This window comes from Podarcis filfolensis (genome assembly GCF_964270895.1).
Source record: "Podarcis filfolensis genome assembly, chromosome: 3".
In the NCBI taxonomy this organism is placed as follows: Eukaryota; Metazoa; Chordata; class Lepidosauria; order Squamata; family Lacertidae; genus Podarcis; species Podarcis filfolensis.
This window is the reverse complement of record NC_139606.1, coordinates 4,007,310-4,068,257: the sequence shown is the minus strand read 5'-3', so window position 1 is coordinate 4,068,257 and position 60,948 is coordinate 4,007,310. Positions and strand designations below refer to the sequence as shown.

The 60,948-nt window shown below is 43.4% G+C and overlaps 1 protein-coding gene across 5 annotated transcripts; it reads right to left on the bottom strand.

The window, feature by feature from the left end:
- Positions 1 to 5,529: 5,529 nt before the first annotated feature.
- TFAP2D (transcription factor AP-2 delta) lies at positions 5,530 to 46,935 on the bottom strand. Of its 5 annotated transcripts, none has more exons than XM_083606631.1 (8): positions 46,167 to 46,935; positions 41,833 to 42,330; positions 38,416 to 38,476; positions 22,060 to 22,225; positions 19,565 to 19,683; positions 14,163 to 14,304; positions 10,110 to 10,223; positions 5,530 to 5,845 (listed from the first exon to the last, which is right to left on the bottom strand). In XM_083606631.1, the coding sequence occupies exons 2-8, from the start codon at positions 42,295 to 42,297 to the stop codon at positions 5,626 to 5,628; spliced, it is 1,287 nt and encodes a 428-aa protein (XP_083462757.1). In that variant the 5' UTR covers positions 42,298 to 42,330; positions 46,167 to 46,935; the 3' UTR covers positions 5,530 to 5,625. The 5 variants fall into 5 exon arrangements, with proteins under 5 accessions (XP_083462757.1, XP_083462755.1, XP_083462758.1 ...); XM_083606629.1 differs by lacking the exon at positions 46,167 to 46,935 and adding an exon at positions 43,257 to 43,540; XM_083606632.1 differs by lacking the exon at positions 46,167 to 46,935 and adding an exon at positions 42,942 to 43,234.
- Between the last annotated feature and the right edge of the window lie 14,013 nt (positions 46,936 to 60,948).

Here is a 60,948-nt window from a genome sequence, read left to right as displayed (position 1 = left end):
CTGAAAGGAGATATGATAGCCATCTTCAAATATCTCAAAGGCTGTCACATGGAAGGTTGACTAAGCTTGTTTTCTCCTCTGGAAGGTAGGACTCGAACCAATGGCTTCAAGTTACAGGAACGGAGTCCGACTAAGCATTCAGGAAAAAAATTCTGACATTAAGAGCTGTTCAGCAGTGGAGCAGACTCCCTCGGGAGGTGGACTCTCCTTCCTTGGAGGTTCTTAAGCAGAGGTTGAATGGTCATCTGTCATGGATGCTTTAGCTGAGATTCCTGCATAGCAGGGGGTTGGACTAGATGACCCTTGGGTCCCTTCCAATGCTAAGATTCTGATTCTTCATTTTCAGGGGAAGCATTTCTAGACCTGGTTCAGCCCCGTGAGCTGGAGCCCTGGACAGCTGGTGGACCACAGTTCCTCCACCTCACCATAAAGAAAGGCTAATTTCAGAATTCCTTTTTGGTGGGGTGGGGTGGCTTGGAGGCAAAGTCATCAAGCACTATTGTAACAAACCCCCCAAATTTATCACTTTGAGGGAGTCTATTTACATGTTTGGTGGAGCTGCTTAACTGTAGCTATTGCAATATGTTGATGAATAAAGTGATGCTTGGAATGTTTGTGACTCATTCCCAGCCACCCTCATTAACTAATCACCCTGGATCACCCTGAGCAATGTGGCCTTGGGGATCAGCAGTGTAGCTGTGGTCAGGAAAGGCCAGTGAGATGATAGGCTGCTCTCTCTCCACCTGTGGAGTGAATACTAAAGAGCTGAAAAGAAATTTGACTGTTGTGCTGAACAAGTTTGCTATGTTTTGCAGCAGTGACCTTGTGAAGGACATTCTATTGGCTGGAACCACACGTGGGTAGGATCCTGGTTTGCCTTCTTTATGGTAAAACTATAGAGACAAAAAAGGAACTGCGGGACCCTTTTTTGCTGCCACCTGCTGGCTGGAGTATTTCAATGCATTCATTTTATTTATTTCTTGTATCTTGGCAGTTCAAGTGACATCAACTAAATATTTCATCCTGTCCTATCCCAGTCCTGGTGAATAGCACTATGGCCGCACCTGGGAGGGCTGCACAGTGACAGTGGCTGAGTGACGGAGACTGCTTGCTCATTCTACAGAGTAGCACCTTGGGCTTATGCCCCAGAGTCCTGTCCTGATACACAAGTATGCACACATTGAACTAAACAGGACTTCCAAGTAGATATGCACAGAACTAGATTTTCCCACTGCTGCATGTGTTTCCAGTGTGTTTCCAAGGCTATGTGGCAGGCAGAAGTTCATTGTGGCACAGAGAGTCAGTAATAGGGGAAAGTTACACCTCCTGAATTTCTGGCTGTAGTTGGTGACATCTGATGATTAATAGGTGAGTGACCCTACCCACCTGTCAAAGTGGCCCACTCTGGTCTGCTGATGTGATCCTGTTCCCCACACCTGTGTTAAAGGCACAGAAGGCTAGAGGGAGGGACAGCATGTTATTTCTGTTTAGAAATCCCAAATACAAAAATTATTTCCAAGCGCATAAATCAACATAGATTTTATTGCCGTGAAATGTTCACTTAAATGTGGTCGTCATCTTCAGAGACCCATGTCTCATGGACAAGTCATGTAAGGAACGGAAAGGTAAAAGAGAATGAGTTTAACCACCAAATTATAAATTGCTGTGGGGTGGAGCAGGAAGAGGAAAGGAACAATAATCTTTGCCTTGCTCGTGACCAAGTGCTCACTCACATTTAAGTACAATCACAACAACTGCTGTACAGAACAGAACCCATCAGACAAAAGAAAAAATAGCTCTTTAAAAATGATTCCCCATGAAAGAAACTGAAGTTTGGTCTTTTTCTGATGTTGGGCAAAATGACCTCATCTTCCCAACCACTCAGTCAGCGCTTCTGCAAAGTCTGCAGCACAGCCAGGAGGAAGAAGCCTTTGAAATTACACTTCCTGGATCCTGCTCGTGGGCCTGCAATTCTCTTACTATCAGCTCCTCTTGCCCTTTTAAAGCAAACTACTGGAACAGAAGAGTTATCTTTCCAAAGGCTAAGATAAATTCAAATTTATCTGGATTAATTAGCAGCCCTTTCAGATTTGTTAATTTCCAGAGCAAAAACAAAACAAAACAATGTTCTACAGTCTTTTCAAGGTTGGAGGGAACCACTACATGGGGTGGGGGCTCAAGGATGCATCTGAATAACAGGATGCCACCATGTGAGTGCTCCTATCAAGCGACCATGCCGGTGAGGAAATTTCAAAAGGAAGATATGAGCAGTGGGTGGTATTTACACAGAAGTCTGAGAGAGAGACTGTACACAGAATCAGGATTTGTTTTTTTTTGTTTTTGTTTTTTTTGTATCTTACAGAACATCAAGCCTGACCTGCAAGAAGGTCATTTCACACATTACGCAGCAACAAAATAGTGGTTGGCCCCAAGTGTACACTCAAATGGCCCTCAAGCTACATCTAGGCTGCAGCTCACCCACTGTCTTCTAACAAGTGTACTTCGTCTGAAACACATATTTTCAAACACCTGTTTATCACATCCACACTATACATTTTTAGGCGTACACTTTTTTTTTAATTAAAAAAAACACCATAATACAGGAAGGAGGCCCTAAGTAGGGTGCCTGTCTGGTTGGATAAAAAAGATGACTGTATTTTGCTAATGAGCTTACTTATAAATAAACATTGGCAACCAAAGGATTATAAAAGACTGAACAGTTAAGATACTTTTGAATATGAACTGGGGTGGAGCTGTGAGTGGCAATAAAGGTTTTTGCCAGGATTTCAAAATGAAGAAGAGGTCCTTGGCTTTTACCATCTGAAAATGCAGTGGTCCCATGAATACACAATTCCAAAAACCCATTTATCCCTCTCTTGATTGAATAAAAGTATTTCTAAATTACAGCCACCAAGGCTGTCCCTGGTCATTCATGCCTGTGGGTCACAGCCAGGGTGTTACAAATGATGGCTACAGGGGACCTGATACCTGCTGCACAAAAACAATAATCACCACCATATTTAACAAAAATGGTGAATCCTTAGAAGAGAGGGTAAAATGTGATTAAGTTACACAATAGGAGACCTCAGGTAAAACTTATTGATACCAAGAGGTTTGTCAATTCTCTGTATGTGTGTGAGAGAGAGTGTAAGGGAGAGCGAGAGCGCAGCTGACTTTTGACACCTCACAAAACCCCACCATGCAGTCTACTTTGGTAAGCAGTATTATATCAGAGCCATGGACTCATATGAGATCAACCCTTCTCCATGTATTGAAAAATGGCTTGCATTTTCCAATGCACAGAAGAGGAGCCATGTTCTCATGTGAATCCAACGCTCAAGTGTTATACTGTTCAAACAAGCAGGCCACTCACATGAATGTGTGTATGCAAATTAGGTGTGTGGAAGCAGAGGCATAGCCAAGATTTTTGTTAGTGAGGCAGAACCGACATGATTAGTCAGTTAGTTATGTATTTCTATTGTTTTACTTGATGGGGGGGGCAGCTATCCCCTGCCCCCTCTTGGCTACGCCCATGTGTGGAAGTATAATCAGAACCAGCTCTGTGGGATTCCTCTATATTGGCCGGAATTAAGTGTGTGATGCACAACATGTCAGGGATTTATTTTATAAATCTAAACTTGTCAACATTTCAGCTGGGTTGGGCAACTGAGATTAGGGCAGATCTGCAGCAGTTAGCTAAAGTGTGACCTGCTAATTCCTGCATATCTAACCACTGTGTAATGCATAGTTGGAAGGGCTAGTTGCAAAGTTAGCAATCCTATTACATTTTGATCCTGGGCATATTTCATGATGCTTTAGTGAAAAGTTTATTTTACTGTAGATTTGGGTAAGTTTTGTGAGTATTTGGAATGTCAGAACATCATACTATTTTAAGAAGAGGAAGAAAGACAATTGAGAACAATAAGGTTGTGCTCTAGTCTCTGCAGTGAGCAAAGTGTGTGTGTGTGTCTCTGTGTGGCAGATTTGGTGTTCCAGGCCCAACATGCGCATATGTTAAGTGCAGGGTCTAGCTGAATGAACCTGAGCCCAGAATAGCAAACCAGACTTTGGGCAGATGTCTGGGAAAGAAAATTTTAAGTCCAACTTTATTATAAGCCACAGCTAGAAGGCTTTTCTCACTCCTTTAATGAACCTAACAGAAACAGAATGAGCCTGGCAAAAGCTGAGGCATTAAGTGTCAGAATCATGAAACAGCTAGAAAATTATAACTCTCTGGCTGTCTTGGGCATGGCTGCTACAAATGGCTACTTCTGAATCAGATTATTGAATTGGATAATGTGCTGGTCTGTAACAAATCTTGAGTTTAGGAATGTGTGTTCTGGGGGGGACGGGACATTTGGCACTATTATGACATTTTCTGAAGAAGCAGGGAAAGGGGGAACAGCATCTTCCATGCTCATGCCTTCTGGCCCTCACTCCTTATGCACATTCAGCATGGTGTCTGTACAAATGATGCCCTACACATGTGCAAACTGTTGGCTCTGTCTGTGTGATCAGAGACCTTTCCTGATTGTGTAGTCAGAGCGTACACACAGGATCTTTCAGACATTGCATCAGAAGCACATTGGGGAAGAGCTGGCAGGAGCAATCGTACCCCCCACCCCCCCGCAAGAAGAGCTGAACAGTGTGGCTGAAGCATGATCGTACAAGCCGTTGAAGGGGGGAAAGAGAAACATTGTGACATCACAGCAACACACTAGATCTCTCCAGTCCCATATTCTGATCCAGCAGAGCATACAGCTGTTTATGGTTTTCTGCAGGCACAGAAGTCAGCTGCTAAGTTTAAGGGCAGGTGGGAAAGATGGTCAGAAGCTCCAGCTCTTATTTGTTGAACTTCTCCTAGCTAGCGGTAAGAAGGGTATGGACTCAGTGGCCACACCCTCCCAAGAGAAGGCACCCAGGCTGGAATGACAAATCGTTGATGGGCTTTGACATCATACTGGTGTGGATCTATCAGAAGCTCCCAGGCCTCAGTATTCAGTCCAAACAACGCAGTGCTTGTTATTTGAAATATCTTCAAGTTCTTCCACCTCCTATGCAAGACATGCTTCCATATTGTCTCTTGTGGGGGCAAGTGAAAAGAGGCACTCTTCTCTGTTTCATCCATTGAATGGGTGATGATGTGACACAAGTTCACCAGGATGCCATATTCTTTTAGTCTCCGACTAGGCTGTCCAATCAGAAAAGTGTTTCAGTGTTAGCCTGTGATAGGTTAGAATTGTGCTGCTTCTTCCTGGAAGTCTGGAAGTGCTAAGGGGGGGGAAGTGTCAGTGTATCATTTGGAATGATCAAATGTACGTGTGTGTGCGTGCGTGCACACACAAAACATCATTGAGAGAGAGAGAGAGGGGGGGGGGCTTTTAAAAAAGTGACTGTTTCATCCCACAGTTACTGTACATAGCTGTCCTTGGGGAGAGCAGGGGTGGTGGGTTTTAAAAAACCTTCCCCTCCCCAAATTCAGTTTGGTCCACTGGAGCCAAATCACTTTTGATGAGATATATAGATATAGATATATATGTAGATCTATATATATAGAGATAGATATATGTTTTAAAAAAAATATCAGCAGCAAGGTTCTCTGGAAATAGATTCTGTTTGATGTAGCTAGTCTGTCTTTTCTGTTTTGCCCTCTTTCACAGCAGCCTCTGAAGTTTTCCGCAGGGGGGTTTTCTCCGAGTTGGCGTGTCCTTGGCCGGATTCTGCTGCTCCGCCATTTTTGTGTGCCGTGTGTTTTTCCAAGTAGTTCAGCATTTCACTGAGAACAGTTTGGAAAGTGCTGAGGGCAGCACATATCGCAGGCGTCCCAAAGCCATGAGTGATCAAGCTGTAAAGGAAGGAGAAAGAGAGAGAGAGAGAGAAATATTGAAGAGTTTACTGCACACAGATTTTCATTTTGCTGAAATTGAAGACTTGCCCACTAAAATATTTATTACTTTTTGAGTGAGGAAGACACAAAAATAATCTACCTATCCAGGCCAGAAACATCTTCAAAGGTTGATTTTCTTGACAGAAGCTTAGGTGTTAAGTGCAGCCCTTAGGGACCAGGTTTTCAGTTGGTGTAAACCAGTGTTGCTTCATTTACTGTGGCCAGGATGCCCTGGAACCCCACAGGTAGAAGAGGATGCTATGAAGTCTCCCAAAGCAATACAATGTGACGCCCAACAAAACTGCCTGTTAGGATGATGAGGAATAAAGTCCTGCAAGAAAAAGCCTCAAAGGTAGAAATATGTGTGGAAACACACATCTTGCACCCACTGGGAAACTCTGGCCCAATCAGGTACTTGTGCACGGGTGTTTATAGGTTTATGGGTAACATCCACCCTTGGCATGCTGTGGTGAGAGTCAGTGTTGCAACAAAAGTGATTCCTGCAGTAATAATGTTTGGAGCTGGAACATATACTGGGGTGGCAAAACAGGGAACAGGCAATCATCATTCTGGGAATAGGTATGAAAGTAAGGGGTTAACCCCCCTTCCCAAATACATGGCCCTGATCCAAGTCATACTTGGGATACAGTCACGTGTAGCTTGGTCTTTCGTTTGGATTAAAATTCAGGTTGCCAGTTTTTCCCTCTGGCATGTCCCCTATACCTTTAATGATTGCCTGGCTGGCAAAAATCAGCACTGAAGTTTTTGCTGGCGTGGCTATTCAACAGTGGGCAAAGCTTAACATGCTGGTTTCTGACTGTTATATAGCTATGAAATGCTGGAAGTATTTGGATGCAGCTAAGCTTGCACTGGAAGCAGAGGTGTAGGAAGGTCAGGTGGTACCCAGTACGGAAAATTTCTTGTCCCCTCCCCCACATTGATTTTTGATTTTTTATTTGCCTGCAAAAATGGTTTTAACGTTATTTTGTATTTTCTTACAGAGGAATGTGGGTTCTGGGCCCCTGATAACAAGTAGGCGACTGTGGACAGAAACTTAAATCTACAGGATGCATTGTGTTTTGGCTCCACTGAATTGAAATTTCAGCCTTCATGACATATGAAAATGGCCAAGTAAACAGTTATTTTCATGGAGGAGGGTCAAGATATTAACTCATATGCATGAAATTTCAGATATAGCTATATAATCCCTAGTGTAGTAAGATAAGACCTTTGGAGCAGGCGTTTTTTTAAAAAGGTTTTTATGCACCGCCTGAGTAGGGCAGTAATTGTTCCTTGATAATTTGTCACCCCCCTCCATGATGGCACCTGGGGCAGACCACCACCCCTCCTACGCCCCTGACTGGAGGCTAGAGAGAGGAACCTCCTAGCTTCCTAGACTGCCATTTATCCTGTGCTGACCTTCCTTCAGACGAGAATTTCTTACCTCATTTCCTACTTTCTTCTTTTCCATGCCACCTTGGCATCTGCTTTGAGTCTCTCTCCATTTGAGATGAAGGAGAAAGCAAGGCCCATTGCACCTCTTCTATGCTAACCATGATACAGTGCACTTTTGGGGGAACGAAAATGGATTTGTATTTGTAAAGAGTGTTCTGAGAACTTTGGTGGTGGTGGGATATTATGCCAATTTTCTCAAGTCATTATGCAGTTAAGCACATGCAGCCATGCCCAGAAGCTGGATGGGAAGGGCGTTTCCCCTTCATGTTTTAATGATATCCTTTCACTGAAGCAAAACCAGCCAAATAGGCCTGAAGACTTGGACTCTCCTTTGGCAGCAGCTACAAGGTGTCGCACACCCCACCCCACCTCTCCACCCCCAGGCTGACAGAGCTCAGTCTTATTGTGAAGGAAATAGCTTTACTCTCCATGGGAGGTGGAGGAGAAAAAGAGGAAGCCACCATCTGTCTATCCCTGTTTACAGCAATGGCCAAGTCTGGATATTTCTAGCAGCAGAAGTTGCTATCAAATATTTACAGCATACTGTGGCAGGCTGATGATACTCAAAGAGAGACATGTGCCTCTGCTATGCCCTGCTCAGTGTGAAAACATCTAACCCCATGAGTAGCCCCTATGACTGCAGAAGCCCCTTCCTGCAGCCTCTACATATTACTTGCGGTTCTTCTCAGTATGTAACTTGTTCATGGTTAGAAGACGGAAAACACCAGGGCTTACTGCCAAGCCTTCAGATGCTTTACAGCAGCCACAGCCAAGGTGGGGCCCTCTGGATGTTGCCAGACATAAACCCCCATCAGCCCCAGCCGGCATGGGAGTTATAGTGCTAAACGTCCGGAAGGCCACCCTTGCTTTACATAAATTTATTTTAGGAACAAAAAGGTGAGAGCAGTCTCCAGTGTCTTCTTGAAAGGATCTCCCTTGGTCCATAATCACATTTTTTGTGGCTCACGCACATGAGGATCTGCTTGCAACGAGTGTATCAGCCGTGACTCTTGCTGCATGAGGGACTGTATCGGCCACAATATGGGCATGCTTTATGCAGGGTTTCAGCTTCTCTGGCACTGAAGCCTATGCACATAGCTCAGTTGCCCATGCCGGATGTGTGGATATTGGAGGTGGGTCAGGGGAAGCCGCAGAGGCCGTGGTATCGCCCCACCACTCCTTTCTGGGCATGGCCACTCGTCCCATGAATAAGTGTGTGAAGAGGGTTGCTAACACGCCAGCTGCAATTTGGGTGGCTCACACAACCTTTTAAAAATACATATGTTATATTACCATTACTATTCATTATTGTTAATAATAATAATTTAAAGCATGCAAGTATATTAAAATGATTTAAGGAGGAAGAACAAGTTGATGAGAAGGACTTGTGTCCTAAAGCTACACCCACAGCACCCTCTATGCTAAGCCTATTAGAACCCACACATTCCCTTAAATACTATTAAAGTGCTTTGCGGTAGTTCTACTGGTTATGTTTTAGTTAATTTTGTCTGCAGAAAATGTTGCAGATACCCTGTCTGAGCAGCACAAGGAAAGTATATATGGCTCCATAAATTTTTTGGCACTTCAAGAATTTAAATCCTGGAAATGTCCCATCTCTACACTATGCTCCATGAAGTGCTCCACCTTCAGCCACCGTTTCGTTCAAGCACATTTTTATAATTGATACCTGGGGAAAATCTTTGCACTTATCCCATCCTGCTCTTGCTTAGAGAGAGCTGCAATATCACTTATTTGGTTTAACCTGTTTGGGACTGAATGCTCATTTAGGTGCAATTGGGAAAATGTCACCTAGTCGTATGTCCTTTCTTGCTCCCACATATTCTTCTTTTGTTTAGCTCACTAGGAGAGCAGCAGAAAAGAAATTACTGCTTCTCACCAGCACCACCAGAGGGCATCTGACCACTCAGGAATGACAGCACCTTGGAACGAGACAATAGTTTCCATTGCATTCTAACTGTGCAGATTTTCATGAATTTGGATTTTATGTTTAAGCCCACATATTTAACTAGATAGTTTTTCATTATGCAAAAACTGAAGTGGTTTAATTGTTTATTTACTTAAAACATTTATATCCCACCTTTCCTAAGGCAGATAACCAACAATAATTTAAAGAAAAACAAGGAAGAATAGCTAAACTACTAAATGTTGAAGAACGCATAGACACACAAATAAAAGCAGCTCTTAAAATAATCTTAGAACAGTCTACAAACAATGTAATACAGATGCAGGAGTTTAAAAACCATTCATAGCCTCATGCTCCTCTAAACTGGAAGGTTTGACCATCTGGTGAAAAGTCATTAAAGGGAGGGATAAGGCAAGCCACTCTGGGAAAAATTCAAGAGCCTAAGTCTATATTATTTATATAGCAAAAAATGAGTTTACATAAAAGTCTTGGACAGTAACTGTATTCCAGAGAGCTATACTCTCTCCTGGATCAAATTCGAGGACATTCCTGTGCCTTTGGATCCTGTAAGATGTGGTTGCTACACAAGGATTAAACTCGGCAAAGCTCCCCAACCCAAGACCAAAAGTTCAAGTAGCCTCCTTTTATGCACCTCTCGAAAGCTCTTCCCTACCACACATAGATTGGATTTAACAGATGCTAGTCTTAATGTAGAACTTACTGTGGCAGCATAAGCAACTTTCCTCCCAGTTTCTTGAGAGGAAGCACATTGAAATCTAAAACATTCACCAGCTAACATTTCAAGTTGACTTACAGAAGACAAATGGATTTCAAAGGTCATACCTGAAATGTGTTAAATGTCTCTGGATGTCAAGGTCCAATATTGGAGTGGGTCTTGAGGATCCCAAGGGTGATCTATCTTGACTTAGCAGGTCCTGAAATTCTTTACATATTTGCCTAGAACCAGAATGGATGCATAATGTTACGGATGTCTACCCAATGTCCCAATGCATGCTCCAATGTGTTGACATCTCTTAGCAGAAATGGATTCCCAGGTATGGAGCACAACTGAATAAATAGTAGCAGGTGGTACAGGTGGGAGGTGGGCTGAGAAACGAAGACATTCTTCAAAGCTCTGCTGAAAAGAGTTTGGAACTGGCACTATTCCATTGCTTTCCATAATGCATGTGAAATAGCAACACTATGAAATGCATATGGAATGTGCACAGAGGCTTGTTGCTTTGCTTTACAAGTGAAACTGTGCCAGGATGTTTGAAACACGCAATATTAATTTGGAGACCAGATGATCCAGCATGTGGACTATTAGCTGGCCATTGCTCTCTTACGCTGTTTAGTGATTATATTCAAAATCAATCTACATTCCAAAAAATGTACATATGTATGCACATGCATGCACACACACATAATACAGTGACAACAATCCAACACAAATTATGTGTGGTTATGCTGTTTTTGGAATCTACTTTAAAATGCTTCAAGTTGCAGTATTACTAAACCTTGACCATCCAGTTCCAGGCTTTGGTCAACAGAACTTCACATTTCAGTGAACAGGAAAGGCCATCAGTGGGAGGCATCTCCATACAACCAGGACTTGCCAACCATGCTTATCTCACTCATGTCTAAATTCAGCTGCTATCAGCTTGCTTGTACGCAATTTTCATCCACTATGTCATTGAGACAACTGCATAGGATCAAAAACAGACGATCAAAGGAAATAGTGCTACATGGGGTTAGCCTCTTGGTTGCACGCCATTGCACTGTTCTCTCACCATCTCACAAGGAAGCCACACATACATAAAATATTGCCTTCTGGAGTCTACAGTGTAATTTTCAAAAGAGATGATGAGCCATGCCCCCCCCCTTTTGAGGCCATTATCAGAAATAAGCAACATCTCTTGGGTGCATGCCACAAACACCTCCCAGGTAGGGTTTTTTGTGTGTGAATCATTTCAGAACCTGCCTCTTAGGTTCAGATAGGAGGCCTTTCAGCTTGTGTTTAGAGGGTTGCTTCAGTCCATTTTCTGAAGCTTCACATGACTTCCCCACAGACTATAATGGGGAAATTAACAAAAGTCTCCACCTTTTTAAAAAAAATTAGGCAGAATTGGGTGTTATATGCAGAGCTGAGTTGCTCTCGATTTCTAAACAGACTGCATGAAGCAGTGTGATTTGCCTGAGATTCATACCTCATAGAACTGTTGAATTGTAGAGTTGGAAGGCACACCAAGAGCAATCTAGTTCAAACCCCTGAGACTTTTGCACAGCCTTGCTCTCAAGTTCTACACAAATTTTCCCTATAGACATAATTTTATCTCATGAACAATAACTTCCATATGAACTTCTGTCTTTTAAGATCCAGCGAAGCCTGCATTAAGGTCCACCAGTCCATATCAAGCAAATCTTTGCTCTTGAGCTTTTGTCTTATTTTTCAAAAAAGGAAACAAATTATTTGCAACCATTGCTAGCTTAAAATGAAAGCAAATAGTATTAGTTTTTATCACTCCAATCTTTACAGTGTTAAATCATAGCTCCCAAAAGCTCTGATGCAAATCATTAGTGTGAGTAAGCCCAGAGTAATTTTGGTCCAGTCTTTCTTCGAAGCTCCGCCACTCTTGGCTGGAAGGGGTCACTTTGAAATGGTATTTAAGCTGATGTGCCTGCAGATGAACGAATTGGTCTGTGCTAGTCCTAGGTAAATGTTTTAAGAGTCTGTTTGGTCTTTAAAATCCTGGCAGACTAATTGTTTTTTATGGCTCCTTGGGGAAGATAAAGGGCTTCAGGAGGCCTATTTGCCTCTGTTATGTTTGTGCATTTCAGAACTTCTGATTGTAATGACTGTGTGTGGCCTAATAAAAGTGGCAGCTTGTTTCCTTCCATTTTAAGCCAGTTATGTGATTTTTGGACTATTGCATGCTGGTATAGCCAAAGGGGATTCTTTGAAGAGAGGTTATACATCAAGTAGGAAAGAGGTTTCCCTTTTCAAGGAAACAGAAAGCTTGCTACTTTCATTGAAGCCTTTGATACTGTATAAGTTATTTGCGGTCACCTGTATCTTGTCGCCAGGCAGCACACCATGGCCGCTGAAAATGTGAAAGAGGCACAGGGGAAGGAACTCAGAAGCACTTACAGAGCAAAAAGCCTACTCTCTGTCCTTCAGTGTGGATGAATATGCAGGGCAGGTATAATGCAGGAAGTCTGATCCCTAAACAAATTGGGCTGTTATAGTTCGATTGAGCCTCATATCTCAGGCCAACAGAACAAATTAACCTGCTTTGTCTAGCCTATCATGTGAGCTTAAATGGTTTGTGCATCGGTCTATAATGCTACAGTGCAGCATGTACTTCTTTGGGGGTCCTGTTGAATCAGGGGAAGTTTTGTAACTGGGCTTATTCAGAATACCTGAGAGAGACTCTTACTGAAACTGCATTAGTGAAAATAATGGCTGGTGTGCACAGTGACTAGGTCTGGAGAGACCTTGGTTCAGCTCCCCACATTCACGAAGATCACCAGCCTTCTTCATAGACTGTGGTGAGGATAACATGGGATAATGTGACAGGGAAACGAAGACATGTTAGGAGTAGTGTCCCTTAGGTCTGCAACATCTGGTCCTTTGCATGTTTACTCAGAAGTAAGCTTCTGTTGAATAAGCTTCCTCACTCCAGAACAATTGCGTTTGGGATTACATCCTTGCTTGCGTATTAAAAGAAAGCAAATAAGAGACTGATGTCTGTAATGTATGTTTATGGCCCTCATTATAATAAACTAAAAAATACACAAGGTCTTTACTCCATAATATGGCACTTGATTTTTGAAAAATTAAAATTAAACCATTGACTTTTGCATAAGTAACCAAAAATATTTCAAGAAAACATTTTCCTCACTTTTTCCAGATTGCCAAAAAAGTTCAAAATTCAGATAATTTCAAAAGATTTAACATCAGGAAGTCAACAGGCTGTTTCTGGCCTGCTCCTGTCTTGATGTGTGCATGTAATAATGTCTTATTCATGTACTTTAGTAAATTCAGCACATTTGGGCACACTCAAAGAAGTTTGATATGGAGGATTGCATGTCAACTGCTATGCAGTGAGGTTTTCATGAGAATACTGAACTTCTTTGTCAGTTTATATGTTTCCCATGAATCCCACTGGATAATTCCCATGACAAATTAAGCAGAGATGGATTTAGCACAGTGCAAGTGGTACTCCTGCACTGTGTGTCAAGCTGAGGGCGGCACCGTAACTTACGTTGCAGTGCATATGCAAAACAGACATGGAGAGGGCACCAAATTTTGGCCTCATGCAGGGGGCTGCTGAAATTTGAAAGACCAAAGTCCGCCCCTGGTACAGGAGCACTACAGGATTGGCTCATGTGCCTGGTTTGTTCAGCATGTCTATGACATGCAGGTGATCAGTTCTGATTATGCCCAGTAGATGGCAATAATAACATAACAGAAAAGAAGCAACAGTCCATCTGCCTGTCATTCATCAGTCAGCTGATTCCAGTGATGTGTCAGCTGCAGACATCTGTTAAAAAACATCCAAGTCATCTTTCTCCACACAAATGGAATTGGTGATTTTGCATTTCTAATATTATAGTGCTCGTGCAAGGAGACCGCTCATGTGAGCACTATATTTTCAGAACTGATACGAAGTGCTATTCTATTAATATTTACGTATTTGTGTCACTAAATTCAACACAATGTACTTCCCAGGAAGTGTGTTTCAAAGTGCAGCCTCTGTGGCTAATGCATTTATGTATCATGGAACAAAAACACTCTAAACGTTTGCAGAGGGTGCATGTGCCCTTCCACTATGTTTTGGGCTGATCCATGGTCAGGTTACAAACCAGCATGAAAATAATCTGGCTCTTCCTTACTTTGTTGCTAGGATCATCTTTTTCCTTGCTGTCTGTTCCTTCTGTTCCATGTGCTGTCTGGCAAGATGCTCCCCAACCGCCTTAGCTGGGAATTCAGTTTCACAAGTGTAGCCAAAATCCCTGGCCAAATGTAAAGCTTCTCCTGCAAGCAAACAAAAACAACTGAGTCATTTTACATTTAGTCTTTGGTACTTTACTTAGAATGTACAGACATGGTCTCTCTCAACATAGATAGATAAATAGTTATGATTTAAAGCATTTTTACCTGCTCGTCAATCAAGAAAAATGCCAGAGCAGATTGCATAAGAGTGGTAAGAAACAAAACAACAACAATTTTTGTTGTTGAAATATGGCATCAAAAAAACTAAAATACTGATAATCCTGAAGAATGGCAACCACCAAAATCAAAGACTGGACTTTGGCAAACTTAAACTGGGTTTTTAATCCTTGCTCACAAGACATTACCCAAAATGTATATCTATCCTGTACTTTGTCTTTAGATACTACTGTCTGATGCCTTGTTTCTCAAACTGGCTTCCCACCAGCTTAAATTGTTCTTAAGCCATTCCTCATTTGTCTCTAGCCAAGGCATGAGCACCTTTGCATGGGGCAAAGACATCCCTGCTCAGTCAACACCTCCTGGTGTGTGTACAGTACACAGACAGAAATTGACCTGATTCATAGAATCATAGCATTGGAAGGGATACCAAGGATCATCTAGTCCATCTCCCTGCAATGCAGGAATATGCAGTTGTCCCATTGGAGGATCAAACCTGCAACCTTGGTGTTATCAGCACCATGCTCTAACCAACTGAGCTATTACCGCTCTAAGGCAGTAATGTGAGCACACCCTCACTTTGGATCCAAACCTAACGTATACTTTGTCTTTTGGCAAAGAAGTACTGCAGCTTTTCAAACCAGGCAATGTTCAGATATGCTGTAAGTAGCACTATGGGATGACTCTCTTCCATGGGCATAGTAGTGAGGTGACATATTAAAGCCCACAACTTGAGTAGGGACAATCACAAGATCACCACCAGCACATCATCCTCATCAACAGCTCATCAAAAGGTAAGGTTACCAGATTTTTTTCCAATGAATTCAGGGACACTTTTCAACTTCAATGGATTTTGTCAGGGGACTGATTTGTAAATCTGGGGACTGTCCCCGGGGAATGGGGACATCTGGTAACCTTATCAAAAGGTCCCATGCAATTGGGCCCGAAGATGTGGTTCTGGGCCTTTAAATATTACAGCAGCATCAGGGAATGAATCCACAAAGAAACTGGTCCAATGCTTATACTTTAAAGATCAATAACTTTAGTATTGTTTGCTTTCTTAAGGCTATGACGTTGTGAGGGGGGGTACATGGAGTATTAGGGGAGGGGTAGTACCTCTGGTGGGGGATACATCCCACCTTTGTTCCCCACCCTACACTCAGCTCTCACCCGTGGCTCCCAGAAGCTGTCAGCATGCAACAGTAGCCATACCCCAGGAATGGCTTCGACTAGCCAGCTAAACCAGCTAAAGGCAGCCAATGGGTCTCCAAACCTTCAATGAGTTAGGGACTTCCCCAGCATAGGCTGTGGTGCTGTGGTCTAAACTACTGAGCCTAGGGCTTGCCAATTGGAAGGTTGGCAGTTTGAAACCCCGCGACAGGGTGAGCTCCCGTTGCTCAGTCCCAGCTCGTCACAGTGCAAGTAGAAAGCACGTCACAGTGCAAGTAGATAAATAGGTGCCGCTCCGGCGGGAAGGTAAATGGCTTTTCCGTGCACTACTCTGGTTTGCCAGTCATGCTGGCCACACGACCCGGAAAAACTGTCTGCGGACAAACACCAGCTCTCTCGGCCAGTAAAGCGAGATGAGCGCTGCAACCCCAGAGTCGTTTGCAAGTGGACTTAACTGTCAGGGGTCCTTTACCTTTACCTTAATAGTGGGTCCAACGGTCAAGAAGGAGGTTGTATTGCCAGATCAGATATGGCCAGTAGGTGGTGCTTCCTGGTTTCAACGTTTATTGTAGCTTTAAATCTTAATATTTTTATCTGTTTAATGAGGGCTTCATCATATAGCTAACTTACAATGAGGAACTGGTGCTAGATGCCGCTATATATCTGTCAATATAATTAGGACTATATATGATAAGGGCAGGGATGCAGGTGGTGCTGTGGGTTAAACCACAGTGCCTAGGACATGCCGATCAGAAGGTCAGCGGTTTGAATCCCCACGATGGGGTGAGTTCCCGTTGCTCGGTCCCTGCTTCTGCCAACCTAGCAGTTCAAAAACACGTCAAAGTGCAAGTAGATAAATAGGTACCACTCCAGCGGGAAGGTAAACGGCGTTTTCGTGCGCTGCTCTGGTTCACCAGAACCAGTCATGCTGGCAACATGACCCGGAAGCTGTACGCCGGCTCCCTCGGCCAGTAAAGCGAGATGAGCGCCGCAACCCCAGAGTCGGTCACGACTGGACCTAATGGTCAGGGGTCCCTTTACCTTTACTTTTTTTATAAGGGCGTGGCAACTTAATGAGAATTTGGCCAGCTGCCAGACACCTGCCAGTTTGACAAGTTAACATGCCCAAGACATGAACTGTACTTGGCTCAGCCTGAAGGACAGCTGACGTCATGAACCCTAATTGACCAGACATAAGGCAGGCACTGCATTCACGCCCAGGTAGGGAGGAAGGCTCACATAATGTAGAACACCTGCATAGCCTGGCATTGCGCCCTCACTAGGGCTATAAAAGCTCCTAACTTCAGAGGCCGAGTGTGTCCTCACGTTCTACAGGTAAACTTCGGACATTGGTCCCATCAGCTGAGGGAAGGATCTGAGGGGGCTCTGCAGCAAATGAGATGAACCATGAACTTCACATTTGCAGTTATCTCCCTAAATATCCTGAAGTGCCTTTTTTGCTTATCTTAATTGCTATTTAGTGTCAAGTCTTTGCTTATTGCAAGTCTATATTGTAGAGCTTATTAGACTCTATTTTGTAGTATCATTATGTCTTACTGCTATTAATTGTCAATCAATAAACCATTTTCTTCTTCATCTAACAGTCTACTAGTCCTCCATCTGCTGGGATCCAAAAGAACTCCTTGCTTGCCATAACTACTAGGCAGCATAGCAAGACAGAGGTTTCTGCACATGCTGCAGATGGATGTAAGGGGCAGATGGGGCTTGTCAACCTGAGAAGGTAGCCCATCTAGAAGGAAAACTCTGACCCTGAACCTCCACTGCCTTGTGGGAGAAGAAAAGGCTAAGGAGTAAACCCAACACAATCTAGAGTGGAGTTGGTTGGATGGTGCCTTGTACGCTTTCTCCCAGCAACTCCTGCAGCCAAGCTGGTACTCTGCTTTCCTTTGGACCACATCAGCGAGACTGAGAAGGGGGTCTTGTCTTCTGGGCGGCCCAAGACCTCCATACACACTGCCCAGGGAGGTCACTTTGATGCTGCTAACACAATAGTTTGACTTCACCCCCAGAGGCACACTCCATTGTCTTGAGACAGATGGATGTCAACAACAATGCTGTTGTATTATGATTATAGGAATTTTTCTATAATTATGAATAAAGAAATATTTTTCCCAAATATTAAAAAATGGCATTAAAACCAGCTACCTATGACTGGTTGGTAGCTTCTGTTTATTAAAATGTAAGTTAACTCTTTAGAGAATCCATTTCTTTTCGAATTTGGATAAGAGTGAATTGGTTGAAGTTTGCATTGTAATATGCACATATATGGAAATTAAATCAATTAATTCATTATGTGTTCAGCTATAAAACATGCAGCCAAATAAAGGCCCTAAGATGGACAAAATATCAAGGGTAGATATCTGACATATAATTCTGATTAGTTTTGTGTTGCTTGTTTAGAAACAGAGAATTTTCATATAGAATTTTATAGTTTCATTGGGCTCAATTGCATAACTGTGGAGTAGTTAAAACATCAGGAGGACATATCATACTGAGCTGCAGATATTAATTTTAGAGACAATTTGCTTTCTTCACCCCATCCCTTTACAAGACAAAACACATATTTTCAACAAACAGGTCAACATGTGTCTCTTTTGGCTGTTTAATGGGCACTACCACATCCACAGCATCTCTCCCCTTCTCCTACTCTATAGCCTTTGTTTTCACAGTCTTCATTCTTCTGTCTTCTCGTGGGGATGGAAAAGCAACCTATTTCTCTTTCTCTCCCCCCCCCCCATTCCTTAAACAGGTAATGCTGCAGGAGTGCTGATCATTATGCAGGTAAAGCCAGAGAGAAGAGGAGAGGAAATCCATGGATAAGCTTCCTCCTAGGACTGTTGTTTTCAGCTTTCACTTGAGATAGGAGCATCCCTCAGTCTTGGGGAGGCCCAGGAGAGCTCCTTGCTGCTCCTTGCACCTGCCAGCTGAAGCCTGTCAAGGTACACAACCTGGTCCCTCCTGTGGGGCCTTCCAGAAATCTCTGCCTTAACCCAGCAAACTGTCCTTTTCAATCTTGCAAAGCTCCCTGGCCAATTGTCAAGCAATACAGAAAAAGTCTTGCTTGTTCAGCATCAGCTCTAGCTGTAAATAAAGCGGCCTGTGCCCCAGATTGTAGTGAAAACAACGAGCAGTGCAGCATGGCTGCTCTAGCAGTCAGCACTGTGTGTGGGGTCCTCTGAGCAAAGCTGCTGTGGCATTTCAAGATGGCTGTGCCGACAGATTAAAAGGCAGTCCCTTCCTCTAAAGCCCACCAATCCTCCTGCTCTTGTCTACTCTGATTGACAACAGCTGGTCAAAGCTTGAGCCTAAGTGTATTTGGGCTGATCATCAATTACAGTACTACCATAGTGGCAAATGGAGCAAGTTTCCTGGACTTTGCTGCAGGAGTCCCTGGTTTGAGACCCATCTCCTTAAAACTCCATGTTAGGCTCCTGCCTTCTCAGATGGAATCAGTCGATGAAAGTCTGCTCTGTCTCTTGCACAGTTGCCAGCTCAAGTCCCTGCTGGGGCTTTTACTGCCTAAAAGGAAGAGGGGCTGTACCACCTGCTGATTGTAGAACACACACTTGGCATGCGGAAGGTCCTGAGTTCAATTCTTAACCTCTCCAAATAGAACTGGGAGAAACTCTTCTCTGGAATCCTTGAGAGCTGCTGTTGAGCTGGATGGACAAATGACCTGACAGCTTTCTGTGTTCGTTAGTTAAATAGTCTGCCATCTTGCCACACTCTCAGGGCAGGTGCCTCATTGAGATGTTGAGAACAAAGCATGGGAACTTCAGAAACAACAGTGGTCATTCATTGCTAGTAGGAAAAATGTAACTGTTGATCTTTTGTTTTCATCTGCAGTTACAGTAACATGCTAGAACCAAAACCACTTCAAAAATTCAAGAAGGCAACAAGTAAGGCATTTATATCATGATATTACAAAGCATACCTTCTACTAAGGATGTTAGGAGGGTGACATTTGCTGCTTTCCTCCTCCCTGCAGGCAGATTGAGCCCCAGCCTGTCCAATTTTTCTCTTAAGCAGCGTCCTCCATTCTTGGATTTTGCTCTGTCAGGGAAAGGGGAGGGAATGGAAATACAAAGATTCAGTGTTATCCTTTCCCAGTTTTTCTTACCTAAAATAATTCCTCAAATGAGTATCTAAGAGCTGCATGTTCCTGATTTGCAGTACAAGGCCCTCCTCAGCAGGAATTGATAGGTACTCTCAGCAGCTGGAGCTAGTAAATGAGAAGAATGATGTTGCTAAGGGCTAAATGGCATGTTAAGTGGGGAAGCCATGACTTGATGTTGCTTTCTTTCCCCATAGGAACCATTGTGAGTAGCAATTGAATCAGAGCCATAGTGTACATGAGTGTACATGTGGCTAACCTTTCCCCACAAACTGATTTCATGGTGCAGATCACTTAGTGGGGCTTCCAAAAATTTCCTCAACCAAATTTCTCCCCAGATTTTTGGAGTTTTGAATGATCAGGTCTTGTTTCCAAAGTGAAACTGACGCATTTGATTTTTCTCCCCATTATTCCTTTTCGATTTTCAGATTTGTACAGCACACTTTGTACACACAGCCTCTTCCTTCAGCTTATTTGCATGCCCTCTCTTCTGCATCACAGATGTGCAAATGCTATGTGCATTGATAAAATACATCAACAAAACAAATGTGATATGATAGTACCTACAATTGTAATAGAATGCTTTTTTGTGTGCCGTGTTTGACCAATCTATCACAGCATATGGGCACACTGGAAAGAAACTTGATGCAGTCATATCAAGATTGTTTTTGGAGCAGTGTGCTTTATAAATGTGTTAATGTGCACTGGTAACAAAAGCCGAGATAATACAAATAAATTAGGAAAAATAGACTGTGGAAAACTGCACATGTCCCAAATTCCAAATTAAATTTTGCAAATGCCTTTAGTTAAACTGGATTCAGGAAAAGTGAAATTTGGAGCACAGCAAATCATAGAAACAAATAAAGCAAGAGAACGAACAGAGGAAATCCTCTCATCTCTAAAACCACTCCTCTGAAAGGGACATTAGGTGGGAAACTGAAAGCATGCAGGTACAATATGAGTAAAATTTGGGGTTTCTGATGTACTGGCATTCTCTCTTGACTTACACTTAGAAAGGGTTATCAAACAAAAAGTAGTGTTATAAAAATAGTCCTGTTCCTCTCACAGATTTATGGGTTTCAGAAGGGACCCCCTGAATGATACTAAAAAGGAAGAAAATGAGTGACTTTGATTCTATTAACAGAGCTTTGCACCAAGAAGAGCAAGAATCTTCCCACCCTTCACCCTTCAATTTAATTACTCCATGGCTTTTGCTATTAACTACATCATTTGCTTTGTGTTTAATTTGAGAAAGTCACATTTCTTTGGTCATTTTTTCATGCAAAGTCATTTTGTTTCAGCACTCATGTTTGTTTCCCCCTTCAATGAAGCTTGTAAGTCCCCTGTCCCTGCCATCTGGGTCAACAGTGATCACAGAGCTGATTTTGGAGCCTGCTCCTTGTGACTGCCACTTCATTTTGCCAGAATACCCCAGATGTTATATTGTTCTGTAGGCTTTTTTGTGGGAGGGGTGGCATATATTAATGGTGGTCACCATTAGGAATGACCATCGTGTGAATCAGCTGTCATTTCTCTCCCAACTATATTGAAGTGATGCATCATCTAAGCCAGGCTTCCTCAAAATCGGCCCTTCAGATGTTTTTTGGTCTACAGCTCCCATGATCCCTAGCTAGCAGGACCAGTGGTCAGGGATGATGGGAATTGTAGTCTCAAAACATCTGGAGGGCCGAGTTTGAGGAAGCCTGATCTAAGCTCTGTGGAGAAAATAAAAGGTAGAGTGGCCATTGAAACAATGTGTCTGCAGGAACTATCAGTGAAAAGTTCAAATGGGTCTAAGTGTGGTAACAAAAGCTGAGCCCATTCATGCCCATTCATTATTTCATGCATTCATTCTGAAACATATGAAAATGTAACCAAACGAACTCCATTTTATATACATTCCATAGAGATGATGTCTAGTTGGTGATTGGGAGAGGAAGGATGTTGTTTCTATTTTATTTTTAGACACAAAAGTTTCCTAACAGATAAAACCACAGCCAACAATTAAAATGCTACAACAAAAAGCTGCTTATGTTTCCTCTATTAGTTCTGGTCTTCCTTGTTGAGGCAATCGTTCAGATGAAGTACTAATCACTTCATGAAACAGATTCCAGAGGAGGCACCATTTCTCTGCCTCTGATCAGTCTGTCTCAGTGTTCCCTTTTCCATGAAGAGCCTGAGGTACATAAAGGTCTGAAGAACTCATCTCTTAGCCAAGCTGAGCAGGCACAAAGACGTGCCATCCAAGGCCCCACTGAGTCCAACTCAAGCGTCCCTATATCTACCCCATGCAGTTGCACACAGCTTTCCCTTACCTTCTCAAAATCCCTCCTAACAGAGAGGCATTGAGGCATTCTGGTGGGGACAAGCGTCTCTTCACTTCTGCGATGGTCACTTTGTATTTGGAAGTGGAGCTGAGTAAAGATAAACGGCCAGGAACCGAGCAAAAGAGGTCTGTGGGATTGACTACACACGTGCCACCTGAAAAGGTATACATGACATGCGTTAGGGGGAGGCTCAGGGCAGGAGTTTTCAGGATGAAATGTTCCTGGAACACATTTGAGGGGAAGTTTAGCTTAATTCGGGAATTATGCCTGAATGGGGGGTGGGAGCACAAGTAAGGTCTGTGGGGCCAAGCACACCAGCCCTGCTGCCAACACTCACCTGTGCGCTTGCTCTGCCTGTTCCATCCCTGACCTTTCTGTCTTGAGTAGGAAAGTAGGGAAGGGAATTCTAAGCACATCTGATTGAACACACTTAGAAGTCTCCTTGGAATAATGCAAGGTTCTCAGTTACAGGGAAGTTTCTAAGCACATTCGGCTAAATGCACTTATAAATCTCCTTTAGACTTTCCATCCCCAAGACTGCTGGGGATGGAGCTGACAGGCTCAGTAACATGCAATCCCTTTCCATGGGTTGATCATTTTAATGCCTGAATAGGGTTTTTATGTCTTTCCCAGTTTTGTCCATTTTAAAAGCACAATTTCATAGCAGAACTTGTTATTGTTTTTTTTTTAAAAAAGTACCCCCAAAACTATATCAAACAAAGAATTTGCACGACATGTAAGAACTTCAAATAGCTAGTCACAACAGGCTATTTGCAACCAATTACAATGATTTCTTCCCTTTTTATATTTTGGTTCTGGAGGATCTTTTCTTCTTCCAGGAAAATATTTTTGCATATTTATTTCGGGCTTTTTGTTCTGTGATTTCTTCCCAGAACTGCCACTTGCAACTGTGACCTGACCTCTGGCATGATAGTGATACTTAGGCATTATCATCACCACTACTGCTGCAATTCTTGGAGTCTATCGCTTCAGACAGAGGATTGCATAAATACTGTATATCCTTCTCTGTACATAGACAATTAGATGTCAGGGAGAAGGTTTCTAGCATTCTATTTTTCTATGCATGTATCTCCCCCAGTATAAGCATTCAAGCACGCTTTCTGCAGTCTGAAGAGGGGCACTCTTACCACAGGAGCTGTTGTTTGTGTAGGCTAAGTTTTGCAGTGGTAAAAATTATTAAAACAGGTTTAAAATACTATTTGTATTCTATATTAGCATGCGGTAGATGTTTAGATTAATACAAGTGATACATACACAAGTGGTTTACCAAAGGGTACTTGGGAAGGACAACGACCACAATCCAGGTAACTAACATGTACCAGTATTTGTATCATGTACATTCTGCTTTTTATTACAGTTGTAGGAGTTAACATTATTCTTTGAAGCAGAGTTTATAGTAATTACATTCCATGGATTTACACAAGGCAACGGCACACTTGAAAATATTTGCGATGTTCCCAGAGGAGGCATTCATTAATTGTTGTAGTCCATGCCTTTCTCCTTTTTACATTTTGTTTTCACAATTTCTAAGTCATGATTTCTGTATTTATGCCTAGTGCATTCAAGTGGTTAATCACAATTTCTCCCTGTAAAAGTCTCAATATCTCAATCGCATTGTGAGGAAAAGCAACAAAATGTAGGATGTGCTGAGAGAAGCAGCCCATCCCACTCAATGGCTTGATTTGGGGTGACTCAGATAGAGAACTGGGTGAGGCCTCCATTGCAATGATGTCTCCAAGGGCACGTCTTTCCTTTCTCCCATATAAGTGAATGGGGAATGTAAGGTCTGCACACCCGAAGGCAAACCTGCGTTCCCGCACTCACAGTGGGTGCCTCAACCCTCACAAACAGGGATCCCCCGGAAACCAAAAGGCCCCTCCACACACAAAGTGTCCCTATTCTATTTATGGGCATAACAATTTGCCTGCCTGCCTGCCTGACTTTATTATGCCACTTTCCATATTTTCTGATTTTACCCTGCCTCCTCTGACAGAGACCACATATGCAGTTTACAAGGAGACAAGCTGCCTCCTTGCTTGCTGCTCAGGGGTCCCAGCAATCTATGGCCAACCCACTCTGTCACTATAATAGGGGCTTCACTAGAAAATATATCTGTGTCTATATCTCTGTCCCTATCTAACTAGTGATTTTATAAATTGCCATTTAGGAAAGAAAACGAGGTCTCAAATTAAACGACCAACAATGAAAGACCAACAAAATACTGAAACTCAGTTATCTTAATAAATGTGAGTATTTTCAAAGGAAAACACAGGCTTCATAACTAGTTGAACTCTTTGTGTGTGGGGGGAGGTTATTTTATTTTTCCAAACTCTCCTCCTGCCAAATTGTACCTTATGCCTTTTCACCTACATATAGCTTTGAATAAATAATAGTCTTCCCATGCATCCAGATTTCAGTTCAGCAAAATAATGTGTAAATGATGTTAATTATATTGGAAGGTACTATTTATTTCAGCTCTTGATATATTTGCTTGTAGGCAGGTAGAGAATTACCTGCAGCCATAGATCTTTATATTACAATGCAAGAGACAAATTAAGTCTACATTTTACAAACAATGAGGAAGTGCAGCAATGAAATATTAATATTTCTCTTTTACAATCCAACCCATATGTGCACAAACAATTTGTGCTGAATAAATAATTGCTCCTTTAATAAGAAAACATTTTGTTCCCACCTGCTTTATCTTTTTCAGCGCAGGCTTTATCATTCAGCAAAATGCATCAATTCCAGAAAGGCCACAGTAGTCTTCTAAAATGAAACTGACTCAAAAAGTGATGCCTTGTAAAACAACATTGAGCAGAAACAATGGCCAGATCCAAAGAATTGCTAACTTGAGGTGCCCCTTGGGGGTTTCAATGTGCCCAGTGGGATTTTTGACATTTTCTCCTGGAGTGACAGGCCCCTGCCTGCCACATCTCAAAGTACATTTGAAAGCCCTCACCGTTTTCAAAAGTGTTTTGCCTTGAGGTATGAGCTACTGCTCTAGCACAGGTCCAAATCAGCACTGGGCATGCAGAGCTAGCTGTATCATTGGATCATGGCCAATGAGGATAGGAAGGAGAAGGGAAAATGTCGTGGGAATGTAAAAGGTATTACTTATCCAGTGACATAAGGGCAGGGTGGTAAATGGAACTTCCCAGTGAACTATAATGAAGATATGAAGCAGGGTTTGTCCAAATTATGGCTTAAGCCTGCTGGACAGGCTTCATGGGAAACCTCAGTGCACCAGCTGCACAGCCCACCCACCGAACAAAGGGAAAGCCTGGCTCTGGAGGAAAGAGCCAGCAGCCAGTTCTTGAGCATCTCCAGGGGTGCTGCCCTCAGCTGACTCCTTGGTTTCTCCTCAGCATCCTTGAGGTTTGGATGCCCGACTTGTCTTCTGTCACTGTCCTTTGATACTACGCTCTTCCCCACCATTCTTAACATGCTTGATAGGAGAAAAATGTTCCTTGGAGGCTTCCCAAGGTTGCCCAACACTAGGACCAGCCCTGATGAAGTGGGGCAAGTTCCCTAACTGCACGTAAGTAGGCAATGCACCATTTTCCAGGATGAATTGGTAGGCACACAATACTTTTCTCTCTTCAGGAGAATTGAAGGTGGTATGATAGGAACACATTTTATTCCACTGTCATGACTGTTCAAGCAGATGTTAGGGTGCCTAACTACAAAAGGGCAAAAACTGCTTTTCAGAATCAGCAATGGGACGGAAAATGTAAGTGACTGCATTACGAGCCATGATGACCCTATGGTGCCACTCCCAGGAGAAGAAAATCTACCATTTGTCTCTAGTCTGAACACAGCGCACTGAAATGATGTTTTGGAGAAACTTCTGCATTCTACTAATCCCACTCTTTATAAGCAGCATAATATGGATTGAAAAGCTATATTCACATTAATGATTGAATTCCATGCCTCATTTTTCATGCTTTATGACCCGAAACATTCCCAGCTTCAAAAACTCTGGAATATGAGATGATTCTTAAACACCATGTCCCAGTCTCTATCATAGCACCTTAGAGCCAAAGCTTTGATCCACAAACCATGAAGTGACATGAAGCAGTTGCCTTGGGCAGCAGATTCCTGGGGCAATGCCTTTTCCGCACCTCCTGTTTCTATTTATGTACACATTTTGAAACATCAAGGCATCACGAAGCATGGGGTGTGGGTTGGTGGACTTTGTGTGTAATGTGCGAAAACATCCAGAATGGTATATGCCAATTGTCACCACTAAAGGCTGGATTAACTACTATATACTAACAGCTGGAGCCAGAGAAGAACTCTGCTCATGAAATGGACCTTTTTTGGACTCCCCTTCCATTGCAGCCCCTGATAACTCCAAAAGTCGCTCCTGATGGTCAAGATGAAGGAGGCTGAAGGGGTGGGGTGTTAATGGGATTTGGGGAGGAACTACAGCTTTAGATCTAAGCCTAACAACTCAGACAAAAAGGGCATCCTGCTAGATCATAATTAGCAAGAAATGTGGGGCAGAAAGCCAGGTTTTATTTAGTCACTGAATTCACCATCGGATTCTGCATTCCTGTGGCAAATATCTATGCCCTTTCCAGTATTAACTGTCAAGAATTCAAGTCAGTATTTACTGAAGAATGGTTTTTATAGTGGCTTCTGGCACTTTGAGTCTTTATGATTGATGTTTCTATCCCAAACTGTGAAAGCTAGAACTATCTATTTAAAAATAAATAAAAATGAAACCAGTATTCTCCCATAATGGCATATGATTTCTTGGCTAATGAAGGTTTCAGTCTGTACATTTTAAACAAGAAAAAAAATCATTCCATGAAGGAGTCATCCAACTATCTGCCATATACTTCAGTTCTCGTCCAAAAAACACCTGGGAAGCAGGCGTTCAACTTTTATCCTAAAATCCTAGCTGGATTCAAAAATAGATTTCATTGTTTCTGTGTAGCTAGCATAGCATAGATTGGTTTTCTTTCATGACAACTGGACTTCACAACTATCCTATGCTAGCTACATGGAAACAAGTCTCATTGTGCTCAGTGGGATTTACACCCAGGAAAGTGTGGAAAGGATTGCAATCTTTTTTTAAAAAAGGTGTTTCTAAAATATTTTAGAGCAAGCTTTGGCATAACACAAGGAAGAATTTGATGAAATGTGATGTCTAGGCTTGCAAGCAGGGCCATCTTGCACCCAGGGGTGCAAGGGGTGCAGGGCACCCAGGCACCAAATTTTGGGGGGAGCGCCAAATGTATACCTACATTTTAAATTGCTGTTATGGCCTAATCTGTATTGAAATTGTCCTTTGTTTTTTCCGGTGTTATGCTTTGCTGACTAGCTGTACGAGTTAATCTGGTCTGTGACCGTTTAATAAAATTTGATTTGTATACCTACTGTATACTGGTCCCTCTCAATCGGCGGCAGTGAAAAGGAAAGGAGTAAAAGTCCCTGCCCCGCTCCTCCATCGCTCTGTTACTCAGCAGCATCAAATATCCCCAACGAGTCAGTTTTTTTCGCTGTGTCGTTATAGGTGAGCAATTGCCGCCCCCCAAAAACTCCAAAACTTTGAGTTCACTCCCCCTAAAAAAAGGTCAACAACTTTGGCTGGCTTCCCCCCTCCCCAAAAAAGCTCAATAAAAGTTAATTTGGGGGCGGCTAAACTAAATTTGGGGGTGCTGGACAGATCTTTGTACCCCGGTGGCCCACATGCTAAAGACGGCCTTGCTTGCAAGCCTATGCACATGTACTTGGGACTAGCCCTCACAGATCTGGGAGGTCCCTTTCTGAGCAGAGGTGGATTTAGGAGAGTGCGGCTGGTTCCACAGGACTGGGCATGGAGCCTTGGGGGTGATGCAGGAAGCGCCACAACTGTGATTTAGAATGGAGTGTGAGAGGAAGGGGGTGCACCACATTTTGCTGTTGTGCAGGGTGCTGCTGATTTTGAGACCCCAAGTTCCACCACTGTTCATCCAGCCTGCATATCCTCGGATAGCAGCAGTACAGTAAAAGATGGAATAAATCGATCCCTTCTTTGGGACAAGGTGGGACACGGTGCAGTGAGCGACGGAGGAGGCATGAATCATGGAGCTGTTTATACAGTGGTACCTTGGGTTAAGCACTTAATTCGTTCCAGAGGTCCGTTCTTAATCTGAAACTGTTCTTAACCTGAAGCACCACTTTAGCTAATGGGGCCTCCCGCTGCTGCCGCGCTGCTGGAGCACGATTTCTGTTCTCATCATGAAGCAAAGTTCTTAACCTGAAGCACTATTTCTGGGTTAGCGGAGTCTGTAACCTGAAGTGTATGCAACCTGAAGCGTATGTAACCTGAGGTACCACTGTAATAAGGAATAGTACAGAGGGAGTGAAGGAAGAACAACCTTTTTTTCTAAACTAAAAAGATAAATCTCTTTAGCTTTTCTTTCTAAGGAAGATAATGCTATGGTCAATTCAATTGCCTTTTGCTGCACTATAATATGCTTTTTGAGATTGGGTGACCTTGAATACAAACAACATTCTAAATTATAACCATAACATGTGCCAACATTACAGCCCTGCTTTGTTGTATCATTGGGAAGTATTTATGTGCTGGTACAGCAAACTGCATAATAACTGCTAACCTGGGCCACAAGAAAGAGGTCTTTTCTTGGTGTGCCCAAAAATTTATATAGGCTTCAAAAACCAACACCTTTCTTGGAATGACAAACATATTGACCAACATTTTCTTTTCCGTAAGCACACTTTCCACCTACCAGGCGCTGTAAGTATCTCACAGATATAGAATCATAGAATTGCAGAGAATCTAGGGATCCTGAGGGTCATCTAGTGGGAATCTCAACTAAAGCATCCATAACAGATGGATGCTTAAAAACCTCCAAAGAAAGAGAGTCCATAACCTCCTAAGGGAGTCCATTCCACGGTCTAACAGCTCTTACTGGCAGAAAGTTCTTCCCAGTGTTTAGTCAGAATCTCCTTTCTTGCAACTTGACTCCACTGGTTCTGTTCCTACCCTCTGGAGCAGCAGAAAACAAGCTTGTTCCATCCTCCATAGTGGGAAATAACACAGAAATAAGGGGAAGGTTCAGGCTAATTAAGATTGGGCTGCTATTTGTAAGTTCAGTTGAAAACAATGTGCCACAGAATACAACAGGAATACATGGACGTAGCCAGGGTTTATTTTAGGGGGGGCAGTGATGCAATTGGTCCGTTAGGTATCCGATAGGTAAGTATTTCTATTTATTTACTGGGGGGGCAACAGCTGCCCCCTAGCACCTCCTGGCTACATTCACACAGGAATGTGGCAAGTGCCTTGCACCAAATTAGGAGGTGTGCCCACCTAGCTAGCAGTTGTCCAGGTCCCAGGCAGAGGTCATTTCACATGTCAGCTTCTACCTTTCAATCTGAGATGCCTGTCAGGATGGACAGTGCTGGGTTAGATGGATAAATAGCCCATCACTTCATATGGATTTTCAAGGGTAAGGGTTTTGGTTTTTGTTTTTAATCATTTGGGGGGTTAGGAATGGTAGAAAAATTGCGACTTGAAACAGTGTTGTTTTAAAAAAAACCCTCTGTTTCTCATTCCATTGTCACAATATCCATGCATTCTACTCATCTATGATTAAATTTCCATGCAGATCTGGCTGAAAACATCATGCTGCCTATTCCACCATCCAAATCTGTCCCCCTGCAGAGGACTGTGCATTTTTTACATTTTTTTTTTTTACAAAACTGTGAGTTCAGCTTAAGGATATGTTTGTGGGGGTGCTCTATCCAATTCCCTTATTTTCTGAGGGCTTGCTCTGCTTTGATGGTGCCACTCCTCCAAAATTCCAGTTTAACTAGGAGAATTTTAAAACCCTTTTGCTGGGACTGGAAAACGCACAATTTGCCTCCACTTTCAGTTCCTACAGTTCATGGTCATGGTCTTCCCCATCTACTTTAGAAATACAGTATGCACATGTCTGTGTAGAAAACATTGCAGAAAAGCAACCCTGAAGTTGTCATTCCATGATTGTATCGAGATTTTTTTGTGCAATGTTTCACTGGTGTGCACAAACGTGCTCCTTTCCATTAGTAAAAGATTGCACAGAGGAAAATCAATACAACTGTGTGTACAATTCTATCAATGCAATTAATTAATGCACACACACACACACACACACATGCATACATTGGTAACGCAGGACAGAGTGAAAGCATGAAGGAACTTAAGCAAATCATGGACCCACAGCACTGTATAGAAAATTTGGGAACAAAAAATTGGAGGAATGGAGGACTCTGAATACATTGATTCTCTTTCAAAAACAAGCCTGCACAATTCTGAATGCCAAGAAAATTCAGAGGAGGATTATTTTGGAAACACCTCTAATTCAAGCACATGAGAGATCAGCCATGTCTCCACACCACAAGACAAAGGCCAAATAAAATGCATATTTGCTGCCATGTAACATGAAGCAGCACATAGAGCACATAGAGCACATAGAATTAAGCATGCTTAATTCCATCACCTTTAGGACCGAAATAAAGTTAGCAGAGCCTCAGTATTTCAGTTGGATTGCAATAATTCTCTAGCACTTTATAACCTCTCATTACAGAATTGATCTGAGTTGCATTAGTTTTGTAGAAACCAAGTAACAGCTCTGTCATAAACACATTCCTTAAAACACAAATTCCCAAAGTCCTTCATTCCACACAATTGGTGTAATCTTGAAAAAGTTACCTACACCTCAGTCTTATGGAAACCACAGCCCTTGCCTAGGATGGGGTGGGGGTGGAGAAAGAAGGAATCTCCAGTAAGCAAGGTTTACTTTGGAGTAAACTTTGATGCTTGTCTGTGTATTTCATCTCCCTAGTTAAGTAGGATTTAGCACGCCCGACTTCCTCTGGACTTCCTCCATGCAGCGGGACTCGTAGAAATTTCGTTGGGGACTGCAGCCTATTCTTACTTGGCCAGAGAAAGCAACACAGCCCACCCGACCTGTTACACCTAAACGTTTGGGATGAGGCGGGTTTACATCCCTGCTTGGGAAGGCGCTTAGTGGAGCCAACCGTGAGCCCAACCCAAGAGAAGACCGATTCAACGCAGGCTGCCAGCACTTGGGAGCAATCCCCCAAAACACAGCGGGGCTTTCTTCAAGAAAGCATGCAAAGGATCGGGCTGTGCTCCCATGGTGAGCAACGCAAGGGGATCGCTGCGACGGACTTCTGAACCGAGGGAGCTTCCGAACGCTTGAGCACAGCCATGGAAGTGAATGGGGAAAATGGCTTGAAATCCTAATACAGTACTCCCTCGTTTGGGGCGGGATTTCCCAAGACGCTCCCGTGACCCGCGAGTCCCAAGCCCAGGCAACTGTTGAGATACTCGGCTGCTAATCTTTCAGCCAAGCCAAGCAACCCTCCCCACGCCCCGCAAGCTGTACCCTCTTAAAACCCAGCCGCGCTTATTCCAGCCGCTCCCTCCCTTGCCTGGGCGCGTTTCTTGCGGCCTCCTTCATGAACCATTCAGGCTTTTCCCCACACCCAGCCTCACGTCTCTCCTTTCCTGCCCCCCTTCCTCTCTTTTTATTGTTGTGACTCCATTTGAAACCAGCTCGGCTGGAACTATTAATTAAACAAGCGCATTAGGGCTTTTAAATGGGACTCAATTTGCTTCCTGGAAAAAAAGAGAGAGAGAAAAGAGACAGCAGCGTTAATGACAATACATTAAGGGCAAATTATACGTATTATGGGATTATCAAGATTTGGCCAGATAAGAGCTAAAGAGTGGGGAGGGAATTGGAATCTAAGGGGGCCGACAGAGAACGGCTGGCGAAGCAAGCCAGCCTCACCCGGTCTCCTCAGGTTGCTTTCTCAGAGACCGGGACACTAGCTCAGCACAGTTACGCGCGCCTAAACACCGCGGATGCGCAACGGGTGTCGGTGGGTGTCGGAGGTGTTATAATAATTCTAAGGTGTCATAAATAAAATGAATCTTCATAAGTGCACAAGGTAATCACACATGATAAAAAACAACATGTCTGAAATAGTACAGGAAAGAAATCCAAAAGCCATCTGGACTCTTAATGACCCATATATTTCCTCCGCAGAAGGAAGTATATTGGGAAAAAACCTCTCCCAGTAGTTCTTTTCGCTTACAAATCTAGTGAAAAGAGAATATTTTGTGAATGAATAGGGGAGGTCTTGGGACAGTTGTTTCAGGAACTAACGTATTTACCATTTAAAAGATGGCCCAGACTGGCCGAGGTGGAGCGATCAGGAAACAATATCAGGTATCTTGACAAACACGAGACAAGCCACACTCTCAAATTTCTGTTGTAGACCGCCTCTTTCTGAGATGCGTGTGTGATGCTTCTGGTGGTCTTTAGGCAATTTCTAAGTGTTTAAACACACCTTTATCCGAGGTCCTCCTCTTCTCTGACCGATCATGGACTTAGGAGACACTGAAACCCCTTGATGTTGAGCTGTAAAAGCCAACCCCATCCCACCCACCCCCGTAAAACAGGGTTCCCAGTTGTGCCCTGCATTCCGCAGAGACTCCAGCCGGCTTGGGGAAAGCGTCCGTGGGGCTTCCTTACTAAGGGTTTTAGGGGTTCGAAATGGAGGGAGCAGAAATTCATATTATTTGTTTTTACGTCAATATTTAAAGATGGAAAGAAAAGCGGTTGAGGACTAGAGCTAGGCGTAACTTGGAGTCGAGAAGAGAGAAGGACTCAGGGAGAGGACTATGAGACAGAAGAGGCCTGTGGTGGATCAGGTCTAACAGAGAACCTTTCAAAAAGATTGACCTCTTGGACATGTTTCTGCTGGAATATGTACTGTTGTGAAATGTGTACACATTTTTTAAACCCACTCCCACATTAAAAAACAATAGTCAAATAGAATTCAAGAGAACAGCTATAGTGAAGCAAAAATAGACCAGAGAATGTGGATGTAGGACTCTCGCGTTGGACGCCTTGCGCCCATAGGAGCCAACATCTGGGGCCCAGGAACCTTCGGCCCCCTCCAATAAAATATTGGATGGGGCCATACCCCTCCCAAAAAATCAATGGGCATTGCCATTCAAATAGTGTGTCTTGTGATTATTGGGGGGGGGCTTACCAGCCCCCCAATGGTTCATTTAAGTTGGCATCCCTGCTTTCGCCCTAGGAAGAGGGATCGGATTAGCTGGATTTATTTCCCAGTAAATATGCCTACGATCCGCCCCCCAAACGGACTTTGGACATGCCTGGTTTAGGCAAACTGGAACTGGTGGTTCAGGCATCCCTTCTAGTTTAGGTATGGGGCGTAGTAACGCTGGCCTGCCTCACAGGTTTGTTGTGAAACGATTGCTGAGCTAAATGTGGGCAATGCTTTTTAGAGTACTCGAGAAAAACGCTGTGGTGCTAAAGTCACAAACCGCCGGAGTCAAGTATTTTAAGCCACTGATTCGAATAAAATAGTTAAGCACATGTTTTGTTGTTGAAATTAATTTAACGAAGTCCGATCTTCTTCTGGATATCAGCTGGGAAGTGAGCCTTACTGTCAAGTAAATGCAAAAGGATCGCGTAGGATTGAATCCTATATGTAATTCTTTCACAGAATAGCCGTATGGATATGATAGACAGGTCTTATCTTTCCCCGCGCCGATATGGAGAATATTCTGCGAGATATACTAACAAAGTCCCTTTAGGTTTTACCTTCTGTTTAGGCGTTTACAGTAAAACAAACGGTGGTTCGTCTGTCCCATCTGGTTTCTCTGCCTAATTCCCTATTCTCTACACCCAGTATGAACAGGGTCTTTTCTAACACGACATATGCGTCGTGATATATTCTGCCAGAATGTACCATAAACGCAAAACTTGGAGCTATCCTTAAAAAGGAAGAAAGAAAGAGATTGTTTGGTCTTAGATATTTGCCCCCTAGAGCTTCACTCCACCCCTTAATAAAAACTCTCTCCACCCCTCTCCCCCCGCACCCAATGAATGAGTCATTAGGCTGCAGTTTCATCATTAAGTGCCTCAAATTAAAATTGCAGATCAAAGGACCACGATCAAACCCCGGATTGCAAGGGATAGGCAGCGCCTTAAGTAAACACATAAAAGGCAGAAGGCAGAGAAGGGGGACGTCTATCCAGGCTCTCTATTGGTTAGGCTGGTTTTTTGGTGACTGATGCTCAGACTTTTAAGAGCCTTTCTATTTTTTATTTTTTTTTAATCAAATAAGATCTGACAATGTTTCTAGCTTCGCATTAATGCCTCAGCCTTCTCATGTCAGTCACCTCTAAGCGATTTGACAAACTCAAGATCTCTTAAAACGGGAAGAGTTCAGATCATATTAATTCCCCAAAAATGTTTTGATTCAAAGTAGTTTGTATTTTACGTTGCCAAGGGCAATCGAGAAAGAGAGTGTGCCGATAGCCCGGGCCTTCTTTTTCTCTTCATGGCCCAGAGGCGATAGCAGTATTTAAGCTTCTGAAATTAGCCTGGGGCAGGGAAAGATGGATGATCACAAAGCGAAACAAGAGCCGCCCCCCCTATCTCCCCCCCCCTTTTTTTTTGAGTTTGCCATTTCATAAAACGACACAGGAGGGCCAAGTGTCACCGTGTTGTCTTTTTTTAAAAAAAGGACTCCAAAATATTTAGTGCAGAAGCCACCAGGCTATCCCTCTTATTTACTCGTTCCAAGGTAGGCAAGCAAAACATACGAGACTCTTAAAAAAGAAAAAAAAGCAGGTTCTAGGTTGATAATTGTCGTTTAGAGAGGAATTCCTAAAACAGAAAACTGATTTCTAAGAAACTATAAAAAAGAGGGGAGGAAAACTGGGCGTGGCGGCGGGGAGAGAAAAAGATGTTTTTTTTTGCCGCCATCCTCAGCAATGATTAAAAATTGCAGACGACTCTTGTAAATAGAAGGTTTGCATCTTCGGGAGAGATTTCTTTTGAAAGGGCCGATCTGAATATTCAACTTTTAAGGCAAAGCTTCACTCGTCTGTATGTACAACATTAATATGATCTCTGCAGAATTTGGGCCCTCAGAAAGATTACCATATCAAAGCAGGCGCCTGCGGCTAGAGAAGCTATCGATACGCTCGCAGTAGGTAAAGTAAAGATTATTGGTTGTGATGGTGCGAGGAGCGGAGCTCCGGGCGAAATCCTGCACACCATTAACTGGAAGTGATAGCGGTGGGAGCTCGGCCACCGAATCGGGGGCAAATATTGGCTCTGGCTGGTAATTAGCTCGCCAACACCTCAGTCCTGCAGCCCCGACCTCCTCCCGCCCCCCTCACCGCCACCGCCCAAACCCACACAAAAGAAAGGCCCCTTCCTGCCCGGGTCTCATTAAAAAGCAAACACTCCACATCAGGGCACCTCCAATGTCTCAGCTGGGACAGGCCTAGTCGGAGGAGGAGGAGGAGGCAGGCAAGAGGCTGCATTTTGAGCAGACGGGGGTGGGCGGGCTTGGGCCGAGGACTTTGTTGGGTGGGGGGAGTAGGGGCACTTGGTTAGTTTTCGAAGAACAATTGGGCAATCTTGGCTGTAGGGCCAGAAGGCCCGGTTTGAAATGTACATGGATTTCCCCACTTTCTTTCTGTTCTATACCTTCTATAGTCCTTACCAGTTTTCCTCACCTGTTTAGTAAACAGTATTAGTATTTTTGAGTCGTCCTTTCAACTCGTTCATTTTCCTCTATATTGAAATTAAAGGGTGTTTTTTATGTCTTTATGGAGTTAGATTTCCCTTCCTCTTTCCTCCTGCTTCTTCCCAAAGTGAAATCTTTTCTCCTCCCTCCACCTCGAATTCCCTCCCTCTCTTCTTAAAGCCGCTTTCCCCCCTCAGATAATGACACCAAACGCTTAAAATATGAGGGGAGCCCGGCTTCATATATTTGCATCGATGCAGCGCGAGAGAGAGAGAAAAGAAAGGGCCCCGCTGATTTATGCGGAAGGTTCCACAGCGCTCGGGATCCGCGTGCCTTGATGACTGCTAACACTTTTTCCCTAAGACTCACTTGACAAAATATTTATTATGTATTTCGAGGACTCATTTGAAACGTATAGGTTCGTCTTTGATATTTGTCCCTGATTTCACAAGAGGCGTTGCGCGGAGAGCGGGGGATGGGGGCTCAAGGTGTCGGAGCCATTCAGCTCTTAAGATGAGTAGAGAAACAGCCTCCTTGCATTTTCATGCTGGATTTCACCATCAGCCTTTAAATCCTTGAATGACTCGGTCGCCTTTTGAAATACGGAACGGTAAGGAGGGAGAGAGCCGCCTTGCTTAACTACAATCAGTCGCTCAGGTAATTGGAAGCTCCGTGCCAGGAGAGAGCTGGAGACGGCATCAACTCGATAAGAAGGACTCGAGAGGAAAAACCTCCTTCAGATGGGAGATTAGAGTCCAGTCAAGCAGTTACAGACACAGCACCTCAGTTGATGGGGATTCAGCATTTGCCCGTTTCTCCCCTCCGGATCCAGCCCAAAGAAGCAAGCGCACTTGCTTATAATGAATAGGAACCAAAATACAAGAAACCAACATGCAACTCCTCTCCCCACCTCTGGCGCTAAGGAAGGTGGAGATGATTGAATGAGAATGCATAACATATTGTCAAAACATTCCATATGGATTACTCCAGAGAAATAGACCCTTGCTCTTTTTCCAGTATGCAAGTAACAAATGTAACTTTTTTTTAAAAAAAATGTGTCACTCCTAGCTCTATTTATATTTCTTAAACCACACAATAATACCGCACATTAAGACGATTCTAAAAATCAGAAGGTACAGCCTTGTGTAAAGGGTGAGGGAAAACAACCGATTTACAATCCATTGAAATGGAAAAAAATAGATTTGGGGCTATTTATGGTTGATATTACAGTTTACGTTTCTGCAGACCTTGATCAAAGTGTTAACAATAATATAAAAAGAATCCATCCGTTTGTTTAGAAGAAAATGACGTGGCTTTCACAGATCCCCAGTTCTTAGAAGAATTGTAACCCTCAACATTCAGAAGGGTTTTGGAGTGGGACTGTTATAAAGTAGCCGCCGGCGCTCAACGGTCAAGCTTCCTCGCTGTTAGGAAAACTCACCGCCAAGGAGCTGTCCATTTCAGCACCAGAAGTATCCCTGCCACCGCCTCCTTACCCGCACCTTTAGAATATCTGCAGTCCGACAGGATTCAAAAGACATTTCACCACTAGCGTGTTGCTGTGCGCTCTTTCCATAGTTTTATGCTTCAAATAAGTTGTAATGACCTTATTACTATTTCAGTAACTTTAACCAAGACGGAAGAAAATTTCCCCTTGCTCATTTTGGTTTACCTTCCTCCAAATGACAACAAATAAAATAAATAAAACTATCTGAAAAACAGAACCGTAAATTATAGTTGAAGCAATCCTGTTGGAATCAGCCTATATTACCCACGTGGCCCAAACGGGCTAGGAAGCGCTCAGCGTAAGCACAGGATGGTTTCAATAGTTTCATCTTGTCTCCCTGTCATCGGTGATACAAGGGGAAAACCCCATTTAACTTCATCCCTTCATTAATTTGTTCACATTTCGGGAAAAGATGTTTTTCCCCGTTTTCAGATGTAATCTTTGAATAAATTCTGTTCTCTGACATTTTTATTATCCTTCATTCTGATCAGACCGGTAACATATTGGCCTCACTATAGAGCCTTCTGCCTAAAATACTTGCGATTCACACAAGTTAATGAACTGACCCACCCCACCCCCTTTCATTCACCCAGTGCATTTACAGTGCACTCCTATACATGTCTACTCAGGAGTAAGCCTCATTGAATTCACTGGTTGCCGTAGGATCGAAATGTGAGCTTATGGCTGGTGCTACTCCCCGCCCTGCAAAAGCCAGTAATTCGGGTTTCTGATACAGAGTAGGCTAGAAGACCACATCCTGATTTTTACAAAAGCTACGCTTCGGTTTTAAAATTTCCATCGCAAATTGTCATTGAAGCTCTACTTGTGTCCCCCCCTACGTAAATAGTACCAGCAGCATACTGAGTTGAAAAGTTTACAAAACACACGCGCGCACACAAAATGAAATGGGAAACGCAGGTGGTAAAAACAGCATCGCAAGATCATCCCAAGTAGAAAGCACAGCGGAGTGGGGCGGAGGTCGTTTTTCATTTCCTAGAGCTGCACACTAAACACGATGGCAACGTTTCCTTAAGGCCTCTTCTGTTTCTATTGGGGTGGGGGCAATTACATGGATATAAAAGGCACCCAGAACCCGGTCACAAATTCCGCTATTTGTTTGGAAGTTGGCCCTAGTGGTTATTACACAATTTTAAGGCTTTCTGTTGTTAAAATAATAAGTAAAAATATAGGACTCGCAACTTGCTTACCTCTCCTTATCACCCCACCTTGGCCGTTCAACACTAGCCCACACTGGGTCTCCACTGAGCCCTTGAATGAAGAGAATAAAATAAAATCAGATAAAGATCCGTACAGATAAATTGCATGGCTGGATGCATCGAATGTGATGCGTTTTAGAAGTGACTATGTTCAGATTGCAACTCAAAGAATATATCTCCTACGAAATATTTCAAAAACCATAGAATAGCACAGCTTCTTCCCAGAACAAACAAACTTTGTTCTCAGATATAATCTTTTGTCTGAATGATTGATTGGCAGGCAAAGAGGAAGAGAGTCAGTATGGAAAGTTTTTGAAGGGATGTTTTGGAGGAGGAAAAAGAACAATTTTAAAAGAAAGTGGCAGCATACCTGTGGAACATATATACCCCTTTCAAGGTCCATGTCTAACGTGTTAAGTGAAGGTAGCACTCACATGTCACACAACTAGGACCGGTTTGCAGAGACTGGTAAAAGCCAGACTTAGAAATGGGAGTTATAAAGAACGGCGACAGAAGGGGAACAATCGGGTGTTTCTCGATTTCTCGACTGGACTAAATTCTAGACTACGTTGTAGTAGTCCATTCCAACGACTGAAAATTTTGCTATCAACTTCAGTGGGATTTCAACATGCTCTGGTCAAAACACTTTACAAACTGAGTTCCATATACTCTGGTTTCGCTTTATGCTGGGATACGAATTCTATCGAGAAGAAATCCCCCCTTTTTTTCTGTCTATGTGTGTGTACATTTCTTCCACGCAGCCTCTCAGTCCTTTTGTCCAGTGGCAATGTGTTAAAAGATGCATTTTCCTTTACAAACAAACGAGGTATTGGACATGAAAAAGGCCTCTTAAGGGTGTTAACCTACTCAACAGCCCGTGAAGAGTTAAGTACATGCGGAGAAAGAGTCGGTGCATAATAATATAAAGCCCACTTTACAAAAACAACCTTTACAGTCCCGTCTCTCTCTTCCCCAAGCCCCCCCCCCGTTTTTCGGCATATTGACGCTGGCCTAGAAAACCCCTTTCAAGGCCTCTTTTGAGTTTTAGTGTTCTGCCTTAAAGTGATTATGAAATCAATATGGGGAAAAACTAGGCGACTGAGCATAAATTAAAGCGGTGATGGGAAAAGGTGTGACAGTTTCCTTTGTTGCCCATGGAAAATCTTTTTAGGGGTCTCAAAGATGCCCATTCCGGCTCCAAGACTCCTTGCATCTGTTAGGCTGGCTTAAACAGCCTTCCAAACTATTGGACTTTCACTTAACATTCTGAGCAGGGGAAAGTATATTTACATTTGTTGCATTAGAAATGAGGCATATGTTGATGAAGAAAGTGGAAAGCGGGCGGGGGCGGAGATGAAAAAGAAAAGGGAAAGACTGGCTACGAGTTGGAGTTCTTCCTCCAACCTTGGTCGGGCAGCAATCCATTTTGTCACCAAAAAAACCTCCCCTATAAAACATAAGAAGCTGAAATCAACAAGCTTCTTTTCAAGCGTCGAAAAGAAAAAGCTACAAAAATCAATGCAAATTCACAAATAGTGGTTCCCCCGCCTCCCCCTCGCGCCACTTTCGAAACCCCACATTTGTAACTGTGAAGAAACTGAAGAGGATGTAAGGAAATAGTATTCATGTATAATGAGTATAACAGACATTATGCATCATGCATAACTCAAAACCAAAACAGGGTTTTGTTAAATTTGATTTTTGTGGCATTTTTTTGGTAGCGCTTCCCCGCCCCCGCCCCCCACAAAGCGTTAAAAACAGAAAGAAGGAAAGGCCACCTCGTGTTATTCTCTCCACTATTTAAATTTAAGACAAAAAAATGATTTTTTAAAATCGTTAAAATGATTCCTAAGCATGAACCTGCCATCTCAGTCATCTCGGCAAAAGGAGGTTGGAAGGGAAGCGCGTTGTTTGGTCGGATGACATTGCATAAGTGACCAGTTGAATGGCACTAAGTCGAAAATTGGATAAAGTATGGTGCTTTTTTGCACAGGATTTAGGCATTGTGCGCTGCCTTGCAAACGTCTCTAATCCCTCCTTTTGGAAAAAAAATACAAGGCTTTGTGCTCCGCATAGAAAAAAAAATGTACAGCTAAAAAAATCAGCAGCAGACGTGGTTATATAAAAAAAGGAGAGTAAATAGGTCTTAGTGAAGCGAAATAGTGAATGGCAGATTTGGGAGAAGGAGTGATGAGGAGGAACATAAGGGAAGCCCTGTTGAAAATGGGGAGGGGGCGGGTAGAGACAGAAGCGTGGAAAATGATTGAGTGAATTTCAATGCAGAAAGTCAGGTTTTAGGGAACTGTTCTTCATGGGCCCAAATGATTTTATTCTTGTGCAAATTCCAAAATATGTGTGTGGGAGGCCTTCCTTTTATATGGTACACATTAAAACATTTTCTTTATCCTCAGAGAGGAAAATATATATATTTTTCTGATAAGAAATCTGGGGCGGGGTTTGAGGGGAGAAGAAAGGACAATAAAAGCAACTTAGAATTTACTCTCTGTAAGTAAATAGGACCCACTTCATTGCGTGAAACTACACTCCTTCCTAATAGGCTTGATAGAATTTCACGTTCTCTCTCTTTTACAGTAACGTTATAACTATGTATTAGTTATTATAACTATAATTAGTTATTATAATACATTGTAACTATGTATTAAAAGTAGTTAATTCCATCAAAACGCAGCTTCCCTTGATGCTGATAGCTTCTTGACTAGGAAACTTTCGAATTTTGTAAAACTAGAGATTTGTGTGTGTCACAGACAGCGAAAGAGAGGTACAACAGAAATAAACAGATGAGTATGTTGGAGAGGAAGAGAAAAACAGGTGTTTGCGTTGGAGGGGGAGAGAAATTTAGGGAAGAGGTGTGCATGCGTATGTGAACACGGGGGGGGAAGCGGATGATTGGGTTAACGAATGGATGGATTTGCAGATCTATTTCAATATTTTACAGCTGGTTTTTAATGCTTCTGCTGGCTCCCTCACTGCCGTAGGTACACACACACACACACACACACACACACACGCAGTCGCCTTCCATGAGCTACTGCTCTTGTGCAGTTCTCTTTCAGAGATATTTCTGCCTATCTGGTTCAGTTTTAATTTTGCAGAGCGGAGTGGGGGTTGTTTGGAGGGATGCGATTGTCTTTTGGGGAGCGACCTTTGATTTCTGCCTGTCTAATCTGGATTAGCTAATGTCCCCGCCCGCCCTCGGCCGCAGGCAGCTCGCAGGTGAGAGGCTCCTCCGCCCGCGCAGCACTTTCTCTCCTGACCAGAAGGTCGCCGAGCTCTCTCTCGACAGCCGGGGGCCGGGTGGGCGACAGGCGAGTGCGGGCCAGGGGTGGGAGCAGGAGCCGGGCGGCGGCGAGGGCGGGGGGTGCGGCGGGAAGGCGACGTGTGATTTACCTGCAGGTCGTCTGCTCCCGAGGCGGCCAGCCCAAGGCTTGGTCCTGGCAGGAGTCTTTGATCGGGGTGCATCCCATACTGGGAGCCATGGCTCATAAGAGACAGGTCGTGGCGACGGTAAGCGTCTAGGCAGCCCAGCTCCCTCCTCTGCTCGTCCAAGCAGGAGGACTTGAGCGCCCGGGCGTTGTGCAGGTTGATAAAGTCGGTGGGTTCTCCATGGTGGATCTGCTGGTAGTACTGCTGCGAGTGGTGGAGCGAGTTCAAGGAGTAGGCGTCGGGGTTGACGGCCGGGTGGCTGTGTTGGAACTCGTAGTGGAAGGACTGGTGGTGCAGGGGGGTGTACTGGTGGTTGGTGGAGAAGTAGGGGGAGGCGAACTCAGTGCCGGTGGTGGAGTAAGTGAGGGGCGACGTGGAGGAGTAGGCGACGGTGGAGTTGGCCACAGACTCCAGGCATCCCAGCTGCATCAAACGGTAGCTGTTTGATCCATCATGACGTATCTGAAAGGAAGAAGGGAAAAGGTAACCCAAATACTGCAGGCTGGTCATCGGAGAAGAGCGGGGCTCCAACAGCACCCTGTCCCCCCCCAGCTCCCCCCCCCGCAACCCTAGCCAAAGCTCCTCTAGAGTTAGCGCCGGCAACCCCATACACCTTGGGCTGGTGCCCTGCAAGTCTGCACTAGAGGTTTAAAGAGGGAGCGAGAGAGAGACCCCTACGTAGGAAAGCGAGGCGTCCACACAGCTTGGAAAAGAAAACTGCTACTTCACTGTGATGGCTGCTTGCGGAGGAAACCCAAAGTTACCCAACACAAACGCTGCAAAACTCCATATCCGTCTCAAGCGCAGAAGGGCTGATCTCCTCCTCTTACGGTCCTAACTCTCTCAGCAGACATAGGTCTCTCTCGATAGATACCAGGCACCGCGTCTCTCTCGGTGTGGCTCGACTCCCTACATGCCTTTAACCCTTCTTGGTAAAAGATCTAGGTCCAAAACATCCCCCTTCCGACAACCTGAGTAGGAGTCGATCGTTTGCTGGCCCCCGGATTCCCATTGCGCGCTCTCGCTCTCGCTCTTTTTCTCTCTCTCCGGCTATTATTAATAGTATTTGCCACCTTCCGTTTCACGGCATTATTGGGGCCATTAGCCTGCTTTCTTTCCGGCAACCGTTTGAATGCGGCAATGGGTTTGCCCCTTTCCTGGCGACAGATGTCATAACGAATTTTCGCCCTTTACTTCTCGAAGTTCTCTCTGAAGCCGGATTATAATTAAATGTAACGGTCCAATGTGGATTAACAAAAAAATGGAAACAACCACACACAGGCACACTCGACCGTACACACACACACACGCATGCATAGGCACACACATCCGCACACACGCGCGCACACACACATCCGCACACACGCACACAGACACACACAAAATACCTCCGCATCGTGGACGAGTCCTGGAAAGGTAGTTGACATTTTGGGTTCTCCGAAAGAGGCTCTGATTAAATCCCTTCTCCAAATTTAAAAGGAAAGAAAAGACACCAAAGCAACCACCAAACCACGAACAGTTTTTAAAAATCAAAAAATTGCAGTCCTCTCCTGTTTCCCACAGACGTGAAAAATATATATACATATAGAGAGTATTTCTATCTGAACACAAAGAGGCTTTGCAACGTGTCTGCATAGGTCTCCCGCTTTTTTCCACCGTGCACCCTTTTAAAAACCTGTAGGAACAATTTTTCCCTCTGCACAAAAGCAGCTCCCCGGATCAGATTTTGTACTTGCAGGGTATTTCTTTGGCTGATGTCGTAGGTCCCTTGGTAATATAGAAGTTTTGAAAATTAAGCATCAGCACTGAGAACTGGGAGGACAATAGATAGAGCAGCTTCATCCCAGGAGACAAGGAATAAATATTGTATCTTCGCCTAATAAGGAACTGTAGGTTCTTTCAACGTTTTTATACATTTTTCCTTCACTCTTTTAGAAGGCTTCCCCCCACTTTACTCAGGCTAATGTGGGACCTAATCTTTTCGAAAGGGGCCTTTTTAGGAACATATGATTGAGGTGAACTAGAGCTAATACATAAAACAAACTAGATTAATTAAAACCATCCTTTTTCAGTTGGTGAGTGTTTCTTCTTGCTGGCTGTGGCTATCCAACCCCCCCCCCCCCCATATTGACCAAAACACAAGATTAGCATGTATGTAACTGGATTTCCCCCGTCCTCCGAATTACACCAGCGCATTTATATTTCTTAGAGAAAATAATAAATCGAATTGAAGTCCACCTCCACGCCCCCCCTCCCCGCCACCTTAGTCAGTGTTCGATACGGGGCAACTTAGATGAAATCACACTGGGTTTTGAAACAGAATTTCAAAGAAACAACTTATCTGAAATGTGTCACTGCGGTTAAGTGTCGCTGCCGTGCATTAGAGAGAAAGATATATATATAATATAAATACATACATATATATACATATAGGGCGACACCGGGAGCAGGAAGACACCCCCGCGCGCCCCCGCACCCACACAATGACACGGGGTAAGAGAGCTAAAAACCTGGAGATTTGTGAGCGAAAAGGTGAGAAAGATTTGGAGCCTCCCGCCCCAACTTGGAAGTGTCTATTTGAAGTGCGATTTGTTTTATTTTTCAGACAGCTAATTATGGCCGAGTTAGCATTATGGCCGAGTTTAAAACTACGTGCATATATTTATTTGCAACCATCCCGGGAGTTAATTTCTGGGGGCGCGTCCGCCTTCTGCGGGAGAATCATCTAAGCCCCGTTTTCTGCTCGGAGGAACCGCAACTGAAGATTCTCGCTCGTCAGGGCGCGCCTGGCGAATGCTCCAAGGAAGGATCTGAGGCAAATGGCATTTCCTGCCGCTGCTGTGCCTCTCTGCTGATGGCGAGCTTAAATTACAAGCCTTGGAGACAGAAGCGGGTGTAACTCGCTTTTAATTGCCATTTAATTTGGTTCGCTTTTAAGTGTTTAAACCGCGAAGGTCTCTTAATAATAAGCCGCAGGCAAACAGACATGTGGCTCTTTTTTAAGGTCCAGGTTTGGGGAGTGTTTATTGGTATCTGTTCATGCAGGCTAACAGGAGCTGTCATTCAAGCCTCTATTCTTTATCCAAATGGACAAAGGCACACGACTAGAATTGAAATGCATTGTCTGAAATGGAAAAGTGCGATTATCCAGACCGGCACAGGGGTCAGCAGCAAACACTTTTTGTTGCCTCCCCAACCTTCTCTTTAACGGGATGGGGTGGGGTGGGGGGGGTTGTAGAGCTGCACTTCTAAAACTCCTTCGCAGAAAGAAAAAAGAAAGAAAGAAATTACACCCTGACATTTTAAACAGGAAATTACTGACATCTCTAATGTTTCTTTTCCCAGGCTTTGGGCAACTTTGGTGGTAAAGATTAGGAAATGGGAGACAGTACATAAATCAGTGAAATCTTTCCCCTGCAAAGACCGAGTTTGTCCAGTGATCAGCCTACCCCAGTTAAGACGCTCCCGTCCACCCCCTTCCTAAGCGGAGGCGCCTTCAGGAAAGAGCAGGGACTCCTCTCAAGTCACCTCCTTTTAAAGGATCCTGCTTGCCCATCAGACGAAAAGAGCCACCAGTCTCTTGGGATAACCACGATTATTCACCCCACCCTGGTTTATGACCATCTATAATGCCGAAGGGTATTGTTTTGGTTTATGAGAGCCTGGATCGTCCTTCTGGCTCGCAAGAGTAGATGAGCACGTCGGAAGCGTGGAAGAAAGAAAGAAAGAAAGAAAGAAAGAAAGAAAGAAAGAAAGAAAGAAAGACCAAACCCAAAGAAAGGAGAAATCTTGTTCATGGCTAGGTTCCACTCGAATGCGTCTATTCAAGTGTAACATCGGACAACTAAATACTTGATTTGTTTGTGTGGAAACCTTACCCACGTCAAACTGGATTTCCAGGAGAATGTGCGGAGGATAGCATCCTTACAGCCCGATTCTCTATACTTCCCTCTCACCTGGAAGGTAACCCCTACGGATTTCAAGTGAGGTTCTGCTGCTTTAAAAGCAGTTTAGTTTTGCACACCTCAGGTGTGATTCTTCTTGTCATCAACTGGACGTACTTCTAAGTGAGTGCCTTGAGATTAAGATGGAAATAGACAGGAAGCGAACCTAGGTACGCTTACTTGGAGATGAGATCCATAGGAAATAAGATCCAAGTTGGTGATGGCCACCAACTTGGATGACTTTAAAAGAGAATTAGGGAAATTCAGGGAGAAGGAGAGGGCGACCAAAGGCTACGAGCCGTGATGGCTTTGTTCTGCCTCCATTGCCAGGGGCAGGGTGATGCATCTGAATACCGGAATCGCAGGTGGGCAGAGGGCGCTTGCGCTCAGGTCCTGTCTGCGCGCTTCTCATCAGCATCGAACTGGCCAGTGTGAGACAGGATGCTGGACTAGATGAACCATTGACCTGATCCAGCAGGCTCTTCGTATGTTCTTGAAATCAAGCGTAGGTTAGTAATTGGTCGGTTGCTGCAAGGTCTTAAGAGTTGAGGATCTAGTTAACATTCAGTCACGAAACTCTGTAGGTAAGGGTTCTGACAACCTGGTGTGATATGACACTTTATCATCGTTTCCCCCCAACGTCATAGAAAGTGTCAGTTCGACGCCGGAAAGGCGAGTGGAGAAAACGCGCGACGTCCTTCCCCATGCTGGCAAAGTAAACAGCCAAATGGAGACAAAGTTTGCATGTTTTGTCTTACTTGTCCCTGTTTAGGCTGGAGAGCTGTTTTCACTTTCCTACAGCCTAAACAAGGCAAGACAGGCGTGCAGAAATGAGACTGACAGTTTCCTAGGCATGGAAACAACTTCCTCGACAAAGCAGTTACTCCTCAGGAAGAGGATTTAACTCCTCCCTTTCCACAACAACAACAAAAAAGGCACTCCTCCACCGTCGCGTAAACACTAGCGGGGTTACCAAATCCTGGATCAGACCGGCAACAAGGACCAAGGTTTCTGCCCGGACTGGCGAAAACGTTTAAAGAGCAGCCAGACAGAACAGATGAATTTGTCCTGTCAGCTCTTTTAATATGGAACGTAAGAAACTGTCTTCTGCCCAGTTTGGCCGTGGCTCTTCTCCACACACACACCCCGGAAATGTCGGGGGTTGAACCTGGCTGAGATCTTCTGCTCGCAAAGATGCGTTACCGCTGGGCTACAGTCCTTCCTACGCCCTAGATTTGTGTTGCCCTCGAAACAAACCATTAAACACACCCTCTCCTCCACAATCTTGGCCAAATCCATATTGATGAACGGAGCAAAGCTGTGAAGCAACCGACTGATTGCTTCTCAAAAGCAAGGAAACGCCTTGTTTCCTGCTATGTCAATCCCGTCCTATGCAAAGCAATGCTAGACTATCAGCCTAAAGACACAATAATTGAATGCGTTACAGTTAACAGATGCAGGTCTACTCCGAAGTAAGTCCCACTGGGATCAATGAGAATTCCTCGCAAGTAAGTGTGTACTGAAGGGCACTCCCAAGGTGTAGTTTAGTTTTCTAGCTAGCCTATTCTCTCGAAGACTTCTTTCAGTTTTAGCCTGTGAGGGAGGATTTCAGTGGCACTTCTGATTTCTTTGACAGTTTGCAGGATTATGGAAAGAAATGGGTCTTGAACACCTGGCTTTTCTCTCAAAACAAGGCATTCAGAACACAGAAGGCCAAAGCTATTGTTTTACTGTGTGGTGCTGCGGAAACCACCCTAAGCTATTGCTCACCTCCCTTTTCTCTATTTTAATTAGAAAGTCTGTGGGATATATTGGGGGGCTCCTCCGTTTGAGCAGCCAGTGACCAAGAGGAGCTCATTCAGTTCTCAGAGACAGCTCGAGAAGCTTGTTCCACACTATCAGTTTTGCCTTCTTTCTCCCAACCACTCTCTCTTGGGATTAGTTGACTCATTTTATGATCCACAGGCACTACCATAATTTCCCCTAAGTCAGGGGTGCCCAAACTTTTTTCAAAGAGGGCCAGATTTGATGAAGTTGGTGAAGTGAACATGCATGAGGGCTGAATAAAGTAGTTGAGCTTTTTTTAGGATTTGACCCCAATAAGTAAACTGCCACAGACTTTGGACATGTCTGCCCTACTACATCAAGGACTGTTTGTGGGAGGAAGGCTGGGAGGGAGCCACCATCCATTCAGACTTATTTGTTGAAAGGTTCCTGTTTAGATGAGAGTTGGGCAATCTGTGGCTCTCCTGATGGTGCTGGACACCAACTCCATTCAGCCCAGGCCGAACGTGATGGTGGAAGCATAGGCCACACCTGCCACAGTTATTCAGTAGCAGCCAGCTTCCAAGCTGTGTGGTCAGTCTGCCAAGTAATTCCAACAGGAAGTTCTAATTCAACATCCTTGGGCCCACAAGTTGGTTCCCTCTCTCTTCTTTTGGGGGATCGGCCCCTTTATAGCACTTCTGACCACCAAACATGGACAGGCTTAAGCCAACAGTGAGACGCGGCAGCTAAAAAAGCCAATGCAATTCTGGGCTGCATCAATAGGAGTATAGCATCTAGATCAAGGGAAGTAATAGTGCCACTGTATTCTGCTCTGGTCAGACCTCACCTGGAGTACTGTGTCCAGTTCTGGGCACCACAGTTCAAGAAGGACACTGACAAACTGGAACGTGTCCAGAGGAGGGCAACCAAAATGGTCAAAGGCCTGGAAACGATGCCTTATGAGGAACGGCTAAGGGAGCTGGGCATGTTTAGCCTGGAGAAGAGGAGGTTAAGGGGTGATATGATAGCCATGTTCAAATATATAAAAGGATGTCACATAGAGGAGGGAGAAAGGTTGTTTTCTGCTGCTCCAGAGAAGCGGACACGGAGCAATGGATCCAAACTACAAGAAAGAAGATTCCACCTAAACATTAGGAAGAACTTCCTGACAGTAAGAGCTGTTTGACAGTGGGATTTGCTGCCAAGGAGTGTGGTGGAGTCTCCTTCTTTGGAGGTCTTTAAGCAGAGGCTTGACAACCATATGTCAGGAGTGCTCTGATGGTGTTTCCTGCTTGGCAGGGGGTTGGACTTGATGGCCCTTGATGGCTCTTCCAACTCTATGATTCTAAGCAAAGCTGGAGGCTAACAGAGAAATGCTGTTCAACCAAATGCTGTTGTTTTACACAGGAGCCACACATCTGCACAGTCCTGCCTTCCATGGACCACTCCTGAGCCATCCATTGTCTCTGCCTTTAGAGACAGAAGAAATCTATTTGTCTTTCGTCTATCCTTAGCTGAAGAGCAAACTGTACTGGGGATATGAAACCTACCCTCTCTCCCACTCCCTTCATAAATACAAGAGCAGGAAGCAAAGTCTCTAATTCAACTATATGCCAGGTCCCTTGGCAAGTGCCAACTTGAATAAAATATTGGGGGAGGCAGGTAAGCCCCATACTGCATAATTGATCACATGATGTGGTGCGCACACACCATTTGAATGGGAATTCACCTCAACTTGGGAGGGGTGGCCCCCTCAAATATTTTCTTGGGGGGCTGAAGGGACCTCAGCCTCTAGGAGTTGGCTCCTATGCAAGGTGCTGTAGTAATGGTAAAGACTTCAACACACCTCCTTCCCTGCTCTATGTTTGTCCCAGATTTCCTCATTTTCCAACTGTATATGCTGAAGTCACTTTGCTTACTGCGATGTTATTTAAGCTCTTTTTAACTAATCTGCATAAGCATTGGGCTTGGACCATGCATAACCTTTAATGATCTTGAACTCATTTATTCTGCAGCCCACAATAATGGTTTCTCAAGGTGTACCCTATCTATGATTTTGTCTTTTATGTGGCTTTCAGCATCTTTTATCTATACTGTCAAGGGAAACTGTTCTTTCAGCAGAATCCTTTCCTGCCTTTGGGAACTTTCCCAAGATCTTTATTGGGAGACTAACCTAAATGCGAGAAAGAGCTCTACTCATTGCTGTGAATTGTTGTCTCAGTCACAGGAAACAAGCGTCTACAAGTTGAGAAATGTAGAACTAGTTTTCCCTGCTATTGTTTTTTTATTTCATCAACAAATGTGTGGTTGTCTTTCTTAAGCTACCAATGGGTTTTAATGCAACCACTCATTCAGACAATATTTAGTTTACTTTGGAATATGAATATTCACTTTAAATATGTACTGCTCTTACCACAATCTTTTCAGAAAGATCCTACTTGCTTCGCTATGTCCACTCCACCAAAGAGACATAGCAACATTGATCTTCCTTCCACTCATACCTATGAATAGTGATGCAGGTCAAGTCTTGCAATCTTCTCAGCTCAGGATCATGCTGATAATTTTGGATTCATCTGAGATGTCCTTCTTGATGTGCCATCTCTTATTAGAGGTAATTTTTTGTCCCCCCTCCGGGAATATACAGTTAACTGTGGGAGACTTGAGGTTAGAATATTATTGGATGTTACCAATAACATTCACCACTTTGTGGTGGAGATTCACACAAAGAGAGACTGCTGCAGCCTCCAGCAGCAAGGGAAAATCTCTTCAGCAGCATCAAGTAGAATCCCAGCTTCTACTGATTGTTTTTATGCACTAGTGTTATGTGGATTTTCTTCCTAATTAGTGTTTAACCACTACGGATCGGGGGGGCAGGGAGGGAGGGGTTTTCATTGATATATACTTTCCTATTCTCTGATACACATATTCACAGGATATATACACTAAAGGGATGGTTTTGAAAGTGAACAGAATAGGTACCCTGAAAAACAGGTACCCCTTTGAAGACTCATAATGGAATCTCTCCTGGGAAGATGCCAAGCCCATGATAGCCCCAATATCAGCAGTTATGGCTTGGAGTGGGAGAGAGTGCTAAGAGAGTAGTCCAAGGTAGAATTGTATATAAGCACGTGGAATATATATATATATATATATATATATATATATATGAGAAAAATGCAGGTGGTTGCCCTCAAAGTCACCATGATGATGTGTCTCAAGATGTGTATTGCCACATCGTTTTGCCAGCGATGCTAAACCAGGAACATCTGGAGAGGAGAGGACCTCACACAGGATGTACCAGCTAGCACAGATTTGGGATTTTTTTAAATAGTACAGTTGTTATGCCACCTATGGTGATCTACACAATCTGCTCTTTAAGCTGGGTCATCTTGTGAGTGATGTGCTATTTCATTGTCTTCAAATTCACAATGCCTTCAGTATAGAAGTGCCTCCAGTTTTTCTGAGAGTGACTGATCCAAACACTACTTGTTTTGTAGTCTCTTAGAAAAAAAAGGGGGGGTAACTATACAAAGGATTATCAGGGATTTCCTGACCAGGCTCTCCATAAAAGTATTCGTGGCTCAGAAAACATCACACCAGATGCAGAGCAGCTTTTTCATCAAGAAGACTATTCTGACATTGTTTTCAAGATGCATTTTAATATTTGAGTCAGTATCCAGTCATTAAACTTCTCTCTGGTAGCTGAGAATGAAAACATCTGTAGACTGTGATGTATTAAAGATGTACCGTATATTAGGAGTGTCTATAATTGATGGAGACATTCCAATAAATAATACAGTGTCAGAATCTTTAGATTATTGAGGCTCATCTACAGTGCTCATATATTTATGCACCACCAGTAATAGCAAGCATGTCTCCTTCTCTAATTAAACACACAGCACCACCATGGTATGTTTAAATAACATAAGACTATAGCACAAATGTGAAAATAATTCATGTCAATGATTTGGGTCCTTAGCTTATGAGTCCTCTTAGTGTCAACTCTTTTTTTGTAGTGAAATAAGTTGGTGATCATTGATGTGAATGTCAACATCTGCTAGATTTTGGATAATCATTCTAATGTATCATACAAATAAGTATTTTGACTTGCTTTTGTTCTTCCAGTTGTAGGCCTATGCTTTACTAGTAACACTCTTCATGTGTCAGTCTAATGCTATTAATGTTTTTAAGCCACTATTTTCTCAAGAGTATGAACAGCTTGAATAAATTTTATGATTAAGGTGGGTTTTTTTGTAAAAATAAAATAAAATTGAACACATATTTATTCATGGGCTTGAAACATAAGGCTTTTATTGACCCAAGAATCCAGGATGGTTGCAAAGGAACCACTGAATATATATTTTTCCTTGACTGATTCAGAATTCATGCCTTCCTGCTATTAAAATGCATATGCTGCATTCCCCAGACTGAAGCCAGCTACTTCAGAGACACCAGAGTCCATCAGGGAATATGTATTTATGTTTTAAAAACATAATTTAATTTCCCCATTGATTGTAACAGCTCATGGATAAAATCAAGGTTTTCCCCTCCCATAATTATCACTTAAAATTAACAAGTAAAATTTATATGGAAAACAAAATAATGTCCTCAGCAACCCAGCAATGAGAGGGTAGTGGTAAGTTTGTTTTATTTTTTAAATCCACAAGGTTTGATTCTGAAATGAGTTTTTTCTTCTTACGTTTTTCTTTCTTAAAAAAACTTTTGGCAACAGCCAATAGAGATTTATAACGGTCCTGCTGATAGTACAAACTATGAATTCAATTCTGCAAACCTAGTAATCCCTGCTTAAGCTAGTTGTCTTCCTGACCCTATTGGAGTCCTTGACCTGGGTGAAGGTTGAAGGGTCAAAGCCCTAGAACTCTGAAACTTTCAAGGCTTGAAGGGTTTGGCCCAAAGCTCATTGCAAGTCAGAGCCTCTTCAATTGAATGCACTAGGCTTGAGCTGAGGCCCTGAGCAAATGTTTGAATTTTCATTGTGTTTTAAATGAAAGAATGAAAGAGTAAATGGCGAAGCAATGACTGCTCACATTAAAGGAATGGATTTTTAAGCATTTGGGGCCATTTCACACAGTACAGCACAGAGCAAAATTTGGGTTTGCCGTCAAGTAAGGACCAAACTACATGTTACATGCACTTGCATCTTTAATTGCCTCATTCCCTTCAGGAGAAGTATATAAACTCTCTTTGGGTGGCAATTGGACGTGCAGAAGTGGTGGAGGGAAACTGTTTCAGGGTGCCTCCACATGGGGGTTTTATGCTGCAAGTGTCATTCAGGTTTGATTTTTTTCTGTGTGCCCACTGGGCATGCAGCTACCCACCACTCCTGTATTAGTCGTAGGTTTTTGCTTTAAAAAACATATTCCACTGCTTCCCAACCACAACAGTGGGTGGTCCTTGATGGAATGTTTCTGTGTTATGTTCCTCTCAGTCACTACTTCCACACCTTTAGTTAACTTTCCTTGTTCTGGACATGCATACAGGAATTTCTTCTTTAAAAATTGCGCAGGAAGTACGCAACAGCAAGTGTTATGAACCCTTCGTTATCATGTCTCACATTGAGCAAAACTGGCTTATGCTATTTTAATTTGGAGGTGGGAGGTGACATCAATGTCCATTTATTTTCTTTTTAAAAGAAGTAAATTAATAATTATGACTTTGGGTGTGTAATGGTTTTGGTTTTATTTAATGGATTTTCTCCAGTAAGAGGAAATCTGGATTAAATGTAAAAAAAGAAGGAGAGAAAATGGGCTGGAATTTTGATGACAATGACATCATGTCAATGGTGTGAAAAATAAGCATGCGTGAGTAGCACCAATATCAAAACAAACCTCTATCCGGAAGTGCCCTAACACTTTCCCAGCCCACTGTTTTTCTGCTCCAAATTACTCCTAAATGTCTTCTCCTGTAGAGAAAAAAAGTTTTTTTCTCATTATATGAGATTGCATATAATGTATAGTTTGGTTCTTGATCTTAAAACTTGCTTTAAAAGATATAGTATGAAGTCCCCCTGAAAGATCCTTTCAGGATCTTCAGCAGTACCATTTCCCAGGTTCTGTATAACAGGAAAATAAAACATATTATTGTTTGCAAACAGCAACCACTGTGAAGACTTTCTGAGTGAACCTATCACCACTCCTTGAAATGGCAGCTGAAGAAAAGGGTGACTTTGGAACCCTAATCTGAAAGCATGAGTTATTTACAGGATGTTGAGATCTGCAATCTTGTCTGAAAGGCTGTAAATATGAGCTCACTCTGCAGTCTTTGGCATCGCTAAGTAATTAATGTAAGCATAAAATTGCATTTCCTAAATCATGCCAGTAACAATAGGAAGCCACCCACACAATGCATCCTTACTTTCAACAGGGCATCATTCAAGTCAAATGTGTTCAGGAATGTGACCATAAAACTCAGAATTAGAATCAGCGCTATTTTCAAAACCTGAGATTTACGTTAGCTGATAAAAATCAAAGTAACTCCATGAATATTCTCAATGCTGTTATATTTCAGGGCATCAGAACATCAGAATATTTATCAGCACTTTGTTTCCAAACCTCAGTCCCTATTTCAATCAACAACAATTGATTTCCACTGAGTGGCTCTGTCCATATTCTACCCATGCGGGAAGCTGTGGTCATTTATGTACATGCTAATTCTACTGAAGTTAGTGGTACTGATTCAAGCTTAACTGAGAAGACCCGTGCCTTAATTTATGCCTTACTATATCAGCAACATGCTAGCAGTGACCCTATCAGCTTGAACCCAAACACACTTACAGGGAAGTAACCCCATCATTTCCAGTGGAATTTACTTCCAAGAATATGTGCTTAGGGCTGGGATGTACATTTGAATCCCCAAAGTTATTAGGGATGAGTCATTGTGAGTAATGTACAGCAAATCTAAAGGCTGATTTTTATTTATATAATTAATTGGGGTGGGAGATGATGAATTATATCTCTCCGCTCTCTTCCTTCAAATCCCTCCTCAATACCCACCTGTTCTATAAAGGTTTTTTGTGCATAATATCTTTCTCTTCACTCCCCACTGAACTTGAATTTGTGCATATCCCGCCGCCCCCCCCCGCTATCCTTGCTCCCACCACCTTCCGCTTACACTGGTGTTTCCTCCTCTGCTGAAATGTAAATCGTAAGCTGCTTGGGGTTGAGAAACAGTTACCAACAATCTCTTTGTCCTTGCTTTAAATTTTAATTATTCTGGAGCAGAATGACTCTAAATCATTGAAGTAGCACTTGTTTTCCTGCAGGATGTTTCCCCAAATCTAAAAGGTACCCTCCTTTATTGTCTTCAAACAACCCCTGAGCTAGGCTGAATGTTTGCAATAAGAGCATGAAAAAAAGGATGCAAGCCTGCCTGGCATCCCTTTCTTTTATTTTCTGTAACAGGAGCAGCCTAGTTGGAGTAATCCCACACCATCTCCCTCCCTGCTCTGCAATCCCCCCATCTCCTTCCTCCAAAGAGTTATTGGTTTATCAAACATCATGGCCCCTTCCAACAAGGTCCCTTGTCTTTCAGCAATGCTTCAACAGGGAGCTGTCCATTCAGGACCAAACAACCACGTGGTGCCTGCCCGCGAAAAAACAAAAGAAGTGAAATATTAATTAAGAGAGAGAGAGAGAGATGCAATCTGTTCAATCCTACGCCTGCAGGCAAGCTCTAACGGAAACCACATATGCTTTCTCTCTCCCCCCAAGAAATCTTCATTTGGGCATTAAAATACTTAAAAGGATTAGTCATTAAATACTTGTACATTTGGTTTAATTTGCTAGAAACTCTATGTCACAGGGTTAGATCAGAAAGCTAAGAGTTTTAATCTCATTTGCAGTATTTACCTAGATGTTTTATTTCTTCTGCTGCTTGTTACAGGGATCATATTAATATCCCATGCATCCAGAGGGAGGAGGTTGAAAAAAAGGAGCTGGTTGCTGACTGATGGCATAGAAATATCAAAGGGCCTTTTCAAGTAAAACAAAAAGCATTAATGGGAATTGGGTGTTTCCTATACCAGTCTGGCTCCTTTTAATGATAGGGATGCTGTAATAGTTGCTCAGGGAGACAGTGAAGCTAAATGGGTAAAGTAGTGGCTGAATCCATTAGGGGCTTTGGGTGATGTCCCACCATTTCAGTTGTTCAGGTTAGGTCATCTTCCTACTCTCTGATTTTATCTCTTCCCTTTCCAGATGTCATATAAGAACACTGAGTTGTTTCAAGCAATGGGTTATTGCAACAAATTCTTCTATGTTAGTTTCTCAAGCTGATGAGAAACTTCCATTTAATTAATGGAAGAGTTGGCATATTTCATTTTGCTGTGCACTTGCTTAATTAGGAACAGCAACTTTGGTAATATGGTGCCCTGTGCAAGGCCAAAATTTGACAGCCAAAATTTCACTGCCTGGCCCCAGCCTAAAACTGCCTTCCCAAAGCCGGATATGGGAGGTGTCAGGTTTGGGAAGGAGGTGCAAGGCTCTTGCAGGGTTCTAGAGCCCTCCATCCCTCCTCCTTCCCAAAGTTGGGGAAGTGCTAAATAGGCTTTAGGACGGAGGTGGGAAGGTGTCCCTTTCGCCCCTGTGCCCTGTGCGTGTGAAAACTGGTCATGGTGCCCTAAATCTGCCTCTGGGGACAACATGTATGGAACTTGAGTAGCCATGATCTAAAAAATAACCTGTTATGATTCCAGGGATCTTTGATACTGGGAAGGGCCATAGCTCATGCTTTGCATTCAGAATGTCTTGGGTTCAGTCCCTGGCATTCCCAGGTAGCTCTAAAACTCCAGAGAGCTATAAATAATACTGCCACTACATGGCCTTGTATTGTATTACAAGGGACGTGGGTGGCACTGTGGGTTAAACCACAGAGCCTAGGACTTGCCGATCAGAAGGTCAGTGGTTCGAATCCCCGCGACGGGGTGAGCTCCCGTTGCTCGGTCCCTGCTCCTGCCAACCTAGCAGTTTGAAAGCACGTCAAAGTGCAAGTAGATAAATAGGTACCATTCTGGCGGGAAGGTAAATGGCGTTTCCGTGCGCTGCTCTGGTTCGCCAGAAGTGGCTTAGTCATGCTGGCCGCATGACCCGGAAGCTGTACGCCGGCTCCCTTGGCCAGTAAAGCGAGGTGAGTGCCACAACTCCAGAGTCGGCCACGACTGGACCTAATGATCAGGGGTCCCTTTACCTTTACATGGCCTTGATCAGATGTGCACAAATCCATTCAAATCTAATCAACTGAAACATGTACAATGATACCTCCATTTAAGAACAGCCCTGTTTATGAACTATTCAGTATATGAACTCTGCAAAACCGAAATTAGTGTTCCAGTTAGCGAACTTTACCTCGGTCTATGAATGGAAGCCGAACTGTGCAAGGCCTCATTAGGGAAAGAACACCTTGGTTTAAGGATGGCTTTGGTTTAAGAATGGACTTCTGGAAAGGATTAAGTTAATAAACTGGGGTACCACTGTGATGAGATATTTAGCTCCAAGCCACAGTACACCATGGGGAGATGAAATATGGAATATGGGGCTTATTAACACTCACCAGGCCCATTGGGAGACCAACTATCCTTACAAAGATGTCTGCAAACATGATATGAAGGCTAGCAACATCACTCCTGCCATGTGGGAATCCCTTACAGACAACCACAGTGCCTGGAGACAGAAAGCAGGTCATGTATCCATAGCAGTGACCAGAGGATGAATGATCATCAGGAGCAGCACAGAGAGAATAAATGCCATGGTGCATTTGCATCAGCACAACTAGACACCTTTATCTGTCCCAGCTGCAACAAAACATGTATCTCCCATATCAGTTTCTACAGCCACAGCAGGTGCTGCAACCTTCCAACAGGTTGACTTTACCTGCAAAGGCACACTCCTCTCCTCTGTTGGATGCCAGCCAGCCAGCCAACCAGCCAACCAAGCCTCAGACAACAGAACAGTCCTTAGAATCAAAGATGGTACCAGTAACTGGTACAAGTTTAAGAGTCAGAACATCCCACCAATAATTAGACTGAGGCATTTTGCATCACTGCATGTTTCTGAATGGTCTTCAATGGCAATCTCACAAAGAGTGTACTAGAGTAGTCCAACTTGAATGTCACTACTACATTCTATGTCACTAGTAAATGAGGTTAAAAGTAAAGGTAAAGGGACCCCTGACCGTTAGGTCTAGTCGTGACCAACTCTGGGGTTGCAGCGCTCATCTAGCTTTATTGGCCAAGGGAGCCGGCGTACAGCTTCCAGGTCATGTGGCCAGCATGACTAAGCCACTTCTGGCAAACCAGAGCAGCACACGGAAACACTGTTTACCTTCCCGCCAGAGTGGTACCTATTTATCTACTTGCACTTTGACGTGCTTTCGAACTGCTAGGTTGGCAGGAGCAGGGACCGAGCAACGGGAGCTCACTCCGTCATGGGGATTCGAACCGCCGACCTTCTGATCGGCAAATCCTAGGCTCTGTGGTTTAATCCACAGCACCACCCGCGTCTTTGTAAATGAGGTTAGGTCTGCTCTATTCAGATAGGGTCATGGTTGGCATCATTCTGTGAACTGCCCTGAGACCTCCAGGTATAGAGTGGTATATAAATTCAATTAATACAACAACAACAACAACAACAACATTCTAAATGGAAAAATGCACTCCTGACCACTATGCTGAATCCAGGAGAACTCTGAAACTGTTTACTTCAGTGGGACTGCAACCTTATCCAAGAAGGGTCATGAGCCTCCATCCAGAGTTGACAATTCACCTCCCTCACAACATCTTGTCTGGATGAAGTTTTAGCTTGCTTGCCTTCATTCACACCAAAGCTGCCTCCAGGCACTGGTTCAAGAATTTCACAGCCTCCTTAACAGAGAAATGGGAGTTTGCTTAAAGGCAAAATTAATCAGTAAGGATATCTTCCATGTTGGAGCTTCAGCTGTGGACAGCTGGAGTCACGAAAAGTCTCCTTCCTCCGATGTGTGTGTGGGTATTCCCTCTGGGGCAGCAAGGACTGGCATACATTAGTGAGTGGGGAGGATAGAGTTACACTCTAACATTTTCTTTTGGAAGACTGGGTGATGCTAATTTGTATATTTTGGGAATTGAGGAGGAATGTCTCCCTAGGTCAGTTTGGTCAGTGGCTTATATGGGGAGAGAGGTGAGAGAGAAAGGGGGCAGGAATACAGACAACCAATATTTTGGGGTTTCACCATTCTGCAACACTATTCTATTCTATTCTGGCTTATTATGGTTGCTATGTAGTGTAGGCTGAACGATGGAGCACTTGGGAGCAGGCAGGTCATAGAAGAGGGTTTTGGAGTGCATGGTCTTTTCTTCCTTTTTAATTTCATGAATCTATAAAACTATGCCCACATCAATTCAAATCTGCAGGTAAGTTTAATATCAGCCATGAATTGAAAGGCAACCAAGCCATAAGATCCTTTTTACTTTCTTAAAACAACATTTTCACAGTAGATGAGACATTACGTAGCAGCTCTCCTGATGGCTGCCATCTTTCTTTCCTCAGAATGCTTCATTTTTTGTGGTGAATGTTCAGAGGCATTCTGGAGTGGTGAATGTCGCGCCACTGAAGTCTCTTTCTGCCAGAGCTGACCTGGCTCCTGCTGCAGACAGGTCATCTACTTATCCGTCCTTGAATGCCACCAATTGAACAAATGCACATGAACAGGAGTCCCAGACTGGATGTTCATTCATGACAGTTTATTCCTCTAAACATTAATTGTACCACAAACTGAACTGAACTGGATAGACTCCATTTGGTTCAGTTGTCTGTTTGTCCCTAAACAAATGCACACCCCTAGCAAGCAGTCACCCATCCAGGCATTGATCAAACTTGTAGGAAAGTTTCATATGTGCACTGCCTGAGCCACATTTTCTGTTCATGTGGGTAAAGGCAGCCCAAAAGTCATGAATCTGAAAACTGGCAGATGACCTGTGATGTCTGTTCATGTTGAGTCATAGAAGGAAAGGAGGGAGTATAAGAGAGACATGGGAAACCTATCCAGTCCCTTCATTGCCTTTCAGCTTTCCCAGGCAATCGGTTTACAGCATGCAAAGTTAAGTGACTGACAATCTTGCAGCCTTTAAAGGGACCTCAAAATTTGCTGCCTAAGGCAGGTCACCCCACCCTGCATGATGTTATGGCCAGCCTTGGGGCTCTGCCCCTACAGCAAGGCTAGTTCCTCTGTTGCAAGGCTACCCTGCTTTAGGTGCCGGTTTGGGGCCAGCAAGAGGAAAGATAAAATTCGAGGGTTTTGATGAGGTGAAAAGCCCTTGCTTTTCAAGAATGCAGACCTTTCTTTTCATGTCATAGCTGCTGCGTTTAATCTACTGGATTTATTTCCAAATATCTGATAGATGGGGAGGGGAGAAGTTTTATTCTCAGATGTTGCTCCCATGTTCAGTTTTATTTGAGAATGCAGGAATAAACCCTGCACCACACATAAAGCTTTTTCAATCACACTGTTGTGCTTTTCTTCCCTTCTCAAAAGCCAGAAACTCTTTTCTCATATTCAAAGCGTTAAGCCCTGCTACCCATGGGAATGCTTGGATGAGGACTAGATAAGAGAGTTACATTAGGGCAGAAATTCGGGTCACATCATATCAAACTGAAAGCATCAGGCCAAATACGGGTTTGGCTAATAAGATTTGTACACAGTCATTTTAAATTTTTAAGACTTGCCTTGAAATTTAAGGGGAAAGAAAAAGAAAAAAGAAACAATGAATGCATTTTCAATAAGCACTGGTTTTATTTGCTTGAAACATTTTAGGCTTCTTTTTGGCATGTTATTCTCTTCTCCTGGAAACTTCAATCCTCCTGGAAGACTTAGGCCTCATCCTCACTCATGTGGTAAAACAGATTATGCCACTTTTTTAAAAGCTCCTTCACACACAATTGTTCCCTGCACATCAAAATTTGGCTTTTTTTTTGATAAATCTCTTTAACATGTTAGTTTTATATGTGAAAACATTTTTGGTTTTGGAGCATCCTATCATGTGAGCCTTCCACCTGCAGTCTGAAGGGGCAGGGCCCAGCCATTGATTTTTAACACCTCAGTGACAACTTGCCTCAAAACACAGCTGTGTGTCATCAGCTATTCTATTTACAAGAAGAACAAATTGAAGAAAAGTTAAGCCTAGTGTATGTTAAATTATGTAACTGGGACATATGATGGCTCATGAAATGCTTACCTAAATTTCTCAAGTAAGTTAATTTTAGAATTTGTATACAGTTCTAGCTTTAGTTGACTGAGCAGATAATCTAAAACTTATTTTATGAATTAGTTGAAACCTAAACCGAAGAAGAAAACAGAACAAGGCAGAGAACTAGATTAA

Coding starts and splice junctions, on each gene's coding strand:
- TFAP2D (XM_083606628.1), bottom strand. CDS start 42,378: ATGACCAGCCTGCAGTATTTGGGTTACCTTTTCCCTTCTTCCTTTCAG. Junction 19,684..22,059: donor TTAGGAGGGATTTTGAGAAG/GTAAGGGAAAGC, acceptor TTTCCCTGACAG/AGCAAAATCCAAGAATGGAG. Junction 14,305..19,564: donor CCTAACATCCTTAGTAGAAG/GTATGCTTTGTA, acceptor GTTTGCTTGCAG/GAGAAGCTTTACATTTGGCC.